Here is a 72089-nt window from a genome sequence, read left to right on the forward strand (position 1 = left end):
GGAAAGAAATCTCCCTAATGACTCATTTGGAAGGCAGAACATTTTCAAATTAGTACAAAGAAAGAGGATATTGTTTGATAATTGAACACTAATGGGTTCTTAATGCTTAACAGGGTTCAGTGTAATGGGAAGGAGGAGGCGGGAACCGGCGAATGTTCAACAAGTTTAATAATAAATAAACGAATACAAAATGAAAGTAGCCAGCAGCCCCTCACAGATGACTGCTGGCAAACGGAACATACAATTTATAACGTAAAATCAGGCATGTTCCTCTCTCGATCTTCACTGTTATCGCTCCTCCTTTATGCTTCCGGTCCTCCGTGAGAGATGCGAGACCGGTGCGTCTCACAGGTGTAGTTCATTATCACTCACGCCATCGGCCAACCCATTCACTTTCACTCACTTTCACAGAGCATGTGAAATTATCATCGATGTAATGCATCATTAGTGGTTTGTTCACTCTACATACTTCTCAAATCTTTGTCTCTAACAGTGATGTCATCAGCGTTCTAAACAATACACTTGAAAATACTATACTATATTTCAACTTTTCTTTTTCCTTTCCTTGGGGCAACCCATGTAGTTTTTTTGTTTCTTTTTTTTTTATCATTAGCCTAGCAATATCTGTTTGAGACAATGCTGACATTTTTCTTTTTTTACTGCATTGACTTATTGACCCTGAATTAATTTTTTTTTTTTTCAGGCCGTTTGATGTTTAACGAAGAAACATTTATATTTATACATTTAGGAGAGGTGATTTATGTTATAAATCTTCATGTAAGAGAATCAGACTCCTGAATGATTAGGAAAAATTAAGTATATAAATGCATAAAAGCACTAATAGAGTATATTATACCACAATTGAGTGAAAGAGACTTGCTATTAGCAATATACAAATCAAATGTTTTTTTGTTTGTTTTTAAATATGTAGTTGATTCAATTTGTTTTTCTGAAACTTACTAATGAAAGCTTAAGCGAAAGTTCTATCGGGAAGACTCAATTGTTACGTCACTCACTTATTACCTTTTCATCTATCCAATCGTGTTCAAATCCCAGGGGGTCGGCTGCACCCCTGCCTTCGTTTTCAGGTATAGGAAATGCAGATTCCGTAGCCTCGGATTATGAGCTGTACAGGACTACGGCAAAGAACTTTATATCATTATATTTGCTTGCTGTTAATAAATGTTTACTTGCTTCGGTATTTTTCCTCCCGAGTCTTTCTGGTAGAACTACAATAGATTAAATTAAAAAATATGCTTGCCTTTGAATAATTCTCAAAAACTAAAAATTAGTATACTTCAAGTGAATTTTATTAAGTATTAATCATTAAATTTCAAGTATATTTTTTTCAAGTATACTTTATGTAGTAAGTATATTAATATCAATCTACTATACTTGTAAACATTTTATTTCAATACTACTGTGTTTAATTTCAATACTACTACGTTGCTCCCCAGTTTAGGGCTATTAGAAACGACAAACAAAAAATGTTCCCATAACCCCAGCACTAAAACCAAGACACTTATCTGGTAAAATTTAATTTATTCTTATTTTAGTAAGAACTGAAGATCAAACAGATGAAGTCATATAGTTTAAAGGTGGGGTTAAGCCAAAACAAACAAAATCTGTTTCTTTATAAAAATAATGGCAAACTGCAGTCTGTACCCGAATTGTATTGTCTTTATACCCAGAGGGACTGAGTGCATGCTCACTAATTTTTTATTTGCAGCGTTCTGATGCCATTGTGTTGCTGAGTCGTGAACGAGTTTGTAGTCTGTACAACACATGCGTGGGCACTTAATAGCGCTTGGACAAAGTCTGAGTGGCTCACCTCTAAAGGATTGATAGCTCCCCGAAGTGATGATATAATGTATTCTGTGAATATGTTTTGCAACATTTATGGGGGCATTCTGTTTTGCAACATTCTCTGGGGGTACAGTGAAAGCTTTATTGAATTTTGAACATGAAAAGGGCTTGTGACAAGTGGGTGGGTGCACCATGTACCACTGCACCGTGTCTTTTTCTTTTCACTGCTCTGCTTTCCCTATGTGGCGAAGGGAAATATGCCGCCGCCTTGTGGGGGAAATATTCAACAATATACTAAGGAAGACTAGTCCCCCCACCGGTTGCTTTGTACAACTGTTAGCCTAGTTGTATGTTGTGTCTATCGTGTTGAAACATAAATGCTCAAGAGGCGGCTAGGTGGGCTTCAGGATTGACTCAATACACGGCAGTCACCTGAAGTGTGTATGTAGAAAACTCGAGTTAAACCTAGTTGACTGCATAACCCACCCTACCCGGATCTAACAGGATAGGCAAGACACTCCTTAGTAAAAGCTGCAGTAGGTAACTTTTGTAAACTGTCATTATGTTAAAACTGTCATTATGTCCTGACAGTAGACAATGAGACAGATAATCTGTGGAAAAAATCAAGCTTTTCTGGCTCCTCCCAGTGGTCGTATTGCCATTTGCAGAAATACACCGCTCCCGGTCAGAAACAACCAATCAGAGCCAGGAGGAGTGGCTTAGCAGTGTCAATCACGCTGCTCGTGTACGCCTACTGCAAAAGTTAGCTACTGCAGCTTCAACTAGAAAACTAAATGTATTTACTGCATGAATTGAAATGATTCTGTTTTCTTTGTTTTCACAGGAAGTTCAGTTTCAAGCGCAGTCAAATCAAAGTGAAATAAGAATCTGGAAAACAACAAACAATTTGTTTAGGGTTTAAGTTAAATCTCAACAAAATAACAATCAGTGTCACTTTTTTAAGTATACAGAAATGTTTCCGAGTGAAATGTTTCACATTTTACTTTGAAATAATAATAATAAAAAAACTTTGAAATAAAGTTCACTTGGAAGCTCACTTCAATTCAGAAGTTCACTTAGCCTAATAAAAGTTCACTCCAATTCGGCTCAAAAATCCAAGATCCAATAATGAAAAAGAAAATAACTAACTCAAATGATCCTCAAAGTCATTTGTTGGCACCCACCTCCCTACTCAAAAAGTAGTTTACTAGTTGAAAACTTGTAACACATTTTTCAATTTATGGAAGAACACATTGAAGTGTAAACTATAGTTTAGTCGTTTTATAAGGCAAGTATTTGTATGGTTACTTCAGGTAAACCTAACATCATACTTAGAGTTTACTATTTATAAATTATTTTTGCACTTTAAGTATATAGGCTACCATGTTCCTATTTAGGTATTTTTATACTTGAAATTACATAACTGCACTTTTTTGTAACGCAAATTTGTATTTTATTTCAACATATCCTATGAATTTGAATATGATAAATTATTTTAAAGTGCAGTAATATTGTACTAAACATACAGCACCCAAATGAGAAGCCCACATTAAGACCATTTAAACATGATGCAAATGTTGAAGTGCCTGCTAAAGTGTATCAAAAAGTAGAAGCATCATGCATTGTCCCCCTCATCTCTCTCTCTCTCTCTCTCTCTCTCTCTCTCTCTCTCTCTCTCTCTCTCTCTCTCTCTCTCTCTCTCTCTCTCTCTCTCTCTCTCTCTCTCTCTCTCTCTCTCTCTCTCTCTCTCTCTCTCTCTCTCTCTCTCTCTCTCTCTCTCTCTCTCTCTCTCTCTCTGCCATAACGACCTATTGGTTTTCATTAAACCGAGAAAAATGGAATTTTGTTTTATTGACGATCAGTGAGAAATGTTCTATTATTTAAAATGCAAAAAACATTTATTATTTTCAAGGTGAAACGGATTCATTTGCATTAGCCTAATGAGTAAAACGTCTATTTTTTCGGCGTCCCCCAGCTCCTCGTTTAACCAAAAGGTACGCTAAAACAACGTATTACATCGACGTTAAACCACGTTAACCTTGTTAACCATAACCTTTTAAATACTCGACCTAGTTCCGTTGCTTAGCAACGGAAAGAAACTCCTGTAACTTCAGTGCCATAGGTTAGCAACCTTAGTGCTTACAGATTAGGAGACATTAGTATACGTGTTCGCTGCATTTGTAATGTTATACTTAATTGGTCAACATCCGGGTATCTCTCCTCTGGAACGTTAACGCAAACTTGTAGGCTAAGTTTCACGTTTGAGGGGGTTAAACCGTGACATCTACACGTTTTCCAAAGTGGACCAATGTGATTATTATTTTACCCACCCTCTCTCTCTCTCTCTCTCTCTCTCTCTCTCTCTCTCTCTCTCTCTCTCTCTCTCTCTCTCTCTCTCTCTCTCTCCAATCTACAGATTTCATAGTGGCCACATGGGGGCACCAAGTTATAAAGAATAGGGCCTATTCTGTATTGATTCCCTGTTATTCCCAGTTAGGACCCTATATGTGTGAAGCTCACCAAACTAGTTTGGAAATCACTCAAACTAACTCTGAACATAAAAATAGAATATTACAACAAAAGTACTAGCACTCACTATACAGCTAACGTTAATTATATATTTATCCATATTTACAATTCAAGTAAAACAAGCAATAGCACACACATATTCGCATAGAATGTTTAGCTATGGCAATGCAACAACAGAAAACCAGAAAGAGCAGTCACTCCCCCCTTCAGGCAGGTAGGCTACAACAATTCCTTTTATATGTGCTCTCACAGTGCTCACTTCAGTCAAGAGTCAAGAACGATCCCGTTCTGCAGAGGATAGAGTAAGAAAGCTGGAGCCACAAACTAAATCCTGGATTAAGATTAATTATAGTCAACCAAACTACTGTTATGATAGTGCCTGCAACAGAGATGAGAAACATGCTGCTGGAGCAAACCAACCATCCATCCATTTGTCTGTCTGTCTGTCCGTCCGTCAATCCATCCGTCCGTCTATCTGTCTGCCTGAATCCTGATACAATCCAACAGCAGGTTACAAGGTGGCGACTGTGGTTATGAATCACTGAATCATTCATTGAACCAATTTGAACCCCTGACAAAAGAAATGTATTTATATAGCACTTTATAATACAGATTTTTTTAAATTGACAATGTGTTTGTAATCTCCGGTCACGTTTCCTTTTGGATTTTCTGGCGACGAGGATGCAATGAAGCCTTTTTATTTAATTATCATGCTGGCTCTGAACGAAAACTTTCTGTGGAAACACGTTGGCCTAGTACTTTTTGTCCCTCTCTGCTAGTTTTTCAAGATGGTGGAACATGGAAGCCTCTGTGGGCCTACCTGTCCCATATACTGTATATAAAAATAATAAATTCTTTGTTTACAAGTATAAGTCAGATAATTGGCAGAGGTATTTGTACACCATTGAGGACATATTTATGAATACAAATTTTGATTTTAAACAATAAAATACACAAAAAGTACACATTGTGCCTTTAAAGCAACTTCGTATTAATAAACAGGAAAAACTGTAAATGTTGTAAAACTCATCAATAATGAAACAAATTCAATTTCAGTAAAGGAGCTTTACAAAAAACAATAGCATCATTATTCAGTCTAAATGAGTTCGATGTTGTTTTAAATTCAGTTCAACAACTCTGTCAGCATTGCAAAGTTCATCAATTATTAAACAAGTTCAATTTAGCTTTGCACAGCTCTATAAACGACAATATTCAGCTCAAGTCTGTTCAATGTTGATTGTACTCAGAATTAGTTTAATTGTATCACACTCACAGTAATGTTATTGGTAATACAATTATTTCCACATAACTGAGAAACCACACTAATGAGTGGATACTTTTAAAATTCACTCTGTCTGGGCAACACACCATCATTTTCATTGCAATTCTTTAAACTTTGATCATTTCTTACAGAGGGCAGGTCCTGCAGATGGAATCTAGAAAAGCGATGGAGCAAATTCACCCAGGTGCTCTTTGGGGAATGTTGGCCTGCAGCCCAAAGGCATCATGCGATATTATCGAGATAGAGAGCCACATTCCAGAAAAGGCTGAAGTACATTAGTGAGCACCATTTACTGCACAGAAACACCCCTTGCAATGAGATGACATAACAACACATGGTTTGCTTACTTCCCAGGACTGTGCTGTAAACAATTGTGAGAGAGATATGAGGCAGTGAGGCATCTTAGTTCTGAGATATTGTTTGGCTGAGAGTTTCAATACGCCTAGAAGCTCCTGAGTGTCCAGGTATATTAAGGATGATTCACAGATCAGCACTTAAGATAAAACAGCTTGTATTTCACTCAATAATAAATCTCTTCTCCTTATATCTGCAAGCTGACATTTGAATGTTGGAGAGAGTGAAAAATATGCCAGTATACCCAAGACCTTTCTCTCGTGTTGTGACACACTGATCCGATACCTGAGCATGTCCTATCATGCCATGCTGTTTTAAAGCATGCATTTCACACATTTGAGGCTGTTCTTTTAACGATTTAACAACCGCTGAACAGATTTTATGGGATTCAACTGTACAGTGACCGGGAGAGGACATCTTCGGTCCACGTCGTTAGCACAACATATTAACTTGTGGGAACATGATACTATGTTGCTTCTATTTAATTATTGGGGACGTCATATTAACTTGTTGTGATCTCGCAATGTGAAGTAAGGGCCTCAAGATCCTATGGTGAGGGAATGACAGAACTAATAAAAATTGTGATTAACTTCAATTTTTTGTTGGTCCTAGAAACAACGTTTCTTCACGGAAATTTTGTGATAACCCTATCCCTCCCATAACTTACCCCTAAAATCAGAGAGAAGTGATAGGTGAATAAGAATGGTGGATAAGCCCCTAACTCTTGTTGTAAACCTAAATTGGGGAAAACTGTATACTTGTCCCTCAACATTTTGGTCATCTAGGAACATGTTGTACTTGGTGAAATCACCTTCACCCTAGTGGTATTATGAAAGAGAAAATTTTCCCACATATTTAGCACACAGTTCACCAAACAGTGCAAACGATTTTCTCCCCAGCTACAGTTTCTCCTGCTGTGACATGCAGTGGCCTTATTCAAAAATAATTGAAGAGTGATTTGATTTAACCGATGACAGCTTGTTTTATCCCTTGACATTCAAACTCATACGTGTAACAAATGGTGTTCAGATATGCAGATAAATAATGGGTAAAAATGTTGCTTTATTGGATGGTAACCATCCAATTGTGGAAACTCGCCCTCCGGGAGGCCTGGTGAGGCCTACTATCTGATAGCTAGTCTGGGCTAGCTGTCCAGTTGCCTGTCCTTGGGACTTAGCCCTCAGGGAGCCCTGATGAAGCCTACTACATGATAACAACCATATGTGGGAATTCGCCTTCAGGGAGGCCTATAGTGAGGCCTACTACCTGATAACCACCCTATGTGGAAACTCGGAAGGCCTGAAGAGGCCTACTACCTGATAGCAAGCTAAACAACTGATTGCTATGAACTCTGAATCCGGGTATCAGTCCAAGGGCGGCCTGCTAAGTCCAGCCAGTCCTGGGGCTTAGTGTGTACTCACACTAGGCACGGTTGCCATGAACCGCGCCCGAGTAAGATTGGCCCCCACAGTCACCAGATCTCAACCCAATAGAGCATCTTTGGGATGTGGTGGAACGGGAGCTTCGTGCCCTGGATGTGCATCCCACAAATCTCCATCAACTGCAAGATGTTATCCTATCAATATGGGCCAACATTTCTAAAAAATGCTTTCAGCACCTTGTTGAATCAATGCCAGGATTATGGCAAATATCGAAGTTTGATAAAAAGTTGTTTAATTTTCCAATGGTTTGTTACATTTAATTTCCAGATTTTGATATGTTCTATATGGCAAAGTAACCCTATTAATCTAATGTTTGCAACATGCAGTAAGAGACAGTTAACTAAGATATATAATACAATACAGTGTAAATTTAAAATAGGCACAGTTAAATTATACAAAAATACTGTTATATGGCAAATACATAAATAGGATAATATAATACAGCATAAGATTCCTAAAACAGGAAAGTCAAAAGCATATGGTGAAAATTATTCTTAACTATGGCAGGTGTAACTATTGGTTGGTTACACTTCAGCCACTCTGAGGCCAGGAGGCTGTTTTTCTTTTCTGTCATGTGCTTATAGGATCACTGCCACTGGAGAAATAGTAATTTTAACTGCTATCCATCCCCAACAGAGCATATGAAGCTTGGACTGTGAAAAGCAAGTCTGGTTCATTAATGGCTCATCTTATTTTAATACATTGAAAGCAACTAAACCTATTCATTATAGTTTTCAGTTACTACACATGGACCTCAATACATGACCACAGTGTTTGTTACCATGGTAGGCAGATTTGATTTTTTCGCTTTTCATAAAGTAAAAATAATAAATGTATGCCTGGTTCACTGAGTTTACTGAGTGCTTAAATAGTAAATTTACAGCACAAGAATAAAACTTGGCCCATGCACTAATAGTTGTTGCTTTCAGAAATAAACTCTTTACTTTCTTTTTGGAACAAACACAGGATTGTGTGCATTTGGAGTGGATATAAATGTTTGTCTTGAATTTTCTTTTGAAAATTACAGTCACGCCTTCTCTTCTCTCAACATCAAAAAAGTGGGGTGAGAGAGTTGGTTTTCTAATGAGAAACCACTATGCATCACTTTGAAATGTCTCTAATGAAGAGTAAAAAGAATGCAATCAAAGTTTGGTGAAACAGCATAGCTAAAATAGGCTAAAAATATAACGGTGTGATTTTGGTAGTTGCTTGCGGGTTGAGGCTGTACACCAGCAATCATATACTGGGTCAAATCCCACTTTGGAAACTTTTTTCTGCACTATTTCTGACCACTATTAAGAGTTTAAAGGGTTGGGAAATATATGTTTAATTTAGCCCTCTACTGCACTGTTGCCTTTAGGTAACATATCTATTTATTTGCTTTGCAAGCACAACACACATAAAAAAACTTTTTTTTTTTTTACACAAAAACAATAATAATCAAGACTTTAAATAAAACAGTTAAGGGTAAAATATAATATTATTATGTTTGTTATAATATTTGTGGGTGGTAATGTAAATGTGTGTTTTTTATGGTATGGTGCAATTATGAATTCAATTAAAATATATTAAATATCATTCAAATTTGAATTAAATACCATTTAAATTGTACCATTAACCATTTGCATGCTACAAGGAATTGCTTAAATGTGTGTGTGTGTGTGTGTGTGTGTGTGTGTGTGTGTGTGTGTGTGTGTGTGTGTGTGTGTGTGTGTGTGTGTGTGTGTGTGTGCGTGTGCGTGTGCGTGTGAGTGTGAGTGTGTGTTTTTTACTGCAACGTTGCTTGCCAGGACACTGCAGTGCCCACTTTTGGAGTGACGTCACACATGCTGTCAATGCAGAGATACAGAGAATATTTCTTTTATCATGTTTTTTTTTATTTACGTTTTTGAATTATCCATTGTAACATAGGCTATATATATATGTGTGAGTTAAAGTGAGTTTACAATAATTGATATATTATATAAAATTTAATTGTCTTAAATGTTTCAACATCTGTATTGATAAGTGCTAAAAAATAAAGTCCAGCTTGTGAAGTGGGTTTCCGTTATTCCTCGAGCTTCCTCTAGTGCTCTCGACTGATCCACTCTTTCACTTTTCTCTCGGGGAAGGCGGGACCGTATTACCCGGGCAGGGCGTTCTTTTTGCGGTCACAAACGGCGTAGTCGTTCTAGGGGTGGGTCTTTCTTGGCAAAGGAAAACCCACCTTTTTCATTGTTTGGATGTCGAAGGAATGTGATGGTTTGATCTTGTGGCGCAAGGGAGGGGGTGAGTGAAGGAACTAGCGAGGACCCTGCTGAGAGCTGATCTATTCATCCTCAAAAAGTCAAACGCGACTGAGTAGTTTGCCCTTCCAGAGAGCTAACGTTACCACCGAAAAAATCCCACTACTCTTCTCCCGGTGCTCAAGGTAAGAGAAATCCGAAGCGGGGTTATTAAACTAGTTTAGTGGAAGGGGAGCTGAATGGTCGAAGCTTGCCCCCAGACACAACTCCAAACTGCGGCAACTTTGCCACCCTCCTCCCCCTCCTGTTCGCTGCAGCGGAGGATCTCGGTACGCCGCCGGACTGCGGTGATTTTAGTCAAGCTATTTTGTGGCTGATGTAAGAAACAGCCTAGTAGCGATGCAGTTGTAACGTTAAACTTAACCGGGACTTTCCAAACGACGGTTGTTTAGTAGTCGAGCGACAACTCAAACATAATGGAGTATGTTCTGATTTTAGGGGGCTGAAACAGACTCCCTCAGTAAGTCAGTATGATTGTGATGTTCTACGTCAGCAGCATCGCATTATACTAGCGCAATCAAGTTTACATTTACAACATGTACGCTCTATTTGCACTTAGTTTGTCGCTCGCGAGTAATGTCAAATCGATTTATTCCTCGCCACGTACACCCGACATATTCTAGAATATTGTTTCCAAACAGGAAAAGTCGCTTTCTCGAAGAACAATACCGCAGAGTTTGAGAACTTTGGTCGGTTGATTTGATTAAATAATTAAGCTAGATTCTATTCCTACTGTTTCCCTGTGCTTAACCTTGAACGCGTTTCCCCCCCTTGTAGCCTACGTTTGGACAGAATAATGCAAGCAGATCCTGAGTGGGACTGTGATGAAGATAATGTTCGCTTGTCAGATATAACGTTACCATGTTAAATTTGAATTTATGTATCGTAACGTGTAGCTTTTTTTGACGCAGTGTGTGTCTCGACCTGCTCTACTGTCGGCACGTACACGAATAGAAAATGTATTTCAAGCTGTTGCTAATTTTGACAGCCGTTATTAGAGATGCGAGGTACGTTCACACACGATGACAGGCACAATTAAACGCTTTTGATGTCATAAGGTCGAAACTTAACCTTACATGGCTCATATTTAGGCCTATATTAGAAGTGGATAGTCCTGTTTTTGCCTTGGCCTAAAAATATGTGTTTATTTTTGACTCGAGTAAAGGCAAAGCCTTTATATATCTAAAGAGACTAAGTTACTTTGTAGGGGTCAGGACTCAGGAAGATTGAGGCTACCTCATGTGTTTTGGCAGTCTGTGCATATTGGTGTGTTGACTGTACATGCACAGACTATGTTGCTGTCTGAGTTTGAATACACCAAAAAGGTTTATTCTTTTGAGTGACTCTTTTTACAGGTTACATTTTTACTCCAGTAGGTGGTGAGAACCGAGTCCCTGCATACCGACATAGTACGCAAAAAGTATGCCAGATAAGCAGAATGGCTGAAATATGCATTATTTATGAAAATGTAGCAAAATCAGACCTTAAGTGGCAATTAATTCACTATCCCATCGTGCAATGGGAGTCATCATATTCGAAATATAAAAACAACAACAAGAGATTACATTTGATTTGTTCACAAATGAAAAATGTTCTAGTTAATTTGATTGTTCACGAACAAAAAAAATCCCAGGTTTGTCTCTCTTTTCATACTTATGCACTATTCTTTGCCGTTTTGTAGTATAAATAAATAGTGTAAGTAGCGTGTCTCTGAAATTGCAACATTGCAAGAAAACGTGCACTGTAAATAATAAGATGGACGACACATCTTCACTCACTCGGGAGATGTGGTTTATGACTTATATACTGGGTCCACCCACCTGGGGGTGATACGAAACGTTTTGGCTTCACTTTTCAGGACTTGTGTGGCACATTTGGGTAGAATTCAGAAACCCTTGTTATTAGTAACACTGGTGGCCGTTAAGTGAACTGCAGCTAGCAACTTATAGGCCCCGAAATAATTGCTGCAAAGTTCTTTTTTGTTCTTTGCTTAGAAATAATAAAAAAAAAAACTGGTTGGAAATACCTTTGCAGTGATATGCTGTTAATGAACATCCAGACGCTGCCCACAAGAGCGTTGAGATTTTCACTGAAATTTTACAGTCTCACTCCAGCCAAAGTCCCAAAGTTGGCAACCCTTGATAGCGATGTGGATATGTTTGCACCAGCTCTGCAAAAAAAAAAAAAAAAAAACAGCATAATGTCAACAGATGAGATCATCAAAATTATACTGTTATGATAGCTTGATTATAATGAGACTATAGACTATATATACTGTAGATCTGATGTGAGACTACCTGTACATAGTTTGAATGAATCCATTTTCAGTGACAGAAAAATGAAACACTAAGCACAGAGAGAACTGCAACCCCTTTCAAGCTCCATTACATTAGGCAGGTGGGGCCCATAAAGCAGATAGGAGGACCTGCCATGACCTGTCCCAGACTCAAATGCAGAGCACTGACAGATTTCCAGTAAGGTCTGAGATGCGGCGCCTGTCATAGTGACTCCAGAACACTTGTCTATTTGTGTTTAGTATGAACATAAACTAGCTCATTCAACTAAATACCACTACAGTTACTGGCACTTAACTTTTACAAGACTTCTTTTAGCTTTAGACTTAGACTATCTTGAATACCCTGGAATTTTATGGAGTCAAGATCAAATATTTGCACTTTCCTGTGAGTTGCTTTGATCTTTAGTTTGAGATGTGTTCAGTGACCGACTAGAGAAGAAAGGGAGACCGTATAGGTGTTGGTTTCTGAATGGCAGTCAAAGTGATTGCCAAGGTGAGATTCTGTATTGTCTGGATAGAAAGCTTTTAAAAGTGCAGTTGAAAGTAGTTTAATGTTGTTTGAATTTAAAGGGATAGTTCACCCAAAAATGAAAATTAAGTCATTAATTACTCACCCCCATGCTGTACCAATCCCGTAAGACTTTTGTTTGTCTTCGGAACACAAATGAAGATATTTTTGATTAAAATTGAGAGGTGGATCACTACCACATAGGCTGCCTAAGGGATTGAAACTAGACGGCCCAGAAAGTCATTGAGGAATATGCTTCGCACAAAAAGTGTTTGCGTCGCTTGATAAAATTATACTTGAGCCACTGTAGTCACATGGAATATTTAAATATTTTCTTCAATTACTTTTTGGGCTGTCAAGTTTCGATCAAAAGGTATTTTCAATGCTTCAAAACATTCTAACTAACCCATTAATGTCACATGGACTACTTTGATGATGTCGTTATCTCCTTTTTAGATAAGGACGGTGGGACAGAAAGCTCTCAGACTAAATTTAAAATAAAACTAACCCTTTAGGAATGGTACTGTTTGATTACCACTTAAAATATCTGAAAAGAGCCACTGTATTAGTATATGTTCAGCTGGAAATCTGGACTGCATTCTAGAGCCGGATGTATTCTCTTTCTGCCAAATGCTGGCTGACAATCTTGTGTTGTTCGTTGTCTGTTTCTATCGTAGCTTATCTCTGTCTCTCTCTCTTGTGTGTTTCATGACCTGCTATGCCATTTCACTTGTCTGTCACCTTAGAAGGGCAAAGGTTGTTTTATGATGAGCTGTTATTCGTGGTTATACAACAATACATGTGAACTTTGTCAGCTGAAACAGGATGGGTGTGTGTTCATGAGAGAGTGGAGGCAGGGGCAGTTCTCGCTCAAGAGAAAGTTAGAAGACAGTTTTCCCAATGATCAAATGACGAATACCGGTGTGCTGTAATTCCTGCCCTCCCTCTCCACTTTTTTTTTATGAGCAGGTCCTGCTTTTGGTTTCGCCAGTCTACTGATTGCTTTTCCACTTAAAGGAAGCATGCAGGCGAAACGCTTGTGATGGTTATCGGTGTCCAATAAGAATAATTACCAGACTTAGCACCAGACCCAGGGATTATGGAGAGGCTAAATGACTAGTTTGAGGTTCAAATTAAATACTGCGGTTCACTCCTCTTTTTCTTTCTTTCTTTCTTTCTTTCTTTCTTTCTTTCTTTCTTTCTTTCTTTCTTTCTTTCTTTCTTTCTTTCTTTCTTTCTTTCTTCTCAGTAAATCTCAGTTATCAATACAGCTTTACAGGGACATTATTGGACAGTTTGGTACTTTACATGACATCATTGTTCTTCTTTCTCTGTGAGAACGAGGCTTTGAGTTGACACTTCTCCTCAAATTAAAAGGAAGTGAAATTTGTTGTGTATTTTACCAGTTTTACTAAATGGTATGGTCGTTAAACGTCGTCAGGGGATTAGCTTTTGACAGCCTGTAAACAAATTCCCATCCCAGCAGTGCCACTGATATTAACAACCAGCTGTTTATCTTGTAAATTTAATTTTTTTATAATGGAGTAGTATACACAATCTTGATAAAATTGACGTGACTCTTTCATTAGTTCTCTGTGTTCCTGTAAACTGTGACATATAATGAGGTGTTTAGGAAGGATGACGAAATCTGGTTCACAGCTGAGTGTCTCTTTAGTTTTGGGCTGTCAGGGAGTGGGAAAGCTTGCTGACAGACATACAGCTTGAGGAAGAGGTGTTAAAGTGTGAACACAAGAAGATTACAGCAGCTCCTCCCACACACAAACACACACTGAACCAGTCCAGCTGTCCCAGTTCGCGAACTGGGGACTGATCTTCACACAGTACCAAAGGACTTAAATCGATAGTGCTTCTTCCATGACTATGTTTACACTATATGTGTAAAAAGATATTTTGAAAAACTGTTTTTGTGCAAATAAAGTCAATGTTGCCCAAGCTGTTTTGGACCCAACTGACATTTTATGTATGGACCGGAAAAAAAATGTTTTAACAGGATCTATTTTCGGCCATCTGATCACAAGTGTGCTGAATTCAGGTGTAAATATGGTCCAAAATGCATGTGATCACCATTGTTCAGTTAATTTTTGAAGGCAATATCCAGACATTTTTGAAATGCAAGTGATAGGAATTTTGTGTGATTTTCCCCACACAGATTTCACATTGTGTTCAAGTTGTTGACCAACAGATAGATGCTTAGTTTGAAAGTTTCTTTTGTGCGAGCTTTGCTTCACACTACAATTGACAGTTGACAATTGACATTTTTATAAAATTTCATCAAAACTTTGCTAATGTGACCGCACATTTGAGTATTTGGTGAACTCATTTGAGTGGTTGGTGTAAACAGAAATCATATCACCTGAGATGGATCTTAATACATCTTAAAGTAAGCACAAGCAGTGCCTGTAGATTTAAAAAGAAAAAAGAAAAGATGTTTCAACATGTCTAGTTGGTATTGTGTCATAGATTTGAAGTTATTCTTTCTGTGGCGGCCTGCTGTGTCCCAGATGAGCATTTGCCATCATTCTTTTTAGTGTCAGAAAACTTTTTTTTTTTTTTAATTTCGAATACGTTTTGTCTTAAATAGATGTTCATTGTCATTGCGCAATTTTGCATATATTTTATTAACAGTCATTCAATTGCATTATTATATTGTTCATTGGCCAGCTTTGTTATAGGTATTGGCTATTAAAAAAAAACAACGTCAAGTTGACCCCTATTTGGATGGAAGAGCTTACAGCAGTTAAGTAACAAAGAGGCACACAGCACGAGTTGATATCCTATGTACTGCACTTTCTGGGATTAGCTTGGATTTGCTCAGACCTGCTCCTCCTGTGATGTTTTACATCATAGCAGATATTTGTAAGAAGAGCTCATCAGATTCCCCAGCTCTAAGCACTCAAATTCATCTGTAAATTATGTTGAATGTCTTTTCTCCTCAAAAACGCCCCACCCTTTCTCTCTCTTACCTGCGCACAAACACGCCCGTGTTTACATTTCAGCATACAGTACAGAATATATAATTGTGTGTTAACCAGCAGTTGTGTATTAAGAGCTGTGTTGGTGACCCGATTGCAAGTGGTCAGCTGAGACCGATCATTGTTCAACACCTAGTAATGTGCATCTCAAATGAATCAGTAAGCAAATGATACCTCATTGACCTTTGACCTTGTTTTTTTCTCGCCCTCCCCCCTCTTTTGTGATGCTGTTGAGGAGTGTGGGAGTGTATTTGAAATATCTCTAAGGTCGCCTGAAATAGCTCAGCTGAACCGGAGGGATGCACACAGCAGCCCACATGCTCTGTGATGGTGTAATGTTCCCTCAATATCCGGGACGGCACACCGGACACAGCTGCAGTGCTCTGTCGGTCCACAGAAGTGATTATATTTAAGTTAATTAGCTTCTGTGCATGTTTGTGTTGGGTGGAGGAGATGGGGAATTCCATCAGGGATTTGACTAATGGATCTTAAGCACTGTCCTGATTTCCTTCTCTCCTGTCTTGTACAACACAGTCTCATCCCAAGACGTCAACTAACTGACGCTTTTGACCATACGTCAACATCTGACGTTTTAGGGTTGGATATAAATTGGATAATATTATATTAAGTTAATATTACAAACTATTTCTGCATTTATTTTGGATTTATTGTCAGTACTGGGCTCGCAGTTCACATTGGTAGCCTAGGGTACTTTGTACTGTGCGTTGATGACCGTGTTCGCCCACCATTGCCGAAGACCTTTTTTGACCCAGGAAAAACCCCGTCTTACCAAAAGTCATATTCAGTGATTCCGTATTTCCTCTTCATTTACCATGTTGTTTTTTTTTAATTCTGTGCTGCTGCACTGCCTAAATACCCTCCACATGGAAACACAAGCAGAGACTTTTGGGTCCAACACTGACCTGATTTCCAGCAGAGAAGTTCAAGCATGGGCAGGGAAAGAGTCCGTGCCCTTCCTCCCTCTGCACAGTTTCTCACTGATGCATGAAATCTAGTTTTAGCTGACGTTTTAGCCACGTTGCGGTCTACACACAATATTATAAAGAAGCACTGAGTTAGTATTATTGAATAAACAGTGAATGAACCCATCTGTCAAAGGTCTGACAGACAAATTAAAGATTTTTTTGAGCCATTGCCTTTACAGTACGTTTACTGTAGTCTGAGTGTAATGCAGGAAGAAGAAACTTGCATCAGATTTTCCTTTATTTTGATAATCTGCCATAATGTTAATGCTGTATACAGGACAGCAACACTCTAACATTGTGTACTTGCGCGGGTCCTGTCCTAAATGCCACCCTAAGCACTTGCAGCATTTAGGACACTTTGGTGTAATAGTTTGTAGTGTAGGTTAGTAGTGTTCTTTAGCCATTTTGATGTCTGAATTCACATCAGGTTTACCATTTGGGATGTTGTTTGCACTGGTGTTTGTAAGATGGATTAATGTAACCATGATCAAGAAGATCCAAAGTCATGTCACATGAATGCTGATTTTCTATCAGTGTTTCTGTTATCTGATTTTAAAATAACTTTTTTCTTTTTCTGTTTTGGTGGCCAGTATTTCGGTACACCCCCTAATTTTTAATTGACCAACTCTTGATAACTCTTTCCTGAATAGAATCACAGTAGATCACTACACTTTGCTTTTGTGCTACATGTGGTGGTGATGGCGCAGTGGATAAGTCACATGCCTTTGGTGTGAGAGACCCGGGTTCGAATCCATTGTGTGTCCCTGAGCAAGACATTTAACCCCTAGTTGCTCCAGAGGCTTGCAACCTCTGACATATATAGCAATTGTAAGTCGCTTTGGATAAAAGCGTCAGCTAAATGAATACATGTAAATGTAAATATGCCTACGTTCTGAAACAGACTAGGGGTGTGCGATTAATCGCAATTTCCATGTAATCGCACTTAAATCGAGATTGCTTATTGTGATTGTGATATCGCAAAGGCTGCGATTATTTTTTATCCGCAGGTTGCTGTAGGCTACTATATAGACAGTAAAATAAATAATAGGCTATATAATAATATTAGGCACAGTTCTTTTCTTTTTTTTTACCAAGAACTTTATTGAACAACCAATGTGTTTTTTTTAATCAACTACAACCCTTAATCTGTTGAAAAATGAACGGGCCTAATACATTGCCCAGGGGGATTCCTCATATGTTATGTTAATAGAAACTGCATTTGATTGTCATTTTGAAGTACTATCTTTGCTTGGCATTACAGCAGTCAAACAACTGCATCAGCTGCTTCCATTTCCTGGTCATGATTCAGCATTGTACTGTAAAACCATATATTCAGAGCAACCTATTTTGAGGAATAACTTAACATATCCTTTGTCTTTACTCTCACTAAATGCAATTCGGGGACAGTGGAACTACTGCACTATCTTTTATTAGAGGCAGGATGGCTGTGACCTGTGAACTGCAAATATGTAGTGAAAGTTAAACTGATTCTGAGGCACGTTTGGTCTGCTCTGGTTCGAGGCCTATTATCCCTTATCTCTGATAGAAAACATGTTTCTTCTGTGACTCTCGATTGTAAACATTTTCCTGAGTTCTGTAATGGTTTACATATGGTTTGAAGTTCGAATGGGTAGTTCAAGCCTAAAGCCCGAAAACTCTGCCTGCATGTTTTTTCCTGTTAAAACGTCATGCCTGGTAAAACTTACTCTGTTTCTGCTTTTACACCTGCAAGGCAATGTAAAAATAAATAAATAATGGAAAATGCCAAAAAGATACTGTGAATGAAAATAAAACCCCACAAAAAGCAGTATAAGATCTCAGAACCAACTATTTGTTTTTGGTGGTGAAAGATTTAAACAAAGGCTAACAAGGATGTCTTCCCGAATGTTCTACAAAAAGCTCTTTTAAGGCTTTACTAAATAGAAATTACCTCTTGGAATGGCACACATTGTGTGCAGATGTTCAGAATATTGTTTTCCCTATTTTGTAAAACATTTTTTAGAGAATTATAACATATTCAGGAAGTCTTCCAAGAATGTTCTACAACAGCTCTTTTAAGGCATTACAAAATATAAATTACCTCTAGCAATCAGACACATTGTGGACAGATGTTCAGAATATTGTTTTCCCTATTTTGAAGAACATTTATTCGAGAAATGAACACAGTGTTAATATTAGGAATAATGTGTGACTGGATGGAACAAGACATACTTGTTTCAGTCAAAATAGATTATTTTTTTTTCACTTGGATATTTATGATTAATTGAGTACTAAGTTCCACTACATCTCTTGGATGTTTGCTGTTGAAAAATAAACTGCCTAAAGAAGATTGTCAGACATAAACTGGACAAGATGGAGCGTAAAACATGGGAATTCAAAACATTTTAAAAGGTTCAAGAGCAGGGATCTTTAATCTTGTGTCATATTACTTTTGTGAGTCCGAATCCTCTGGACCGTCTCATATATTTATGTCTGAGGCCTCAAGGGTTTTTATCAGGTTTGTCCAAGTCTGTAAAAACTGTTCTCTCTCTTTTTTCTATAGTCATCAAAGCCAAGAGATGTCAGCTCAAACCAGGCAGTGCAATGATTTCTCTTCCCTTCTCTCGTTCTCTCTGTTCTTGAGGTATTTTTGGAACTTAATGAAAAGAGAAATCTGAACTGCTTGGCCTTAAAAGGGATGTTTCGGTCAGCTGAGTGGAAAGTTGTGTTATTAATTCGTTTGACGTCTCTCTCGCACTGTGTTTTGTTAAAGGGGCTGGAGAACACAGGAATGCTCTGGGTTGGATGGTTAAGATGGGCTGGACTTGATCTTTGGGGAGGGAGAGTGGAAAAGGGGCATAGTTAGCATTTTTTAGAAACCATTCCGGCTTACTTCAAGGTCCACTTTTTGCACACTGGGACATGCTATGGATGAGGCTTGTGTAACACTCAGAATTCTGTTTTGTACTGAGGACTTGAAAGTAACTTAAAAGAGCATTTACTAGAGAAAAACAGCATGAGTTTGCCCATTAAACAAGACTTAATGTCTCAGCAGAAACTTTGGGTTTTAACAGCTCATCATGTGGATACTGATCTTTTTCTTGTGTCTTTCCCTTGTATGATCCCATAGATTGTTCTAGCAATTGTACTCGCTTCAAGAACAAATGCTGTATTTTGACTGTATGGGTGACTGCGTTACCATTTCCATTCTTATTAAAAATGGATGAAGTAAATGTTGTTGAGATTGGAGCATATTGGTGGTTTTCCATGATTATTATCTATAATTGTGATGAATTATAGAGTGTGAGCTGCAGCCTGCAGATATTAGTCTTTGTTTGAGGCTGACTTTGCTCCCTTGTTACAGGTGGATTTGTGAGGGTCTTTTTTGTACTTGACATATAAGACAAAGAAAAGGAAAAATATATTTTTTAAATCGTCTTGCAATGATATTTATAATTTGAATTTATGACAAAAATCATAATAAGGTCATTTTTTTTTAAATATTCTTATTGACCTTGACACAGTCACATAGGTCTGAAGTGGTCCACCCTTACAATCATAAACAGGAAAAATTTATTAATTTATGTTGTTTTGTTATTTTTTCCCTGCATGTTGGTTTTGCTGTCAAAAGTTTTTTTTTTTAAAATATTGAAATGTAGCAAAGCAGTTTTATTTAATTCAGAAATTAAAAACATCGTTAGAAGAGTTGACATGCATGTTTAATTTTTAAAAGTATTTTTGAATAAATAATTAGACCAAATTACTATCCTGTCACTGACCCACTAATTTATTGTTGGTAGTTTAGTGAAGGTTTTGCTGTGTAGTTTAGATGCGGTGTTCTGCTCAACCCCATTACTGCCTCCTAATTCGCATACAATTTGTCCTAAATAGTATTAGAAATTAGAATTAGTGTGTCCCAAATCATAGTACGTTGAAATGAGTATTCCAAAGATACCTAGATGGTCTACTTTTTCCGGTTAGAATTCGTGCAGATCTATCTGTGTGCACTCTACTGGCTAAATTGCTGACAACCAATGGCATGTTGGGCGAGGATTCGATTTAAAACTACAAACACAAATGAAAAGTGTTAAAAAAAAAAAAAAAAACACAAACATGGTAGATGTGCGAGTCCGACGGTTAAGTAGAGCGGTTTATAGTCCTGGCATATATTTATTCCACCCATGAACTCTCATGTCCTGGCTGAAACACTGTGCTAATGGGCTATATGCACGCATAAGTTCCGCATTTGACGCAAGGATGCTCGTCCATTTCCGGTTGTGTAGATTAAAGCGGAGGAAAACCGGAGAAAACGGGATTATGGCAGAGTCTTCAATATTTACTGTCCTCCCGTCTTTGAAACGAAACGTACATACGTTTAGATGTAATTTTATATATAGTTATGTTTATTTAATATAATTTTTAAAAGAAGCATAAACACAACGAGGGGTGTCTGTTTTGTCTGTTTTTGTGACTAACGTTTCATTAGTATAACCATGGAGTATAAAATTCAATATAAATTCTCGGTATTGCATTGGACTCTATGATCGGCGGAAGTTATCGAGCATCCCTAATGCTTCACCGGAAATACCGCCGTGCATAGAGCCCATTAGCAAATCCAGGTGATTGGAACAAAATACTGAGGAGGACTTTTAATTTCTGAACCTGGACTTTGAAGGGGTTTGAGTGATTAATAGTCAGAATTTTAAACTGGCGAAAACACTGCTACACACTCAAATGTGTATTTTTCCTTTACTAAAACGGTACTTTTAGGGCATAGAATAAGTAGGCGAATTGGGACACAGCATATGTGTCACTTATCTCACTGAAAGAGGAGCACCTCTGCTGCTGCTGAATGAAACGATAAAACAACAACAACAACAAAAAATAATCACTGATGTCATTGTTACCCTGAAAGCACAGACAGGATAAGACCAAGCTTTTAGAACCCTTGGTGATGCCTGGTGACCTGCATTTCCATTGGAATAGCTGCCACGCACTCTGACCATCCCACTTCTTGTCGATTAGTGACAAGGTAATTGGATTTAATTGGAGCCGTCAGTCTGTTTGAGTAGGACTAAAGGCATGAATAGATTGATTTTACTTCGTTCTTCCTTTTTTGATCTTTAGTGACAGTTTTTAGATAATTAAAAAAAAAAACATTTTAGTTTGTTTATATCCCATATCCTATTTGCCAAACAAAATATTGTTCATATTGTCCCATAAAGGTAAAAAAAAGGAATAATTAAAACTAAATGCAACACATTTTATTAGAATGTCAATGTACATAATGATTTATAATGCAAATAATGTAAATGAATATGCAGTGTAACAATTAGTATAAAAACATGGTTAAAAAAAACAAACATGATTTGCAGTACTGTTCAAATTTTCGGGTCGGTAAGAATTTGTAATGTTTTTAAAAGAAGTCTTTTATTCTCACCAAGACTACATTTATTTGACCAAAAATACAGTACAAAATTACTGTAAAAAATATTACAATTCAAAATAACTATTTTCTATTATTATCCATTTTAAAATGAAATTTGTAGCTGAATTTTCAGCAGCCATTACTCCAGTCTTTAGTGTCACATGATCCTTCAGAAATCATTCTAAAGCCCTATTCGTATGGGACTTGTTTTCTTTGAGGAATGAAAAATGTACACATTTCTTGTGCTTTACAAAGATCTGTCTCTGGAGCAAAGAAAAATGGGGGACAAAACTAAATAGACAAAATAGATAGATAAAAAATAAAATGGGTAAAAAGAGGTTTAAGATGGTCTGGATGTATGTGAGAGAGGGAAAAAGAAAGAGGGCCGGTGCAGGCACCTGTATCAACATCCTGAAGCTGACTTTCATAAATCCTGTGCTACGGTTGGTGGGATTGATTGGGTGGGGGATATCAGTGCAGACACTGAATCAGGAAGCAGAATGTTAGCCGAACACATGGGGAAATTCAATTCCAGACGCTTCTCCTTGCCTCTGAACAAGAAACAGGTTCTATAGCCACATTTCTGACCAAGAGACAGAATGAGAAAGGAAGAGTGAACATGAATGTAAAGAGGAAAAAGAAAGCAATGGGGGATTAAAAGGGAGAGAATCGGAACTGAAAGTTGGCTGGCGTTTTACTCAGCGGTTGGATTCCAACTCTGCTGTCAGTCCTTGTTATGTCATCATCCGTCATCAACCCTCAGCCCAAAAGCGGGACAATACCTCCACGTCTGTTTCTCACGTCCGACTTTCCATCTGTCAATGGTTGCTCTTTGATTAAAAACTTCATTAAACACACAATGTTCAGCCAATTTGTTTTGATTCACCTGATTGAGTGTCAGCAGGGCTTTTGTGAAGTATTTCAGCATTTGTTTGCATGCACAGAGAAACATGTTCATGCTGATTTAAGTGTATATTTACTTTTTGATTGATTGTAAGCAAAGGAGGCAAATGTGATTGTGTTTGCACTAAAGTAAGAGTTTGCTGTGACTCTCACTGTCTCACACTCCATTTTTGCCAACCCAGAAGAAGAAATAAAGGTCCTAGGCTAAAGAAATTGTCTTTGTTCTTTGGCCTAGACATGCTCAAACCAGAAATGGTGGAAAAGTGGTATGGGAGGTGTGCTCTCACCATAGATGAGGAGAACCTTCATCAGTGAGATCCTTCTGAAGTCAGGAAACCCTTTCAAATCTTCCAATCTGGGCTTAATTATGGATTTAAACGTGGAAATAATACATAACTTATGATTTATAAAACCAAATACATTTATAAATGTAAAATAAACGGAACTTTCCCCCCAAAAATGTGTTTGATTGTATAAACATGCCTACAACATTTGCACAGTACAGTATGTTTTACTTTTATGAACTATACATATTTTATTTTATATTTTATTAATTTATGTAAAAAAAAATGCATCATAGGTAATTTTCACAACTGCTGTCAGACATTCTATTCCCATTGTATATTAGTGTATATACTAGAAAAGCTCTGGTTATGTTCACTTCGGGGGTCTTGGAGGTGTCTGATGCTTATGTGTGCTTTAAAGACTCTCTTGAATTTTACCTCTCTCTCTCTCTCTCTCTCTCTCTCTCTCTCTCTCTCTCTCTCTCTCTCTCTCTCTCTCTCTCTCTCTCTCTCTCTCTCTCTCTCTCTCTCTCAGCATGCGATCTCATGGCCCTTCTGTGCTGGATTGTTTTTCTCTGTGATCAGTGAAAATATACACATTCTCAGAGAGAGGAATGTACAGGCTAACATGTTGCAGGTCCTCGGTCTCTTCTCTCTCATTCTCTGGTTCTCTCTTAAAGAGATGGTTCAGGATTTTGGACATCGGACCTCATTTCCAAGTTAGCTTGGGTGTTATTTATCAGTGGAGATGGTTTTCAAAAAAATGAATCCAATCCTTCCAGTTGAAGAGTTTGCCAGTGCTAGGCTAGTGCGAGTCAACGGTAACTGCTAGCCTACCATTAAAAACAGTTTTACCCACTCCACAGTACACAAAAAGCAAATAAGTGAATGCCAGACTATCGATGTAAATGTCTGTTGAGAGACTTTTGCATCAAAGTACTCTTGCATCCAAATGATCGCATGACATTTACAGGAACTAGTTTCTCAACAGGGGCGAAATTTTACTTTACTCCGGTTAGTAGTGTACTGTGCTAATAGATACAGGGAACAAAGTATAACTATTGCAATGCGATGAAAGGGTAGTTTGATTTCTAACATTATTCTCTCAAGACTGATAAATAACACCCAGGCTAACTTGGTATCCAAAATCCTGAACCACCCCTTTAAAGTATAAGCAGCATGGACTTAGCAGACCTTCCACTCTCTCTCTCCCTATTTTCAGTCTGATAGATTGGTGGTTTAGACCCTTGTGACCAGGCGTTTGTTTTATGAATTGTCCGAGGGGCTTTTGGCACCGCTGATGCTCCTAAAAGAGGGATGTTGTTGATTTTGGCTTGTGTTAAGTGAGGGTTGCTGTGTCTGACTCAAACATATCTTCATGGTCTGACCATCTGGATGACAATGCATCTCATTTTCAACATTTCTCTTCCTCTGTTACGCACTCATTCTTTATCATTCTCCTTCTCTCCCCCATACACACTCATCATTTCCTCTTCACCCTTTTTAAGACTATCTCCTCAATCCATTTAAAGTAGCTAGTTCCTTCATTTCTTTCATGTCTGACGTCACTGTGGCTAAATCAATGTCTGTCTTGTCTATCCGATTAAAAGTGTTCTATGTCCTCTTCCCTGTCATTAGTTGCTTCTTTATATTTATAACCGAAAAATGAATACCTGTGTTCAGTTGGTTGAATTCCATACCGCATTATGTCATTTATAACTGTGGAAACCCGCCATTAATCTTTCTAAATATCCACTTGTATTGCGCAAAAGCGTATAATTATCTTGTACGATAGATATCTTTTAAAATTTTTATATATTATTAATGTCTTAATTGGAGATGAGGCAATTAGCCTATGTGTTATTCAAAAAAGAAATATGGAAGCTTAAAATCTAAATTTATTCAAATGGAATTTTAACAATGTCCTATTGCTTATTAAAGAGAGAGTTCAACCAAAAAATGAGAATGATGTCATTATTTAATCAGCATGTTCTAAACATGTATGACTTATCTTGTATGGTGAACACGGAATGGAGATTTTTGTTTTGTTTTGTTTCTAGATTATCATGATTATAATATTTTTTCCAAATAATGGATGTAAATGAGGAAGTAAGGAGGTCCTCTGAAGTCATTCAATAGCTTTGGATGGATTTTTAGTCGGATAAACTTCCCTTCCAGTAAGCTGCACTTTAAAACTCAATCAGTCTGATTCTTAAGTCATTGAGAATTGGTTTTAAATGGTTTATGATTCTGAAAAACAGTATAAACTTATTCATTGAACATATCTGACTCAGAACAATTTATTCACCATTCGGGTATTGCCAATTTTCTCAAGAAATCAAATGAAATCTTCAAAGAGAGTTAGAGCAAATGGCAAGATTTTCAATAAATAGGCTAATGTCTCAATAAAGTATATTAATAGTCTTAATAAATACTTAATGCATGCAATTAATGTTGTTTTTTTTTCTAAGGCACCTTTAAAAAAGCTACTTAAATGTCCTAATTGAACTAAGGACTAAGCTGGCTTAATCTAAGTCCTGTCTATGAAACCAGGCCTAAGAATATTTTTTTTTTCTTTCAAAATTTTAGTCGTATTTTCTACAGACACTAATCATATGACAAATAGAGCAGTCATCAGTCTTCCGTAAACTGTGCAATCAGTCAGTTAACGATAATTATTTCAGTTTCTACCCACGGCCCCAAAAGCTGTCAGTCTGTCAGCCGTGCTGGCTGGAACTATGTCAACATGACTCTGACCTGACTCATTCCCACCCATAATAGGATATAAACCTGGCCTCCTGCTTCAGCATCAGTGCCTTTTGCAGAACAAAGTCTTTGTCCTTCAAAGCACATACACACACACACACACACACACACACACATCGACAAACAGAATCAGGAATTCTTTACCAGAGTGAGGCTGCCCAAGTCTTGATGGATATCAGAATTCCCAGACAGTTTCCAAATATCCAGTAACGTCACAGGATGATGAGGCAATTGTCTTCCCAGGATTTCCGTTCACTTGTGTGTTACCAGTGTTACCAGTTGTGGTATTGAAACTTACTCTATTCCACATATTCCTGTTCCTAGTAATGTATATATCTGTGTGTGTGTGTTTTTCAGTGTATAAGTGTGTATCCACCCAATTATTGAGGGTAGTTTGGAGAGGGCTGTACAAACATACCACACATTCAAGCAAATTTTTTTTTTTTTTGCTCGTTTGCTTTCCGTCTGTTTTCTAGCCCAAAGTCAAGACCGAAAATGGTGCCAAAGGTCAAGCATATAAAATGCCCACCCACTTTGATATATTCATCCCTTTTTTCTTTTGTTGTTCTTGCTCTGGAGAATGCAGTGTAAATTATGCTGTTGTATCATTTGGGGCTTCTGGTAATGTGTTTGTAGGTCATGCCAACCAGATGGATTTAGAGGGAAAAGGCTCTTTTTTCGGGCCTTATAAGGACATGATGCAGGCAAATCTAACATTTAACATTTGCACTTGGCATCTCTCTTTTTCACTCGTTTGATCCATTCCTCCTCTGCAGCTAGGCGCTTTACATGGCTTATATAAGCCTGACACTTGTGCAAAAACTATTTCCAAATTTATTTGGATAAAAAAAGGAAAAAATTAAAACATGTGGCAAGTTCTGCTATTCAGGTTCGTTTCATTTGCTTTTGAAAAACATCTTTCCCTACCCTTTAAATACATGTTCACATCTTAATTTCTTAATTGTAAGGCAATATTTTAAAAAGTGCCTTGATTTATTATTTTTTTTTATTATTATTAAAAAAGGGGGCTTGGTCGGTCTCAGCTCATGAAATCTTGCTTTACTATAAAATATAAATATCAGATATAATTATTGTTATTTCATGTGTTGGGGGGGGGGGGGGATTTCTGTGAAGATTACAAGCACTAGTTAACACCCTTTCAAACCCGCACATAGGGGGTTGGACGTAATGCGCTAACAGACCTATTACAGATCAGTGCTAGTGTGTTTGCAGAAACGTTTTGACAATATGGATGCAGCTACTGAATACACAGACGGATGCATTATGGATAGGGTTGGGCACCAAAACGCAGTGCCAATAGGGAACCGGTTCCAGTGTAAACGGTAATAACCAGACCGAATAAGAACGAAAATTTCGGTGCCTGAGCCTCTGTGTCATAAGGCGCGCACACACGCAAAGTCTCTCCGAAGACATGCCGAAGAAAAAAACGCTCCAAGGTTTGGCTGTATTTCATGTGTAAAATTACGTGTCATAGTAAGTGTGGCTGTTGTCTAAAGCCCATATAGAATCACGCCAATCCATTGGCTGATAGCACGGGCGCCGCCTGGACGCTCTTACAGATTCGTCATATTATATTAGCGCGCGTTATCTAAATTCATTGTGCTAAATGATTTCCAGGTGGTAGCGTAGAGTGGAGCTCAACTCTAGTCTACATTGATGGGCGGAGTAGTGGGAGTTGCCTGCTGAGCATTGCAATGCACTATGGGGAATGTTGTCTACAATCCACAAACATTAAAAAGTCATTTTCTGCCTTTTATCGGCCAAGAAGGACCCACATTAGAAATTTATGATACTATTCTACTACACCTATGACCCACTTTCAATACATATTCATGTCTCCACCGGTGGAATTACGCTTTAAAAAAAATTCACTCAGAATTTCATTTTTTTTTTAATGAGGCTTTTTTTCTTTCATTATTATATCAGGACAGTTGTATTACCCTGACGTTTTTTACTTTATGCCCCATTCGCCAATAAGGAGTTGTCTTGTCATTGACCCAAGCTTTTGTTTGGTTTTTCTTCACCTTCATCGGTCTTCTGTAATTGCTCATCCAGTTGTGAAAGCGACCTGTCATTTGAAATCACATTCAGGTTAATTCCTTGGGAGGTGGTTGGGAGTGTTTCGCATGCTGCACAGTGTGTGTATCTGTGTGTAATAACACATAAGAGAACATGTTCTTCAGGTCGGACTCAGGCGTTTTATTTAACATTCCTGTCTGTCAGAAAATACGAACATAAATACAAAGCATTCAGCTGCCAATCTGCTGTGGCAGTAGACAACAAAAAAATGGATTCCAAAGATGTTACAAGGTTTTTCTTTTCTTTTTTTTAATCACCCATTAACTCACTCATCCCTTCCCCCTCAATTCCCTTGCACTCTTTCTTTCTCTCTCCTTCGCTCTCTCTCACGCACACACACTGTCTTTCGTGCCATCTTTTGAACCTTGTACTTCTTTTGGCGTCCCGAATTCCACGTGTTTAATTCGGGCATTCCTTCCCTTTGCGCGCAGACAAAACAACAACAACAAAGAGCGAAAATTCTCTCGACCGTGAGCTCCCCCTTCTAATCACTCTCAGGAAATGGGCTCCTGTACAGCATGAGAGAAATAGGGCAAAACAAGCTTTGGATATATCGTGTGGTGCTTCTGAGTCCATGGTTGTTTGTGCTCTGGTAGGTTTCGTGAGCTTTGACTTTGCTTTAAAGTTTCTGTTAATGTGTCTTAGTGTAGTTTGTTTTTGTAGACCTCAAAACTGGATTCAGAATGTGATTAGTAGTAGTTGTTTTTGTTCCAATCAGCTCTCCCGTTGGCGCACTAAGCTGTGTTTGCTCATATCTGCACGTCCATAATCTGCTTCTAGTTCCTATCCAGATGGACACATTGGTCGACAGATATGATACTCTTTGGCTAAATTATTTTTACAATGATTCCTGGAAAACTCTATTCTGATTGGTCAGTTATAGCATTCTTTGTCAAATATTGTTGTATGGTGATGAGCAGAAATAACATTGAGTCAAATGATGTCACTCAAAGGCACTCAGACAAGTGTCAAAAGGTCTTTAAATAATGACAAATTAAGTTTTTATGTACTGTACTTGATATTTACTTAGATTTTGAATAGAATAGATTTTAAAATATGTTGAAATAGAACAGTAATTTTAAATAAATTATAGTAATATTTCACAATATTTCAGTTTTTTTTATCAAATAAATACAGCCCTTCATGGACCTTATACGTTCAGAATAAGGTTGTGAAATTGTCGCATTTTTGAACATTTTCTGAAGACAAAGTTGTCCCCAATGTATTAGTTAATTCACACTCATGGACTGATTTCTTCTTGTTTTGCATACTGCATGTCTTGTAATTAAAGTTATGAGCAATAAGTCAGAGTGAATGTTTGTTCCACAGAAGGTTGTGATGACTGACGTTAGTAAAGTGAGTCACTGATTTTTGCATCTGAAATTGAAATGTGTGTTTTAAGAATAAAAGAGAGTGCGACACACCAAAGCTTGAACTGAGTACTTTATAGCTTCATCCCTGAATAGGGAAGGAACAGTGGCGCCGGGTTTAAAGGAAGTCACTCACAAAGGGTTCAGATGGACTCTGAGACCGTATACACACTAACAAACCATTTCCTCCTCAAATCTCACACACATTGTGAATATGTTAACTGATTTTACACTGCAATGAACTATACGTTTGGTTATATGGTTATATCTTTGGTTATATCTTTCAGAGTGTGTCAGTAAAGCACTCAGTTATTAGTTATTAGTAGTATAGAGCTGTAAACGCATTAATAAGATATAAACAAACACATCACCACCATCATCAGCAGTCTCTAGAAATCTCTCTGGACAACAACCTTTGATCTTTGACTCCGGAATACTGAACAGGCCTGTCAAACGATTAATCACGATTTATCACATCCAAAATAAAAGTTTGTGTTTACATAATATATGTGGGTGCACTGTGTATAATTATTTTATATATAAAAATACACACACATGCTTGTATATTTGTAAGAAATATTTTCATGTACATATTGTATATAGATTTATATATATTAATATTTTTTCTTAAATATACATGCATGTGTGATTATATATATATACACACAAAATGATTATACACAGTGCACCCACATATATTATGTAAACACAAACTTTTATTTTGGATGTGATTAATCGCGATTAATCGTTTGACAGCCGTACTCAGGATTGTTTTGCATTGTTGGCATAACATGTTATTGTACCTTATTTAAAATTATCTTGTATTTTCCATGTGCTTGTATGCGTGGCATTAAACTATTAAACCATATTTTGTGTCACTTTTGTTGCTAGGTTTTCTTTGGTCTGTACTTTGTCCAGGTGGTTTGCCATAATATTTGAGTCGGTGTAAACTGCCAGAAGGTATTTTAGTCATAAATGTTAGTGGATCTCGTGGATTACAGCTTACAACGCAGATGAGATGTAGGTCTTTTAGAACTGTAATAGGAAGTTCTTTACTATTTCCTGCTGTGCAGTAATCCCAAAGCATCAAAAGCAGGTCACCTAAACTGAGCAGATGTTTGATTTCTGTGTCATCCAGATTGAGACCACTGTGAAGTGGTCACGAATTCACAGTGAATATAGACAGCTGTTTCAAAGTTTGAGGATTTTGAAAGTTTTATGCTTGCCATGGCTGCATTTATGAAAAACAGTAACAATGTGTAATATTATTAGAATCGAGATGTTTTCTATTTTTATATATTTTAAAATATAATTTATTCCAGAGATGGCAATACTGAATTTTCAGCAGCCATTACGCCAGTCTTTAGTGTAACATGATGATCCTTCAGAAATCGTTCTAATATGCTGATTTGCTGCTCGACTATTATCAATATTGAAAACGGTTCCATGCTAAAATATATTTGTGTTCAAAAGATAAGCATTTGAAATGTAGTTTAACACTGTCAACTTTGCTCAATTTTGTGGGTATTTGCTAAATAAAAGTATTACGTTTTGTTTTTTTTGTTGTTGTTTTTTTAATCTTAGACAACCAACTTTTTAACAGCAGTGTACGGTCTCTGAAAATTTGTTCGATTTGTTTGCGACTTAAATGATAAGATCAGCTGGGAGAATTCCTGTCCTTAACAGTCCTGCTTCATCACAGCCTCACCTTTAAATCTTACATCATTGTTACTTGTTTGCTAAGCACAAAGATATCCTCACATTTCTATTTCATTGAATAATTTGATCATCACTGTACCGTCACATTTTTTCACTCATTCAAGTAGTTTGGAAAAACAAAAAGTTGTTTGTGTGTAAAATATGCATTATAATAGTATTATATTAACAAATTCACACTCACAAATTTCTAGTGAGTGATTTATGACAGTGATTCTCGACAGGTTTTGCTTCATAACCTAGATTTTATATTTGAGATTTATTGGTGTTTATTGTACAACAGTGAACATAAACGCCCTTACAATCAAATAATGATTTCTAAATACAAATTCCTTTATTATTATTTTTAAAATAACTCTAGTTAAATAATTCTATTTAATTGTTGCGTTTAATTATATGGACAGTGAGGAAAAATGCTTATATCAGAACAGGCCCATTTTTAGGTCATGACCTATCAGTTGAGAACCAATAGTTAATGATATAACGGACATTGTTTCATTCAGTTCCTTTCCTTTCCTGTTTGCATTGCCAAAACTAATAATGAGAAACAATTAATCTCTCTCTGATGTCATAATGTTTTTCAAACAGACAGACTTTCTTTTACAGCTGTTATATGGCACCGAAACGTGTTATAGATTCACACAGAGTTTTGTAGCCCTTTGGATGATTGTAAATGGCAATTATACACAGTTTTCAGTAATGCGTCTGCTGTGTTCAATCTGCTGACCCTGAGGACAAATGCTTTGCAGTTTAGCTTCGCATCTTTAAATATACTGACACAGCATGCGGCGCTTCAGAGACCCAGTGAAATTTCGTATCCCTGCTTTATAGGGACCTAAACTGGTATTCTCAGAAATGCACACATAATCAAAAAACAATTGCAAACATACACATAGAGAGCGAGCAAGTCTAGACCTCTCTCGAAATCTCCACAGAAACTCAAATAACAGCATCAATTCTGTTCAAGTACCTGTGTTTATAACAAACATGTGTGGCGGATCTCTCTCTTGCTCTCTCCATTCATTCCCGTTTAAGTGCGTTTATATTGGACTGGAAACATTTCTGGAGTTGTTCTTGCTTTGTTTGTGTCTGCTGGGGTCAGTGACCTGAGTGATGGATTTGTCTCTTTACTAAATCAAAATTGACGTGTAAATGAGTTATAGACCTCAAGAGTTATAAACCTCTAAATACCAAAGTAAATAAATACAAGTAAATAAATTTTTTAGTGTTTGTTGTTTAACGTATTTGTCGCTGTTGTCCAGGAGATGAAGGACAATGTGCCTGTGATGTTGATCCTGCAGATGCAGGGAATCTTGAGGGAAGAGTTAAATGGAAGTCAATTCCATTAACCGATGTTATAAGACTAAAATGTAATTTTCATGATAATTCATTCTGAAAATCATTCTAAAAATCATGTATGTTTTAGGCATGTTATCCAAGCAGTAATGGCAAGGAAAGCCCTTTTATACTTTTATTTTTAGTATTTTATTTTTAGTATTTTGTGTGTTTCTCCCTGCTTCTAGGTATTGATAAATTGTGGCATTTCTTTGTTGTTAAGAATCCAGTATTCACATCATTCTTTTGTCTTTTAACGGTCTCGTCTTCTGTCCAAACATACCGCTCCATCTTTAAAGAATTATCGACTTTTAAGACAACAGGTGACCTGTAAATGTTTCCATTGCACTTTTGCAGTGGAATTGAAGCGCAGATTCATTTAGACTTGAATTTCCTCATTTCAGTTGCTCATAGTAAAATAAATAATACAAAATTATTTATGATTTGAACTTTTTAAATTTCAGTCTGCATTAGCAGAATTTATGAAAATAAAGATGTGTTGTGTTTGAAGGTCTGTCTGCAGCTTTTCGTTTTTGTCGCCATCTCTGTTTGAAATCTGCAATTGCAGTTACTTGTGGAATTATCAACTTTACCTCAGTTGTACTTCAACACCCTCGACACGGCACAGCACGGATGAACACAAAGTTTGAGTAGACTGAGGCTGTCAGTCATCCATCGCACCGGTGTGGATACTGTCATTCAGAATCACAGATTATTCTTTTTGGAAGTATGACCAACATAATAATTTTCACCGGAAAATGTTATCTGAACAAATAAGAAACATCCAATTTTGTTCTGGTTCTGACATTGCAGTAAATCTCGCTGAATCACTTATCATATCAAAACAGTGCAAATTATACTTTGTTCTTAAATTGTTTATGTTGACAATGTCAGCATTGCGTGACTACATGTAATGTCCTTCCAATATGTATCCTTGTTTTCGCATGGGCCGGTTGCAGTTTCTTTTTTTCTGTATGTTAGCCACTCCAAAGTCCGAACAAAGTCTTTTGCATTTTACAGCTGGTGAATATGTTGTCACTGGTGATTGTTGTTTGAACCTTTCTGGATCCGCAATCAAATTGATAAGTTTAATTATACCAAGTGCTGTGAGAAAAGGCTATGAATCTCCACCTCCAGCATCCTCACACACAATATAGCCTACTAGCCGAGACTCTTCTTTATGTGTACAGAAGTGACGCAAAGACATGCTCGAAAATTTCGAAAGGCCTTACCGCTTTGAGTTGAGCTAAGGCAAGCAGAGCACTTGCTGGACACTTGCTGGTTGTTTATTTTCTCAAATATTTATTTTGGATAATTTTTAACCCCCAAAAATCGACGTACTGCAGCTTTAATGTGTTTTTATCGAAAGCAATGGCTTTAAGATATTTTTCAAGTGTGTCTTAAATGTCCAAATACTTTTTGAACTGACTGTATATTTATATTCACTAAGTGTATTTTTTAAAGAGTTTGTTTGCTTATATTGATTTGTGTTTTTCTTTTGGTTCTTAACGGAGTCTGGTTTTCTTTTTTTTAATCTCTAACTCTTATGAAAGTTCAAACAAATCTGAATTCAGCACGTCTTTTTTTTAAACACTTGGCTGTTCTTTTCCCACCAGTCTTTTTGTAGAACTGCTGTCTGCTCGGCCGTTCAGACGTACAGCCCCACTAAAACATCAGACTTCCTGTCCTTACTTTGCCATTTTTCCAAACGCGGTGAAGAGAGCGAGCAGAAAATGACATGACTGCACAGGAAACAACAAACTGAACATTATAGGCTGGTTTTTGCTTTCATGGAAAAATGTAAAAAATTGCTGCTTCAAGCTTCAGGTTGCACTTGCCACTATTTTGTGGCTTGTCAGTTTTTGCCAGAACTGCATGAGTTCAGAGGAGGCCAAACACACACTCTCATCATCTCTCTCTTCTCCCTCGCTCGCTCTCTCTCTCACTTTTTAATTCAGTGTGCTTTCTTGGCATGACTTTTAACCATAAAATATTGACAAATCATTCAGTCAGTACAGGATCAGGTACAAATAAATGTTCACACATAACACTGATGTGCAGCAACAAAGCAACTGGGAGTCATTAATTTTTCGAATTAGTCGTTTCAGGTGTCTGGTGTTAAAAGTTTAATTGTAGGTATGTAGATGAGTGATGATGTCATGCAATGGGCATACAAAGGGAAGACATTGGACCACACGTGATCCATCTCCTTTTAGATACTTGGCATAATGGAAAGATTCATATGACTATGTAAATAATTTCACTATGTGTTTTGTTTCTGCACACCTACAAAAACAGATTGCTGCAAATACATACAATTATTTTTTTTTAATTTTTTTTTTACTCTGTCAAAATAATATATATATATATATATATATATATATATATATTACAATGATTGTTTATTTCTTATTTTCTTTAAACCTCACCTTGCAGTGATCAAATATTTTTTCATCTGGAAGCCATGAACTCCCTCAGTCTCTCGGGTGGTTGTGATTGGCATATTTTCTGGAGTTGAGGGATTATTAAGGGATGTTAATAAAGAATAAAGAGCTTCGGGCTGGCCAACCAAACTGATGTCAAGTGCAGGGGAAAGTCTTTTTCCCCCTTTCCTCTGGGGAAGAGAATGTTCGTGAGGTTGAAGGATTGCTTAGCGTGGCTTGGACTAATGATATGGTGCATGATTGCATGTGTGGTGCCCTTTAGAAAGAGAGTGTGTGTGAAAGACTAGAAGCTAAGAAGCAAGGGGAAAAAATATTTTCTTTGCTTTCAGGTACTTTACCATGCTGTCAGTTTCTGTTATGTCTTTCTTTATGGGCCTGTTTCATTACTTCTGCAGTGCACCCCTATAGTTGTCTTAAGGTAATTTTGAAGAGTTTTACTTTCCTTTGTTCAGTTTTCAAGCATAACCAAACTTATTTGAGTGATTCAAACACGCAGGTTGCAGTTACATATCTACAAATGTGTTTTTAGGTCATTTAGAAGAAATATTTATAATATCCTTCTGTATAACATTGCTTAAGAGACATACATGATATACTATTGCAGAAAATTGCAAATAGTGCAAATGATTTGCAACCTAAAAGGGTTTGACACTTGAGGGGCAGTACAAAATCAGACCATGATACCTATGTTGTAGATCCATTCTGTGCAAGTTTGTTTGGATGTATCGTTGAATCGTTAGCCTTGGTAGATGGACATTATAAATGTGAATCATTGTGTACTTAAACCTGACCTTAGAAGCCCCCTCACTGAGGGATCTTGCTTACGAATGTCATGTGTCATGGAACACATGATTATGAATGTCATGTGTCATGGAAATCTGCCTTAGATGTGCTGGATCTCCATCCTGCCTGGCTGATATATTTACTGGATGACTCGTTTCCTTTCTAAACCTCGAAGTACCGCTGCCTGCCTCTCACACCTTAAAATTATGGGATTATGAAAGTATTATAAAAGAATTCCTGCAATCCACACACAGCAGCTCATTCATTTAGGCCCGTCTCCATGTTGGTGGGCTTGCCAGTTGAACGGTCATATTGAAATGCACTTTAGATTTGGTTAAAATGTTGTAGTACCTCTGGAACTGCTGCTACTATGTGTGCTTTCAATGTATTTAGTGGAATATTTAATAAGGCTTGGGGTTTTTACCAAAACAACTGACAGCTATCAAGACATTTTGCATCAGTCTTAATAAGACTCATTGTGAGATTTTGATTGGTAGATTAAAATTATAAACTGTAAATTAGTGAGAGACAGTGGCTCATAGCGTCACATTTTTATTTTTAATTTGAGGAGGCACTGCTTGTAGACTGCTCATAGTGTGTGTTACTGTGGCCAGAAGTGTCTTGGCGTGTAAAACGTTCTAAATCTTGTTCAGGATGTAATCCTGAGGATGTGATTAAGGATCGCTGTCTCTATGAATGTTGCCAATGAGACGTGCACATGGACAGTGAGTTGTGCTGCTGTCAGCAAAAGTGCAGCAAAAATCGATGCTGAAATTACCATAGGTTGTGATGACGGCAAATAAGCTAGTGGATGTTCCTTTGTCCTTTGCCATCCTTTTCCCCTTTTCGAGGTCTTCATTTTTTAGTATCCTAATCTAATCCAATCATTCAATTAATTTAAATTCTGTAAACAAAATATGGGGAATTAAATATATTTCTGATTTTTTGGGGGATTATCTTTATTATCTTTTATCTTTAATTATTAGACACTTACACTTTTTGTTTCTTTCTTTTTGTCTTGCAGGTGACCAAAACTCACTTGGATCACTAGGGATTGTGGAGACAAGGCGTAAATAAAATAATAAAATATCCAAAACTTCCCCCTAAAGGTAAAAGAGGACAAAGGGATCTTAACTTTGAATCTTCAATTTCTTCTTCAGAGTCCTAGAGCCACTTAGAAATCACCACCATACAAATGTGTACCCCTCTATCAATCAATCATAAAGACCTCACATTGGATTAGTATCAGAAAGAAAAAATGACAGACACAACAAATCGCCATCTAAGGCACAAGTTGCAGAGCTTAGGGCGACGTCTGGATGAGCTTGAAGAGGCCAGAGGAAAACTACAGAAAGCTGAAGATGAACTTCTTGACATTCAGGACAAAATCATTCAGGCTGAAGGGAGTAATTCCTCACTGCTCGCCGATGTGGAGGCAATGCGGAAGAGATTGCTCAAAATTGAAGGCAAAGATGAAGAGGTCAGGAAAGCAGAGGATCTTTGTCGGGATGTTAGGGAGAAACTAGATCAGGAGGAGAAACTTACCAAGGATCTTAAAGTAGAGATTGAGCGTCTTCAGCGCAGAATGTCTGAACTTGAGAAGCTTGAAGAGGCTTTTGGTAAAAGCAAGTCAGACTGTACCCAGTTGTGCCTTAGTCTTAATGAGGAGAAAAACCTGACCAAAAAGCTTGCTGCAGAGCTTGATGCCTTGAAGGCACGTGTAAAGGAAGTGGATACCTCTGAAACTCGACTGGACAGGGCAGAAAAATCCCTTACAGCAGAGATGGAGAAACTAAAGAGTCTCACTCAGACATTTGTGAATGAACGCAAACGACTTCTTGAAAGGCAGAGAGAGGATGAGAAAATCATACTCAAACTGACAGAGAAGCTTGAACGTCATAAAAACAAACTGGGCACAGCAGACCACACCCGATTTGATTCTAGAGATCTTAGAATTGAGGATGAGTTCTCAACAGGTCTTACATGCAAACTGACCAGGAAGAAGAGTTTTGAATACTTAAAGCATTCAGATGACCTTGATTTGAGAAATGAGTCAGAGAATGAAAAAAATTGCATAGAGGGACAGGAAGATAATAAGGTAAAAGACCTCAGTCAGGAAGTGGAAAGATTGAAAAATCGTTTGAAGCAAATGGAGTTAGTGGAGGAGGACTTGAAGAACGTGGAATCCAAGAATGCTGAACTGATAGAAAAGTACCAGCATGAGAGGAACCGTAGTCAAGCTCTCCATGACCAGGTTGAGCAGATGAAACAGCAGCTTAATGGTTGCAGCAATAGTAATGGAAACTCTGCAATTAGCAGCATTACAAAGGCCCTGGAGAATGGCAAGGCGGAAAATGAGGAGATCAATGTACGAGGTGGCGTCAGACAGGAGACACCTAAATTCCTAAATAGGAGTCCTGCTGCTTCTGAACCAGTCATCTCCAAGTACAAAAGCAGAGAGGCATCTCCTCAGCAAAGGCGAGAAACTAAACTGAGGAACAAAGACCTTTGTCACTCCACAGAATGCTCCCCAAAGACTGTACGAAGGACTCTTAGTCCAGCACATAATGTCAGGAAAGGTTTGAAGACTGGTGCTCCCAGTGCTGTTTCTGACAATGAGACAAAAGATGGCAAGAAAGAAAAAAAATGTGGAAGTGGCTCATCAAGTGAAAGCAAGAAAATGTCGGTCCTTAGTCGCTATCCTCCAGCTGCTGATTACCAAAAGCCTTTGAAGCCATCGGTCAAGCAAAATGACAGTGATAGCAAGAGGAATCAAGTGGACAAGTTGTCCAGATACCCTGGAAGTGATAATGAATCAGCCAGGGCTGCTATCATTGACTCATCTGAGAAAGGACTTAATGAACCTGGGAGTTTATATCAGGATGCTTCTGCGTTGTTGAGTCTTTCCAAGGCAAACGGATCCTATACTGCTTACAAGTCTCAAGTCTCATCTGTTCTGAGTGATCACGGTTCTGATGGTCACTCCTCAGCTTCTGAAACCGAATCCACTGGCTCCAGGCGATCGGCAGGTGAGCAAAGTGACCCCCTGATATCAAGTGCAAGTGGAAAAACATCATCAAAGTATACCAGATACTCACGACTGCAAGAATCTTACTCTGATGGTTCCTCAAAGGGCCCCTTTGGTGAGGAGCAACACAGGCCTCTTACAGTAGAAGGGGATACCCAAGAGACTATGCATACTACCTCAGGTATTGAGATCCGCAGGGTATGCAGTCCTCGTGAAGCCCTCCAGTCAAAAGCTGTCATCAAGCAAGCCATTGTTGAGATTGACAGGAAGGAAGTGATGTCAGGGAGAATCACAGAGCCTTTGACTACCAGTGGAAAACCCAAGATCTCCACTAAGCCAGTATTGACTAGCAAGATGACCAGCAGTATCACCTTCTATCCCAATGATCCCAGCTCCTCTCGAACAAGCAGTCGGAGCAGTAGTTTGTCAAGCGAGCCCCCTTCCAAGGAAAGGCACACTTCGACTAGTAATATTGTCATCAGCCCCAGCAGTGAGCATAGGGGTAGCATCTCTATACCTTACGAAATATCCATCCCTAAGAGTGAGATCACTCTGTGTCAAAGTGAGACTGATGCAGACCACTCTGAACCTCACGGTTACCTTGAGACCGCTCCTGTGGAGGCAGCCCTCCTGTCTCAAAGTAGCTTCAGCCTCCAGTCTTCAGGTGCTTCAGACTTAAATAATGACATTGAATCTGGGTTTGAGAGCAGCAGTAGCAGCACCACTGTGACCAGCTGGAGAAGCCACCGTCAAAACCACCACTCATATGATGACAGTTTGCCAGAAATGAGAAACATCACTGTCAGGAGCACTTGGAGGAGCCGTGGGGCAGCTTCTGTAAATGAATCTGCTCGAGCAATAAGGCAAGATGGCTCGGAGGATGAGGGCGAGGCTCCAACCACCTGGAGAGCATATAGGGCTACTACAGTGTTGGACACTCCATCAAACACTAGCACTGTTGCTAACTTTGGAGGTAAACCAAGCCCAGCCGAGGTATACATGCGTAGGATCAACAATGCAGCACCGTCTATCCCTGAACAAGGACGAAGGAACAAGAAGACGCCTTCACCAGAGAGGGCTATTGCGCATGAGCCTGTCAGCGCCCAGCAACTTCAGCCAAGAGGCCGTAAACAACCCATGGTGAGTACTGATTTTTTACCTTTTGGCCATAACTAATAATGTAGATTCCAGAAGCGTGCTGTAAGTGAATTGTTCTGTCAACCAATGGTTGTTTTTCACTGTGAGCACCGGGAATTCTTTAGATAAGGATAAACGGGAGCTTAAAATATGCTAATGCAAAATATCTGTTCATTCAGATCCAAAGTTAGCAACAGTGCTAGTGTTTGATGGAGTGTCCAACACTGTAGTCTTGTGTGTTTGTTTTATTTGTAGTTTGTTTTGCCCTTTAAGTTCTGTGTACTTGTCCTACCACCTGTTAATGATCTCAGTAGAGCCTTTAAGTCTGTGCACATATTTGGTGCCACCATCTTGATTAATAATTCTTAGCCATGGAATTTAACGCTTTTGTTTTCTAAAAGTTTTGCTTGATTTGGAAGTCTTTCTTGTAATCCTCTGCATCTGGAAGGAGAGGTGGACAGATATTTTGTAAGCATGAAGTATTTTTAGATCATTCTTCATCTGCTGAAAGAGAAAAATAGGCCCTTGAGGTATCTCTCTCTTCTGTTTTCTTGATATGAATATGTATATGATATAGTACACTACTTGTTTTTTTTATTATTTTTATAAATAAAGCTGTTTTGTACTAGTAACATTTGAGTGTAGTATTAGATATTGATACAGTACAGCTAATGACAAACAGGTCAGAGATCATGCTTTTGTTTTTAGAAAAGCTGTTAGTCAGGTCAACTGGCAGTTTTTGTCTCAACAGCTAAACCAATTTGAGTCTGGCGTCACCCCAGCAGTCAAAACAAGACGGGGAAAGCTGACCCTTTTCACTAGCTTTCACTCTTTTTCACTTACTGAGAATACAAGAAAGAGAATAGAGCTGCCCCCTATCAGTGCACCAATTACCATCATCCTCTCATTAAACATCTCAAACAGCCCAGCCTTCAAATTTACCCTCAACGATCTAATTAAATCACTGAGATGGCCCTCAAACATGGCCCCCTCCTGGCACACGACTTCAAAAACCGCCCTTTTCATTCTCCCTCGCTTTCTGGTTTCTCACATTCTATTTCATGCCATGTTTGTTTTCTTTGTCTGTTGTTCTGATGGATGGCAAATGTCTGATCATTTATCTGAGAAAGCTGAAAGATTTATGCACTAGTGAATTCTAGCACTTGCATAAGCAGAGGTCAGATCATTTGTCTTACTCCCTTCTCTATCACCAAGGTTAGTTTTCTTTGTACTACAGATGGTTCTTCATGCTGTCATTGCAGCTGTAAGTTAATATACTGCTATTGTGATCACATTCACTCTTATTTTTCTCTGTTGGGGATTCTCCAACATGAATCTTTTATCTTTTTTTATCTTTAAAGCATCTGTCCATCTGTAGAAGTGAATGTGATTTGTACCATAAAACTTTAAATCTTTTTTACCAAGAAATTTAAATAGGAAAAAAGAAAAAGTTGTTTCCAGAGAGTAAAGATATGTATGGATGGTTCTTCCACTGTGAGCCTTTTTTGGCCTTAAACACTCCCTGTAGTTTATTTTTCTATACACATTCTTTACAGAAGAATTATAATAATAATTTAATGTAATTTCAGTCCTTTTTCGGAATGACTCAATTTCTGTTATTACCACCATAGTAGCGATGTAAATTACATTTTGGAATTTAAAAAAAAAAAAATTATGTGGAATTTTATGTATACTAAATGTACAAATGATTAATATTTTCAAACTTTTTTGCATAATTTGACTTTTTTTTTTTTAAGATTAAGCCGTCATTTGTGTAAAGCGTTGCAGTTTTTACATTCAAAAATATTGAGATTATTTATGCTTATTTCACTTGTTTAAGTAATTATTATTTTAAAAATAATATATTTTTTATAATGAATTATCATAGTTTTAGTATATTGAAAGTATGGGTTTGAGATAAGGCTAAAACAATCAAATCTATACAGTAGTACATAAAATAAACTTAAAATAAATGAATGCCCTTATTTGAAGAAGCACCCACATATTCTTAGTCTAACAGGCTTCAACAACTGATTGAAAGCAAACTTCATCCATTCCCCCTCAATCTGGAGTCCATTAGGAAGGATTTATCTAATCAACCATGGTCAGGCATGCATTCAGCTTTATCTGTAACTCATGTGATTTCTTTCCCCCCTGAATTTAGACTAATCTTCTCAATAAATACCTCACTCAGGGTTATCACAATGATTGTGACACACACAAACAACATACAACATGATCAATGTTTAAATGAAGAAACCCTTTAACCTTAGAATTTGGTTTGCTTTTCAGTTACTTGTAGATTATTACGGGTTGTACATTGTAAAACTAGTAAATGGAACGGAAGAAAATTACCATCACAATTGTGAATTCTGTACTGAATTGTTGATTCCTTTTATTTCTCTGGACCGTATCATATAGCATCATTTTATCTCTGCGTTCTCTACAGTGGAATAGCTTGACAATGGGTGTCTTTATTTAAACCTTCAGACAGATTTCCAGACTGTGTCTTACACAAGATCAATACCACAGTGATTTGAGGAGATTCAATCCGTCCATCAATGACGCTGTGGTGTTGTGCTGACAGAGGCAGAGGTTTTATCTCCTCCATAATTAATGACGGCACATGTCCAGGACTGTCCTCGAAGATCAAGGTCATCTGTTTCATGTCTCTTACACAAAGCCTATGTGAGTCAAATATATGTGCTGAAGTCATTAATACTCCTGCTGCGAGGAGAGTTGTATAAAGTAAAGTAATCCCGTTCAGCCAGATGTCATGTTATGTTTAGCGCTGGAATGACTTTTCATCCGTGCTTAGAAAATTACACAAATCTGGAGTGATTTATGGAGGAATTTTGATCACAGGTTCATTCTGTATTTGTTTTTATTTTTATCTTTTTTTCTGGAAGTTAATATGGGAAAAATAATGCTTATGCAAGCAACCATTAGCTGCTTACTAATGTACAGTACTGAAAGTGACTATCTGTCGTATAATAGCACTTTGCTTAATGGCACCTGTGTTGTGTGATTTTAAAATCTTTTAAAAGCTTGTCTGGACAAAGTCACATTGTAAATTTGAGGGCTGAATTTGTGATCCTTTTATGTTCTTTCACTTTGGGTGTGCTTTTATCTTGTTAAATGTCTCTTAATGAGGATACACTTCCAACTAAGGAAAGGAAAAAATAGTGCTTTAGCAATAAAAATATTTATTCATTTGCAGTGTTCCAAAAAGTGCATTAACCATACAAGAGTATAATGTAATGTGGTAATACTATAGTACGGCATTGTATTGGAAAATGATAATGTGAATGTAATGATAATGTGAAAACGTACATTACTTAATTACTTATAAAATAAATACATTTTTAAATATGACTTAAAAGTGTCAATTGATGGAGCTGACCTCACTTGGAATGGGTGACTATTTCTTTGGTAGGTTTGGGACCTACCAAGGAAAAAGCACAATCTCCTTTTTGATTTTAAATGAGGGACCTTTTGAAAGTGGTGAGAGTAGAGAATAAGATCATTGATGTAATGAGAACTTTAAAATCATTCCTGAAATTAACAGGAAGCCAATGTAAGGATTGTTGTACAGGGGTAATATGGTCTCTTTTTCTTAACCCTGTTAAAAGCCTGTTTCTTACCTTGCTGGTGCATTTTTTTTTTTTGCCGTGTATGAATGAGTGTATGAATGGGGGAATATGAGGCAAATATGTAAAGCGCTTTGGTGGCCATTGGGTCTATGAAAGCGCTATATAAATGCAGTCCATTTACCATTTACCATTTTTCACTAACTGTAAGCGGAGTAGCATAATCTGGGGGGAGACAATATATAAAGAATTACAATAGTCAGTCTTTGATGAGATAAGAAGTAACCGCAATTTCCAAATCCTTATTGAATAGAAAATACTTTACTTTAGCAATTGATCTTAGGTTAAAAAAGCATTACCAACAGCACCAATCTTTATTAAAATGTATTATTCATTTTTTTAAATTTAGTGAGGAATCCAGAATTACCCCTAAACTCTTTAGATGATCTTCAATCTTTAAGGACAAGGAACCTAAATGATCAGGAAAGGTAGATGAGATGGGAGAACCTACAGTCAAAACCTAATTTATTTAGAGAACGTAACTAGAAATACATGTCACTGTAACATTCCTGTACTTGTCCAGTGAACCGGTTTTATCTAAGCTCACAGGAAAATAAAACTGGAGGTCGTCGACGTAACAATGTATGGAATACTATACTTCCGAAAAATTGTGCTTTGTGGAAGAATATACAGAGAGTACAGCAACGGCCCCAAAATCGACCCCTGAGGAACACCATTAACTATAGGGGCCATTGTTTCGCAGAAACTGTTCTGTCTTTTAAAAATGAGGCAAACCACTGAAGGGCTGTACCCTGGACACCAACCCAACACTCCAGATGGTTGAGAAGAATCTCATGTTCAATCTTATTGAAGGCAGCGCTTAGATCTAATAAAACTGAAACAACATTTGATCCTGAGTCCAACGATAATAATATATCATTAGTAGCATTGAGCAATGCAGATTCTGTGCTGTTCCCCTTTAAGTATCTTGTAAATCCCATATTACCTTTTTTGGTACTTTTTATTGTATTTTTAATTTAACCAATTAGTGTTTCAATTTCAACATACATTTCTTATAAAATATAACTACTAACTAATAATTTTAATAAAAAAATAAGGTTAAGGAAACAATAGTTAAACTCAACTTGCATAACTACAGCCTTACATAAATGCATACTTGAATCACATGAAACACTGGTGATAAAATAGTGGAATTTATTGAATTAGCTTTTATTAAAACCTTTCCAGAATGTCTTGTAACAAGCCTCATGTTCTTCTCTTGGTACTGAGTACATAAAGGCTTGACCTGTGTTAGACACTAAAAAAAAAAAACATTTGCCATTTCAGCACAATTAGAACTATTCTCATAATGTCTTTTAAAATTTATGTAACATGGACTTGCATGACCCATTCCGTCATGACATCTTTCTTTAAGATTGTGCTTTGGTCGTTTCCACCCGTTGCCCCTTCCTGAGTGACAGGGGAAGTTGCAAGGTTGCGCCTGCCCATTTGGCAGCCGATGCATCGTAACTGGTTTCCTGTACACCCACCTCTCGTATCCCAGCAGGCCTCAAGCCCTATTATGGACAATTAGCATCTGTCTGCAGTGTACGAAATTCCACAGCAGTGTGTGGCATATCCTGCTGCCTCATTTGGGAACTTTTTATAACTGACGTCATAAACCATTTGGTTGGCTGTGTAAAGTCTCCACCTTCATGGTAAAGAAAAGAGACAATAGGCGTTCTATATTGGGACTTGTTCTGCGGTCTGTGCAATTTCTCTCCTCTGAGGTGTCCTATAAGAGTGGTCTGTAAAAGAATTACGATTTTTATACTTTTGTCGAAAAGGACCATAATAATTTTTTTTTGGAACTTAGTAAATTTGCATGAAATACACATTTTCCCACAGACATTGAAAACCTGGAAATATAAGACGTTTTTAAAACACTGATTCTCATGTCTGGAAAATTAAAGTCCTGGCCATTTCTATTGTAAATACTGTATTTGTTTATTCAAAAAATCTCTTTGTCAGTCATGATTATTATTATAAATATTTTTTTTTTCTGCCCTAATGTCTTTAAGCAGGTTCAACCTGTAATGGCGTTTTTATATTTCACACGCTCTTAATGCATTACTGCACCATCAAGTGATTTATTTATTTTGTTGAAAGTGCATTTCATTTGCTTTAAATTCCCGTCACATTTTTCTGTTCAAATAAGGGAATCTTGTGTCCACAATATTAACTAATCAATCATATTGTGTATAATAGATGAAATAATCATGGGCAGGCAATTATGTGATTGTAACAGGGCTTCAGAACATGACAGAATTTGGTGGATAAATAGAAGAGCACTAAATAAGCGGGAAGTTTTGAGTCTATTGAAATCATTGTTGTATGTTTGTTCTCTTCCCAGTCATCAGATGATGGAGAACCTGTTCCGTCCTCATGGCGAAGGCAGCCCACAGGTGACGTGGACCCGTACGATAGGCCTGGGAGTCGTGGAGCTTGGTCTAGCAGAAACCGCCCAGCCGATGGGAGCCGGTCGTGGTCAAACCGACATCTGGAAAATTGATCCAAAATGCCCACATTTCCAACTAGGTATGTGTCTTCTAATAGCCATATTCAGTTAAACTCATCAAAAGACCAGAGGATTCTGGGTTATACTTAATTAAAGCAAGCTTGAAGCTAATTACTCAGATTATAATGAGTCCTGACCTAAAGTGTCCTTGTGTGTTTTTATTACCTCAGTTCTTGCATCTCAAAGCAGCCCCTGTGTGCAAGGAATGAAGCTCATCCCATCTCTTCAGTTACACCATGTCTTTAATAGACCCATCAGCTGATAAGAGTTGCAGGTAGACCCCAAAAGACCCCTGGGAACCTTGTCATCATACTCATACATCAACCTGTATGAATTCACTATCTTCCAGCTGTCGCTTTGGGAACGGAAGTCACATGGTCCTACAGCGATGAATCCTCTTCTGCTCCTCGTAGTGTATTAAAGTCGTCAGACATGACAAGGGAGAGGTGCAGACATGTGACTGCCTTGATGTTGGGAATATGTGAAAGGGGCTTTGGGTAATTGATATGCATTTTGAGAACCCCTCACAGACCTTTCTGATGCCACAGGTCTTGAACTCCATGTGTTATTCTCACAAGGAGCAAGTTACAGCTTCTCAATTATCTATCCAGTTTGTTTTTTTTTTTTTTCATTGGGATTATTGCACACAACTAAAATGCATTGATTATCCAGGCGAACACACACATAGGTGTATACATATTTTTTTGTCTTGTGTCTTAGGGGCCAGTAGTGTCATCCACATTCTTGGAGTACATGCTAAGGCCAACATTCTTCACTATTCATTGATGTACATATGCCCAGTTGTCCAAATTTATTTTGATCTCATTTGTAATTTGCTCCTTGAATCCGATCATGCCAATTTATTCTGTTATTAGTTTGTCTTTTTCCTTCATCTGCTATTTAACTGGATTTGATGATCTCACAACCAGCATAGCGAATGCACAGGGCCATCAAGACTAAACGTTTTTAAGAAAAGCTGGGAAATGCATCTGCATGTTGACCTTTCCCCATCTCAGTAGCTCTGAAGGGATTCTGGCTTTGGATTCCAAACCACTGGAGAAGAATCCGATCACCTAGAGGTCATCTCATTGTGACCTTGTCCATCTGGGTAGCTAACTGGGATTAACCCAAATTCTGGACATTTCGAGAGAATTTTCAGAGCTGACTCATTACAGACGCTCTTCTCTACTCGCTAAATTTGCACAGAAAGACTATGATCCGAACTGTCTTTGTGTCACAGAAAACCAGCGTTTGGGATTCTGCTGGTCCGAGTCAGTCTAATAAACCCCTAGACGGGTTGTGTTTTCAAGTTATTTCAGCCATAGAGCTTGTTGAGCCTTGAGGGTGGCTAGCATGACACCACAGAGGATGCAGAATGCTTCAGTTATGAATGCCTATGCCTGGATAAATGGCCTCACCATCGAAAACATCGGAATGCACATCACGTTGTCCTCGTGTGGTTAGAACTTGTTGAAATATAATTGAATAGAGCTGTTGCAGATGAAATGTTGTGTACTGTTTCCATTAGGTTTTAAACTCAAGTTCAGTGCCACCAACCATGTATTTTCTTATTCCTGCTCAGATTCCTTTTGTCCTCATACACTACTCTTGAGTGTCTGTGTGTATTAATATCTCTCTTATCCAATACCTTGAATCGACGATGATGACAAAGGGTCAATTATCCATCAGTCACTGGAATATGGGATGTTTTACTTTTCTGTTTGTTTTAATCTAATGCTGTATGTGTAATGTTGGTCTGGGGGTTGATGTTCAGGCGTCTCACTCGGTTATTACAGATTTAAAAAGATCCACACCTCACCATCACGGTCAGTTTTGCTTCGTTTTGTTTTCCTGTGCTTCTGTGCCCTGAATATTCATCCCTTTGACTTGGGCTGGATTGAGTCTTTGAAACAAAAGTGGAAATTTCTGTTTGTCTATCAATTTATCTTTTTTATTTAAGTCATTCTAATGAATTTGTAATTGCACTTAAATCATTAAAACAGCCTTACAAAAGTAAGAAAACAGTCTAGATCTTTCTGGAAATAAGTTTTTTCTAATGTATAATAATGTTCTCCGCTTTGGTTGTCTCTACACATGATTAACAGCAAAAAGTATTGCTTGCATAACTTAACACCACATTTCCCTAAATAATAGTGCCAACCAACTTAAAACGCATTTCATTTTCTACAGTAAGCTGCCCATACAAAACTTATTTTTTTATTGTTTATATGTTTTATTAAACTCATTTGACTTCAGGTGGCGGTTTGGCTTTGTACTTCTCAAATTTGCCCTACTTTATTCTGCAAAGTAAAAACAAACGTTTGTCTTTCCAAATGTATATCCCAGACTTCACCTCTACTTCCTGTTCAAGGGTCTCATGCTGGAGCGAACACGCTGGCTCCTGTATCTCATGCCCTTGCTTTCTCAGAATACCCTAGTGCCCTGGGCTGCTGTAATCCAAGCTGCTGGTCCCTAAAGCGGTTTTATTGGCTGGCTAAAGAAGCTGCAGCAGTAGGCTTGATATATGGTCCCTGGGTTGGTTTCAGGTCGGAGGTCAGTGCTGAATTTGATGGCCTTCTAACTTCTAAGGGAGGAAATGGGGCCAACTGGCAGCAAATAAAAAATACAAAGTGAAAAAGGAAGCAGAGTGGGTGACTGGATTGGTGTCCATGTGTGGTACCAAGAAGAACCAGGAGGGTCAGCCAGGATTCTGTAGGGATGGAAGGTTTTAGCTGTTTCCCAACTTCCGCAAATAGTTTCAGGCATTATGAATTGTAAATCCCTTTATAATAAATTTGTGCCCACTCAAAGCTTGCAAACATGATCCTAAAACTGCAGCATGACCCAGATTGATGTGATGATATATAGAGAGTCTGTACTGGAAATACCAGACTACATCTCTCTTCCCAACCCCCCGGCCAGGCAAAGGTCTCACGGCTGCTCTGTGGCTTCAACGCACAACCACAGCTGTCGGAAAACGTATATTTTATGCGCTCACAAGACAGTCCAGAGTTTCTGAAAGTTATTCTTTTTTTTAAAAAGAGGCCGACTGAAACCACAATTCGCGAGGAATTCTTCTTCATTTCTCAACCCCATTTACTGATGTGTCAATGTGCCGTTCACCCTCTGAAGTCATCTAACACATGTCTCAAATTTTCTTTCCTCCACTTCTGTCTTTAGCTCTCTGTGGAAATAATCGGTCTGAGATTTGGTTGCACGTCTCAGAACAGATTGAAGGTTATATAGTTTCGCATACTGTTCGTTTAAAAGAACTAGCAAAATCATGAAAATACGTCTTCCTACATGAAGATTTTCCCATCACCTTTATGGACATTTTGGCTAGCCAAACTTAACCTAGCTATGACACCAGTCAGGAAGCATTATCATGTCTAGCTTCTGACAGTTGGTTTTTAATCATTTTAAGTGGCAATTTTCTAAACCTTATTGAGAATAGTAGTTGTAATTATTGTATAAAAACATTTTTGAACAATAAAGTAATATTGAATGCACATAAGAGAACATTTGAAGGCTTTGACATGTGCACATTTGACATGTGCCTGCATTAAAAGCATTAAAAGGCCAAAAATAGGTCAATGTCATGAAATATCACACTCCAGATTCTGCACTTAACCAGCAATTAATTTATTTACCCCTTTCCCTAACCTTTATAGACTTCAATTTTTAATATGCCTGTTTTTCCCTTTTCTTTTTTTAAATCACTCCCCAGTTAAGTGAATGTACAGTCATCAAAGATGTGTAAATATGTACATGTGTTTTATGCACTGGCCAGAATAACAGAATAATTTCACCTGCAGCATTACTGTGAGACAGCTCTTATATTTTTCTGGGTTGAGAGATAGACTGTCCACATTATTTGTATATAATTGCAAAGTGTTTTATTGTCATGTGTGTCAATTATTGTTATTTTTTTCCTGTAAGGCCAAGTGCGATATATTTCAGTTGACACAATGTGCCAAAAATCATTCCAAGATATTTGTGTAGTTCTTTACAAGCTTTTCCTTCTGTTATCTGATTTTTTTTTTTCAAACTACAATCAAATAGTTTTATTTAAAAATATCTTGTAATTTTGTAAAGTGGGCCATGTTTAAGATATGTGAAGATTTGTCCCCCCTTGCTCTTGTTTATTTGTGTAAACGTGTACCTTATTGGACTCCTGGAGAGTGTTTTTTTTATTTTTAATTTCCATAAACTATTAAAGTTAGATTCAGTTAAAAGTGTTAATTAACCAGCTTTTCAGACATTGCCCACTTGTGCGTTTTTTTCTATCATTCTAAGAGAAGTTCCTGGGTGAAGTGTTTATTAAATGTAAGATGGCTATGTTGAGACAGGGGCAAAGTATGGTTCAGTTCTGTACTGTGCTCATCTTTTAACAACTGCTCAGACTGTGGGTTTCCCTTCTGTTCGTTCAGGGTTTATTCATCTCCTGTGCTGTATTAAAAGCGCTGCCAATGACAGATTTCGGGCCTTACACATGCCACACAAAGAAACTGAAGTTAAGTTCACTAATACGTTCTTAAACGGTCTCTAACACACTGCACATGTACAGGCCAGCACAGTTAAAAAAATGGAGCCTCTAGACCCTTCCAGAACTGAGATATTGAGATCCCACGAATCCACTATTTTTATAATGGCATAAATTCTATGTGGGATCTGTTATATCTCAGCTCTGGAAGGGTCTAGAGCCTCCATTTTTGCACTCAGGTCTAATTCCCATGGCCCTCTATCAGAATCCAGAGTTTCAAGAAGATTGGAGAAACTTATTTTTTCGACCCCCAAAAAAAACGGAAGGGGTAACACTGACGTTTTTTTTTGTTTTTGTTTTTTTTTGTGCGAAAAAATAAGTTTCTCCAATCTTCTTGAAACTATGGATTCTGATAGAGGGCCATGGGACTTAGACCTGAGTGCAAAAATGGAGGCTCTAAACCCTTCCAGAGCTGAGATATTGCGATACCACTTAGCATTTATGCCATTATAGATATCTCAATATCTCAGGTCTGGAAAGGTCTAGAGCCTCCATTTTTGCACTCAGGTCAAAGTCCCATGATCCTCTATCAGAATCCAGAGTTTCAAGAAGATTGGCGAAACTTATTTTTTCGACCCCCCCCCCCCAAAAAAAACGACAGTGTTACCCCTTTCGTTTTTTTTTTTTTGTGCGAAAAAATAAGTTTCTCCAATCTTCTTGAAACCCTGGATTCTGATAGAGGGCCATGGGACTTAGACCTGAGTGCAAAAATGGAGGCTCTAAACCCTTAAAGAGCTGAGATATTGCGATACCACATATCATTTATGCCATTATAAATATCTTAATATCTCAGGTCTGGAAGGGTCTAGAGCCTCCATTTTTGCACTCAGGTCAAAGTCCCATGGCCCTCTATCAGAATCCAGAATTTCAAGAAGATTGGACAAACTTATTTTTTCGACCCAAAAAAACCCCGAAAGGTCGGTTTTTTTTTTTTTTTTTTTTTTTTGTGCGAAAAAATAAGTTTCTCCAATCTTCTTGAAACTCTGGATTCTGATAGAGGGCCATGGGACTTTGACCTGAGTGCAAAAATGGAGGCTCTAGACCCTTCCAGACCTGCCTGAGATATTGAGATATTTATAATGGCATAAAATGCTACGTGGTATCGCAATATCTCAACATTAATCAAATTTTATATACTGACAACAATAAGAAACATGAATAAATGAGTAAAAGAACAAATAAAAGTAACCATCACAATAATCAAATGCATATAGAAGTCAACAACACATGAAACAAAGCTTTATTCAAACTACAAGCATGTATTTACAGCCGCTGATCCTACTGCCGACTCAACACAGTGGTTCCCATTCTGCGGCTTTATTCTGATGAATTCACCAGAGGGGACTGTGCCTTCGTGCCGGAGCTTGTTGCTGCGCTGCGCGCTTCACAATCTGAGGCAATAAGGGCAGGTGGAGCGATAGAGGGTCTCATAAGGGACTCATCCTCAGTGCTCACACCAGTCTGCAGACTTTTCAGATCCTACAAAAATGCTCACAAACATTACACAAAAGCAGTCATTTAACAGCACAATGTCATTTGATTTATCTATTAAAAATAGCCTTACTTTATGTTTGAGTAAAATCCATGAAACCTTTTTTTCCCCCAACAAATGCTGCCATCATCTTTCATTGCAGGTCCTGCTCCACCACAAAAGCTCTGCATCAAATGCAGAAATCAAGGCTCAGAAAGGTGTTGTAATTTCTCAGTTTGAAATTACAATCATTCAAATAACCTACAACTTAACATTCAATAGATTTTGTTATCCATTTCTGTAGTATATTCACTCAGAGCCATTGATGACACCATTCAGCATCATGAACCTCTCTCCACCGGATAAACACGCGTGTTCTTCTGTCCCTGTAACATACAGACAAGATTCACATTATGAGCTATACACTGAATTTACATGCTGAGGTTGATGTGTTAACTCACTTTTAATCCAACTTAAATGTTCCTTAATATATCAACAGTAATAAGGGACAAATTAAATATATATCATGTTTAGTTACTTTATAGATGGGTTTATTTACAGCACATATTTGGCTAATGTAAGCAGTGTTGACAACAGTGAATTATCCTACATAATAGCACACACATGTATTTTTCATGTTGGGATGTGCTCACCTGCAATACTTATACAATATTTCCCTTCCTGATGTAAACAGACATTTTAAATAAGCGTGTTTAAGATGTATGGTTATGTAAATCCACTTTGGAAACGTAACTGTACTGGAGCTCCCCTGTTAGCTATACATAATAAAACATGTGTTTATAGCAAAATAACAACTATACTATACTGTCTAACTACTTTAGACCTTCAACAGTTAAAACGTTTATTCTAAAGTAGTTTAACACGTCCGATTAAACACAATGGAACCGTGTTTACTCACATTTGAAAACCCCCGAGTCGCTGATCTCCGCGATGTTGATCTGATGTATCCTTTCGCGTGGCCTCATGGGATAGAAGAGTACCCATCGGACAGCACTCAAAAATCTGGGCGGATGCAGTAAGCCATCCGGGAACTTCTCGCCTACTCTTTTATGAAAACTGATGTTTCGAACGTACTGCTTCCTTCACGTACTGGTTGCGCCTACTATTTAGTAGGAAAGTAGGCATTGGAACGCACTTAAGTCCGAATCTCGCGACAATTACTACGTCACCCAGGTAATTCTCGGCTACTCTTTTGGATTAATTCATACTTTTTTTTGCTTGCCTACTCTTTTTCCCATACTAAATAGTAGGGAAGTATGTGGTTTGGAGCGCAGCCAATATCTCAGCTCTGGAAGGCTCTAGAGCAGGGGTCCCCAACTGGCGGACCGGGGTCCAGGTCCGGACCCCAATACCTTTTTATCCGGACCTTTAAACATTTCCGTTAAAAAGTTTTAGAAAAAAAAATCAAATGAATTTTTACCGAAAGTAATTTTTGAACAGGTGTACGCGCGGGCAGCTATGTCTGTGTCAGGTCCTTTGCAAGAGCCGGGGTCTGGAGAGATCACAAACTTTGGCTTGTACACACATTATGATATTCGAGAATTGATTATTATGGCTTTGTCAAAAAATAAGTTTTGCCAATCTTCTTGAAACTCTGGATTCTGATAGAGGGCCATGGGACTTTGACCTGAGTGCAAAAATGGAGGCTCTAGACCTTTCCAGACCTGAGATATTGAGTTATATATAATGGCATAAATGTTAAGTGGTATCGCAATATCTCAGCTCTGGAAGGGTTTCCTCCATTTTTGCACTCAGGTCAAAGTCTCACAGCCCTCTATCATAATCTAGAGTTTTGAGAAGATTGGAGAAACTTAATTTTTCGCCCGAAAATGAAAAAAAAAAACGAAAGGGGTAACACTGTTTTTTTTTTTTTTCGGGTCGAAATTTTGAATTTTGATATCTCAGCTCTGGAAGGGTCTAGAGCCTCCATTTTGGCACTCAGGTCAAAGTCTCGTGGCCCTCTATCATAATCCAGTGTTTTGAGAAGATTGGACAAACTTAATTTTTCGCCCGAAAATGAAAAAACGAAAGGGGTAACACTGTCGTTTTTTTTTTCAGGTCGAAATTTGGAATTTTGATATCTCAGCTCTGGAAGGGTCTAGAGCCTCCATTTTTGCACTAAGGTCAAAGTCTCGTGGTTCTCTGTCATAATCCAGAGTTTTGAGAAGATTGGACAAACTTAATTTTTCGCCCGAAAATGAAAAAACGAAAGGGGTAACACTGTCGTTTTTTTTTTCAGGTCAAAATTTTGAACTTTGATATCTCAGCTCTGGAAGGGTCTAGAGCCTCCATTTTTGCACTCAGGTCAAAGTCTCATAGCCCTCTATCATAATCCAGAGTTTTGAGAAGATTGGAGAAACTTAATTTTTCGCCCGAAAATGAAAAAAAACGAAAGGGGTAACACTGTCGTTTTTTTTTCGGGTCGAAATTTTGAATTTTGATATCTCAGCTCTGGAAGGGTCTAGAGCCTCCATTTTTGCACTCAGGTCAAAGTCTCGTGGCCCTCTATCATAATCCAGAGTTTTGAGAAGATTGGAGAAACTTAATTTTTCGCCCGAAAATGAAAAAAAACAAAAGGGGTAACACTGTCGTTTTTTTTTTCGGGTCGAAATTTTGAATTTTGATATCTCAGCTCTGGAAGGGTCTAGAGCCTCCATTTTTGCACTCAGGTCAAAGTCTCGTGGCCCTCTATCATAATCCAGAGTTTTGAGAAGATTGGAGAAACTTAATTTTTCGCCCAAAAACGGAAAAAAACGAAAGGGGTAACACTGTCGTTTTTTTTTTCGGGTCGAAATTTTGAATTTTGATATCTCAGCTCTGGAAGGGTCTAGAGCCTCCATTTTTGCACTCAGGTCAAAGTCTCGTGGCCCTCTATCATAATCCAGTGTTTTGAGAAGATTGGACAAACTTAATTTTTCGCCCGAAAATGAAAAAACGAAAGGGGTAACACTGTCGTTTTTTTTTTCGGGTCGAAATTTGGAATTTTGATATCTCAGCTCTGGAAGGGTCTAGAGCCTCCATTTTTGCACTAAGGTCAAAGTCTCGTGGTTCTCTGTCATAATCCAGAGTTTTGAGAAGATTGGACAAACTTAATTTTTCGCCCGAAAATGAAAAAACGAAAGGGGTAACACTGTCGTTTTTTTTTCAGGTCAAAATTTTGAACTTTGATATCTCAGCTCTGGAAGGGTCTAGAGCCTCCATTTTTGCACTCAGGTCAAAGTCTCATAGCCCTCTATCATAATCCAGAGTTTTGAGAAGATTGGAGAAACTTAATTTTTCGCCCAAAAACGGAAAAAAACGAAAGGGGTAACACTGTCGTTTTTTTTCGGGTCGAAATTTTGAACTTTGATATCTCAGCTCTGGAAGGGTCTAGAGCCTCAATTTTTGCACTCAGGTCAAAGTCTCACAGCCCTCTATCATAATCCAGAGTTTTGAGAAGATTGGAGAAACTTAATTTTTCGCCCGAAAATGAAAAAAAACGAAAGGGGTAACACTGTCGTTTTTTTTTTCGGGTCGAAATTTTGAATTTTGATATCTCAGCTCTGGAAGGGTCTAGAGCCTCCATTTTTGCACTCAGGTCAAAGTCTCGTGGCCCTCTATCATAATCCAGAGTTTTGAGAAGATTGGAAAAACTTGATTTTTCGCCCGAAAATGAAAAAAAACGAAAGGGGTAACACTGTCGTTTTTTTTTTTCGGGTCAAAATTTTGAATTTTGATATCTCAGCTCTGGAAGGGTCTAGAGCCTCCATTTTTGCACTCAGGTCAAAGTCTCACAGCCCTCTATCATAATCCAGAGTTTTGAGAAGATTGGAGAAACTTAATTTTTCGCCCCAAAACGGAAAGAAACGAAAGGGGTAACACTGTCGTTTTTTTTCGGGTCGAAAATTTTAACTTTGATATCTCAGCTCTGGAAGGGTCTAGAGCCTCCATTTTTGCACTCATGTCAAAGTCTCACAGCCCTCTATCATAATCCAGAGTTTTGAGAAGATTGGAGAAACTTAATTTTTCGCCCGAAAATGAAAAAAACGAAAGGGGTAACACTGTCGTTTTTTTTTTTCGGGTCGAAATTTTGAATTTTGATATCTCAGCTCTGGAAGGGTCTAGAGCCTCCATTTTTGCACTCAGGTCAAAGTGTCGTGGCCCTCTATCATAATCCAGAGTTTTGAGAAGATTGGAGAAACTTAATTTTTCGCCCGAAAATGAAAAAAAACGAAAGGGGTAACACTGTCGTTTTTTTTTCGGGTCGAAATTTTGAATTTTGATATCTCAGCTCTGGAAGGGTCTAGAGCCTCCATTTTTGCACTCAGGTCAAAGTCTCGTGGCCCTCTATCATAATCCAGAGTTTTGAGAAGATTGGAGAAACTTAATTTTTCGCCCGAAAATGAAAAAAAAAACAAAAGGGGTAACACTGTCGTTTTTTTTTTCAGGTCGAAATTTTGAATTTTGATATCTCAGCTCTGGAAGGGTCTAGAGCCTCCATTTTTGCACTCAGGTCAAAGTCTCGTGGCCCTCTATCATAATCCAGAGTTTTGAGAAGATTGGAGAAACTTAATTTTTCGCCCAAAAATGGAAAAAAACGAAAGGGGTAACACTGTCTTTTTTTTTCGGGTCGAAATTTTGAACTTTGATATCTCAGCTCTGGAAGGGTCTAGAGCCTCCATTTTTGCACTCAGGTCAAAGTCTCACAGCCCTCTATCATAATCCAGAGTTTTGAGAAGATTGGAGAAACTTAATTTTTCGCCCGAAAATGAAAAAAAAACGAAAGGGGTAACACTGTCGTTTTTTTTTTCGGGTCGAAATTTTGAATTTTGATATCTCAGCTCTGGAAGGGTCTAGAGCCTCCATTTTTGCACTCAGGTCAAAGTCTCGTGGCCCTCTATCATAATCCAGAGTTTTGAGAAGATTGGAAAAACTTGATTTTTCGCCCGAAAATGAAAAAAAACAAAAGGGGTAACACTGTCGTTTTTTTTTTCGGTCAAAATTTTGAATTTTGATATCTCAGCTTTGGAAGGGTCTAGAGCCTCCATTTTTCTCTATCATAATCCAGAGTTTTGAGAAGATTGGAGAAACTTAATTTTTCGCCCCAAAACGGAAAGAAACGAAAGGGGTAACACTGTCGTTTTTTTTTCGGGTCGAAAATTTTAACTTTGATATCTCAGCTCTGGAAGGGTCTAGAGCCTCCATTTTTGCACTCAGGTCAAAGTCTCACAGCCCTCTATCATAATCCAGAGTTTTGAGAAGATTGGAGAAACTTAATTTTTCGCCCGAAAATGAAAAAAACGAAAGGGGTAACACTGTTGTTTTTTTTTTCGGGTCGAAATTTTGAATTTTGATATCTCAGCTCTGGAAGGGTCTAGAGCCTCCATTTTTGCACTCAGGTCAAAGTCTCGTGGCCCTCTATCATAATCCAGAGTTTTGAGAAGATTGGAGAAACTTAATTTTTCGCCCGAAAATGAAAAAAAACGAAAGGGGTAACACTGTCGTTTTTTTTTTCGGGTCGAAATTTTGAATTTTGATATCTCAGCTCTGGAAGGGTCTAGAGCCTCCATTTTTGCACTCAGGTCAAAGTCTCATAGCCCTCTATCATAATCCAGAGTTTTGAGAAGATTGGAGAAACTTAATTTTTCGCCCGAAAATGAAAAAAAAACGAAAGGGGTAACACTGTCGTTTTTTTTTCGGGTCGAAATTTTGAATTTTGATATCTCAGCTCTGGAAGGGTCTAGAGCCTCCATTTTTGCACTCAGGTCAAAGTCTCGTGGCCCTCTATCATAATCCAGAGTTTTGAGAAGATTGGAGAAACTTAATTTTTCGCCCGAAAATGAAAAAAAACAAAAGGGGTAACACTGTCGTTTTTTTTTTCGGGTCGAAATTTTGAATTTTGATATCTCAGCTCTGGAAGGGTCTAGAGCCTCCATTTTTGCACTCAGGTCAAAGTCTCGTGGCCCTCTATCATAATCCAGAGTTTTGAGAAGATTGGAGAAACTTAATTTTTCGCCCAAAAACGGAAAAAAACGAAAGGGGTAACACTGTCGTTTTTTTTCGGGTCGAAATTTTGAACTTTGATATCTCAGCTCTGGAAGGGTCTAGAGCCTCAATTTTTGCACTCAGGTCAAAGTCTCACAGCCCTCTATCATAATCCAGAGTTTTGAGAAGATTGGAGAAACTTAATTTTTCGCCCAAAAATGAAAAAAAACGAAAGGGGTAACACTGTCGTTTTTTTTTTCGGGTCGAAATTTTTAATTTTGATATCTCAGCTCTGGAAGGGTCTAGAGCCTCCATTTTTGCACTCAGGTCAAAGTCTCGTGGCCCTCTATCATAATCCAGTGTTTTGAGAAGATTGGACAAACTTAATTTTTCGCCCGAAAATGAAAAAACGAAAGGGGTAACACTGTCGTTTTTTTTTTCGGGTCGAAATTTGGAATTTTGATATCTCAGCTCTGGAAGGGTCTAGAGCCTCCATTTTTGCACTAAGGTCAAAGTCTCGTGGTTCTCTGTCATAATCCAGAGTTTTGAGAAGATTGGACAAACTTAATTTTTCGCCCGAAAATGAAAAAACGAAAGGGGTAACACTGTCGTTTTTTTTTCAGGTCAAAATTTTGAACTTTGATATCTCAGCTCTGGAAGGGTCTAGAGCCTCCATTTTTGCACTCAGGTCAAAGTCTCATAGCCCTCTATCATAATCCAGAGTTTTGAGAAGATTGGAGAAACTTAATTTTTCGCCCAAAAACGGAAAAAAACGAAAGGGGTAACACTGTCGTTTTTTTTCGGGTCGAAATTTTGAACTTTGATATCTCAGCTCTGGAAGGGTCTAGAGCCTCAATTTTTGCACTCAGGTCAAAGTCTCACAGCCCTCTATCATAATCCAGAGTTTTGAGAAGATTGGAGAAACTTAATTTTTCGCCCGAAAATGAAAAAAAACGAAAGGGGTAACACTGTCGTTTTTTTTTCGGGTCGAAATTTTGAATTTTGATATCTCAGCTCTGGAAGGGTCTAGAGCCTCCATTTTTGCACTCAGGTCAAAGTCTCGTGGCCCTCTATCATAATCCAGAGTTTTGAGAAGATTGGAAAAACTAGATTTTTCGCCCGAAAATGAAAAAAAACGAAAGGGGTAACACTGTCGTTTTTTTTTTCGGGTCAAAATTTTGAATTTTGATATCTCAGCTCTGGAAGGGTCTAGAGCCTCCATTTTTGCACTCAGGTCAAAGTCTCACAGCCCTCTATCATAATCCAGAGTTTTGAGAAGATTGGAGAAACTTAATTTTTCGCCCCAAAACGGAAAGAAACGAAAGGGGTAACACTGTCGTTTTTTTTCGGGTCGAAAATTTTAACTTTGATATCTCAGCTCTGGAAGGGTCTAGAGCCTCCATTTTTGCACTCATGTCAAAGTCTCACAGCCCTCTATCATAATCCAGAGTTTTGAGAAGATTGGAGAAACTTAATTTTTCGCCCGAAAATGAAAAAAACGAAAGGGGTAACACTGTCGTTTTTTTTTTCGGGTCGAAATTTTGAATTTTGATATCTCAGCTCTGGAAGGGTCTAGAGCCTCCATTTTTGCACTCAGGTCAAAGTGTCGTGGCCCTCTATCATAATCCAGAGTTTTGAGAAGATTGGAGAAACTTAATTTTTCGCCCGAAAATGAATAAAAACGAAAGGGGTAACACTGTCGTTTTTTTTTCGGGTCGAAATTTTGAATTTTGATATCTCAGCTCTGGAAGGGTCTAGAGCCTCCATTTTTGCACTCAGGTCAAAGTCTCGTGGCCCTCTATCATAATCCAGAGTTTTGAGAAGATTGGAGAAACTTAATTTTTCGCCCGAAAATGAAAAAAAAAACAAAAGGGGTAACACTGTCGTTTTTTTTTTCAGGTCGAAATTTTGAATTTTGATATCTCAGCTCTGGAAGGGTCTAGAGCCTCCATTTTTGCACTCAGGTCAAAGTCTCGTGGCCCTCTATCATAATCCAGAGTTTTGAGAAGATTGGAGAAACTTAATTTTTCGCCCAAAAATGGAAAAAAACGAAAGGGGTAACACTGTCGTTTTTTTTCGGGTCGAAATTTTGAACTTTGATATCTCAGCTCTGGAAGGGTCTAGAGCCTCCATTTTTGCACTCAGGTCAAAGTCTCACAGCCCTCTATCATAATCCAGAGTTTTGAGAAGATTGGAGAAACTTAATTTTTCGCCCGAAAATGAAAAAAAAACGAAAGGGGTAACACTGTCGTTTTTTTTTTCGGGTCGAAATTTTGAATTTTGATATCTCAGCTCTGGAAGGGTCTAGAGCCTCCATTTTTGCACTCAGGTCAAAGTCTCGTGGCCCTCTATCATAATCCAGAGTTTTGAGAAGATTGGAAAAACTTGATTTTTCGCCCGAAAATGAAAAAAAACAAAAGGGGTAACACTGTCGTTTTTTTTTTCGGTCAAAATTTTGAATTTTGATATCTCAGCTTTGGAAGGGTCTAGAGCCTCCATTTTTCTCTATCATAATCCAGAGTTTTGAGAAGATTGGAGAAACTTAATTTTTCGCCCCAAAACGGAAAGAAACGAAAGGGGTAACACTGTCGTTTTTTTTTCGGGTCGAAAATTTTAACTTTGATATCTCAGCTCTGGAAGGGTCTAGAGCCTCCATTTTTGCACTCAGGTCAAAGTCTCACAGCCCTCTATAATAATCCAGAGTTTTGAGAAGATTGGAGAAACTTAATTTTTCGCCCGAAAATGAAAAAAACAAAAGGGGTAACACTGTTTTTTTTTTTTCGGGTCGAAATTTTGAATTTTGATATCTCAGCTCTGGAAGGGTCTAGAGCCTCCATTTTTGCACTCAGGTCAAAGTCTCGTGGCCCTCTATCATAATCCAGAGTTTTGAGAAGATTGGAGAAACTTAATTTTTCGCCCGAAAATGAAAAAAAAACGAAAGGGGTAACACTGTCGTTTTTTTTTCGGGTCGAAATTTTGAATTTTGATATCTCAGCTCTGGAAGGGTCTAGAGCCTCAATTTTTGCACTCAGGTCAAAGTCTCACAGCCCTCTATCATAATCCAGAGTTTTGAGAAGATTGGAGAAACTTAATTTTTCGCCCGAAAATGAAAAAAAACGAAAGGGGTAACCTTGTCGTTTTTTTTTCGGGTCGAAATTTTTAATTTTTATATCTCAGCTCTGGAAGGGTCTAGAGCCTCCATTTTTGCACTCAGGTCAAAGTCTCGTGGCCCTCTATCATAATCCAGAGTTTTGAGAAGATTGGAGAAACTTAATTTTTCGCCCGAAAATGAAAAAAAACAAAAGGGGTAACACTGTCGTTTTTTTTTTCGGGTCGAAATTTTGAATTTTGATATCTCAGCTTTGGAAGGGTCTAGAGCCTCCATTTTTGCACTCAGGTCAAAGTCTCGTGGCCCTCTATCATAATCCAGAGTTTTGAGAAGATTGGAAAAACTTGATTTTTCGCCCGAAAATGAAAAAAAACAAAAGGGGTAACACTGTCGTTTTTTTTTTCGGTCAAAATTTTGAATTTTGATATCTCAGCTTTGGAAGGGTCTAGAGCCTCCATTTTTCTCTATCATAATCCAGAGTTTTGAGAAGATTGGAGAAACTTAATTTTTCGCCCCAAAACGGAAAGAAACGAAAGGGGTAACACTGTCGTTTTTTTTTTCGGGTCGAAAATTTTAACTTTGATATCTCAGCTCTGGAAGGGTCTAGAGCCTCCATTTTTGCACTCAGGTCAAAGTCTCACAGCCCTCTATCATAATCCAGAGTTTTGAGAAGATTGGAGAAACTTAATTTTTCGCCCGAAAATGAAAAAAACGAAAGGGGTAACACTGTCGTTTTTTTTTCGGGTCGAAATTTTGAATTTTGATATCTCAGCTCTGGAAGGGTCTAGAGCCTCCATTTTTGCACTCAGGTCAAAGTGTCGTGGCCCTCTATCATAATCCAGAGTTTTGAGAAGATTGGAGAAACTTAATTTTTCGCCCAAAAACGGAAAAAAACGAAAGGGGTAACACTGTCGTTTTTTTTTTTGGGTCGAAATTTTGAACTTTGATATCTCAGCTCTGGAAGGGTCTAGAGCCTCAATTTTTGCACTCAGGTCAAAGTCTCACAGCCCTCTATCATAATCCAGAGTTTTGAGAAGATTGGAGAAACTTAATTTTTCGCCCGAAAATGAAAAAAAAAAAACGAAAGGGGTAAAACTGTCTTTTTTTTTTTCGGGTCGAAATTTTGAATTTTGATATCTCAGCTCTGGAAGGGTCTAGAGCCTCCATTTTTGCACTCAGGTCAAAGTGTCGTGGCCCTCTATCATAATCCAGAGTTTTGAGAAGATTGGAGAAACTTAATTTTTTGCCCAAAAACGGAAAAATACGAAAGGGGTAACACTGTCGTTTTTTTTTCGGGTCAAAATTTTAAACTTTGATATCTCAGCTCTGGAAGGGTCTAGAGCCTCCATTTTTGCACTCAGGTCAAAGTCTCACAGCCCTCTATCATAATCCAGAGTTTTGAGAAGATTGGAGAAACTTAATTTTTCGCCCGAAAATGAAAAAAACGAAAGGGGTAACACTGTCGTTTTTTTTTTCGGGTCGAAATTTTGAATTTTGATATCTCAGCTCTGGAAGGGTCTAGAGCCTCCATTTTTGCACTCAGGTCAAAGTGTCGTGGCCCTCTATCATAATCCAGAGTTTTGAGAAGATTGGAGAAACTTAATTTTTCGCCCAAAAACGGAAAAAAACGAAAGGGGTAACACTGTCGTTTTTTTTTTTCGGGTCGAAATTTTGAACTTTGATATCTCAGCTCTGGAAGGATCTAGAGCCTCAATTTTTGCACTCAGGTCAAAGTCTCACAGCCCTCTATCATAATCCAGAGTTTTGAGAAGATTGGAGAAACTTAATTTTTCGCCCGAAAATGAAAAAAAAAAAAACGAAAGGGGTAAAACTGTCTTTTTTTTTTTTCGGGTCGAAATTTTGAATTTTGATATCTCAGCTCTGGAAGGGTCTAGAGCCTCCATTTTTGCACTCAGGTCAAAGTGTCGTGGCCCTCTATCATAATCCAGAGTTTTGAGAAGATTGGAGAAACTTAATTTTTTGCCCAAAAACGGAAAAATACGAAAGGGGTAACACTGTCGTTTTTTTTTTCGGGTCAAAATTTTAAACTTTGATATCTCAGCTCTGGAAGGGTCTAGAGCCTCCATTTTTGCACTCAGGTCAAAGTGTCGTGGCCCTCTATCATAATCCAGAGTTTTGAGAAGATTAGAGAAACTTAATTTTTCGCCCGAAAATGAAAAAAAACGAAAGGGGTAACACTGTCGTTTTTTTTTTCGGGTCGAAATTTTGAATTTTGATATCTCAGCTCTGGAAGGGTCTAGAGCCTCCATTTTTGCACTCAGGTCAAAGTGTCGTGGCCCTCTATCATAATCCAGAGTTTTGAGAAGATTGGAGAAACTTAATTTTTCGCCCGAAAATGAAAAAAAACGAAAGGGGTAACACTGTCGTTTTTTTTTCGGGTCGAAATTTTGAATTTTGATATCTCAGCTCTGGAAGGGTCTAGAGCCTCCATTTTTGCACTCAGGTCAAAGTCTCGTGGCCCTCTATCATAATCCAGAGTTTTGAGAAGATTGGAGAAACTTAATTTTTCGCCCGAAAATGAAAAAAAACAAAAGGGGTAACACTGTCGTTTTTTTTTTCGGGTCGAAATTTTGAATTTTGATATCTCAGCTCTGGAAGGGTCTAGAGCCTCCATTTTTGCACTCAGGTCAAAGTCTCGTGGCCCTCTATCATAATCCAGAGTTTTGAGAAGATTGGAGAAACTTAATTTTTCGCCCAAAAACGGAAAAAAACGAAAGGGGTAACACTGTCGTTTTTTTTCGGGTCGAAATTTTGAACTTTGATATCTCAGCTCTGGAAGGGTCTAGAGCCTCAATTTTTGCACTCAGGTCAAAGTCTCACAGCCCTCTATCATAATCCAGAGTTTTGAGAAGATTGGAGAAACTTAATTTTTCGCCCGAAAATGAAAAAAAACGAAAGGGGTAACACTGTCATTTTTTTTTCGGGTCGAAATTTTGAATTTTGATATCTCAGCTCTGGAAGGGTCTAGAGCCTCCATTTTTGCACTCAGGTCAAAGTCTCGTGGCCCTCTATCATAATCCAGAGTTTTGAGAAGATTGGAGAAACTTAATTTTTCGCCCGAAAATGAAAAAAAAACAAAAGGGGTAACACTGTCGTTTTTTTTTTCGGGTCGAAATTTTGAATTTTGATATCTCAGCTCTGGAAGGGTCTAGAGCCTCCATTTTTGCACTCAGGTCAAAGTCTCGTGGCCCTCTATCATAATCCAGAGTTTTGAGAAGATTGGAGAAACTTAATTTTTCGCCCAAAAACGGAAAAAAACGAAAGGGGTAACACTGTCGTTTTTTTTTCGGGTCGAAATTTTGAATTTTGATATCTCAGCTCTGGAAGGGTCTAGAGCCTCCATTTTTGCACTCAGGTCAAAGTCTCGTGGCCCTCTATCATAATCCAGAGTTTTGAGAAGATTGGAAAAACTTGATTTTTCGCCCGAAAATGAAAAAAAACGAAAGGGGTAACACTGTCGTTTTTTTTTTTCGGGTCAAAGTTTTGAATTTTGATATCTCAGCTCTGGAAGGGTCTAGAGCCTCCATTTTTGCACTCAGGTCAAAGTCTCACAGCCCTCTATCATAATCCAGAGTTTTGAGAAGATTGGAGAAACTTAATTTTTCGCCCCAAAACGGAAAGAAACGAAAGGGGTAACACTGTCGTTTTTTTCGGGTCGAAAATTTTAACTTTGATATCTCAGCTCTGGAAGGGTCTAGAGCCTCCATTTTTGCACTCAGGTCAAAGACTCACAGCCCTCTATCATAATCCAGAGTTTTGAGAAGATTGGAGAAACTTAATTTTTCGCCCGAAAATGAAAAAAACGAAAGGGGTAACACTGTCGTTTTTTTTTTCGGGTCTAAATTTTGAATTTTGATATCTCAGCTCTGGAAGGGTCTAGAGCCTCCATTTTTGCACTCAGGTCAAAGTGTCGTGGCCCTCTATCATAATCCAGAGTTTTGAGAAGATTAGAGAAACTTAATTTTTCGCCCGAAAATGAAAAAAAACGAAAGGGGTAACACTGTCGTTTTTTTTCGGGTCGAAATTTTGAATTTTGATATCTCAGCTCTGGAAGGGTCTAGAGCCTCCATTTTTGCACTCAGGTCAAAGTCTCGTGGCCCTCTATCATAATCCAGAGTTTTGAGAAGATTGGAGAAACTTAATTTTTCGCCCGAAAATGAAAAAAAACAAAAGGGGTAACACTGTCGTTTTTTTTTTCGGGTCGAAATTTTGAATTTTGATATCTCAGCTCTGGAAGGGTCTAGAGCCTCCATTTTTGCACTCAGGTCAAAGTCTCGTGGCCCTCTATCATAATCCAGAGTTTTGAGAAGATTGGAGAAACTTAATTTTTCGCCCAAAAATGGAAAAAAACGAAAGGGGTAACACTGTCGTTTTTTTTCGGGTCGAAATTTTGAACTTTGATATCTCAGCTCTGGAAGGGTCTAGAGCCTCCATTTTTGCACTCAGGTCAAAGTATCACAGCCCTCTATCATAATCCAGAGTTTTGAGAAGATTGGAGAAACTTAATTTTTCGCCCCAAAACGGAAAGAAACGAAAGGGGTAACACTGTCGTTTTTTTTCGGGTCGAAAATTTTAACTTTGATATCTCAGCTCTGGAAGGGTCTAGAGCCTCCATTTTTGCACTCATGTCAAAGTCTCACAGCCCTCTATCATAATCCAGAGTTTTGAGAAGATTGGAGAAACTTAATTTTTCGCCCGAAAATGAAAAAAACGAAAGGGGTAACACTGTCGTTTTTTTTTTCGGGTCGAAATTTTGAATTTTGATATCTCAGCTCTGGAAGGGTCTAGAGCCTCCATTTTTGCACTCAGGTCAAAGTGTCGTGGCCCTCTATCATAATCCAGAGTTTTGAGAAGATTGGAGAAACTTAATTTTTCGCCCGAAAATGAAAAAAAACGAAAGGGGTAACACTGTCGTTTTTTTTTCGGGTCGAAATTTTGAATTTTGATATCTCAGCTCTGGAAGGGTCTAGAGCCTCCATTTTTGCACTCAGGTCAAAGTCTCGTGGCCCTCTATCATAATCCAGATTTTTGAGAAGATTGGAGAAACTTAATTTTTCGCCCGAAAATGAAAAAAAACAAAAGGGGTAACACTGTCGTTTTTTTTTTCGGGTCGAAATTTTGAATTTTGATATCTCAGCTCTGGAAGGGTCTAGAGCCTCCATTTTTGCACTCAGGTCAAAGTCTCGTGGCCCTCTATCATAATCCAGAGTTTTGAGAAGATTGGAGAAACTTAATTTTTCGCCCAAAAATGGAAAAAAACGAAAGGGGTAACACTGTCGTTTTTTTTCGGGTCGAAATTTTGAACTTTGATATCTCAGCTCTGGAAGGGTCTAGAGCCTCCATTTTTGCACTCAGGTCAAAGTCTCACAGTCCTCTATCATAATCCAGAGTTTTGAGAAGATTGGAGAAACTTAATTTTTCGCCCGAAAATGAAAAAAAAAACGAAAGGGGTAACACTGTCGTTTTTTTTTTCGGGTGGAAATTTTGAATTTTGATATCTCAGCTCTGGAAGGGTCTAGAGCCTCCATTTTTGCACTCAGGTCAAAGTCTCGTGGCCCTCTATCATAATCCAGAGTTTTGAGAAGATTGGAGAAACTTAATTTTTCACCCGAAAATGAAAAAAAACAAAAGGGGTAACACTGTCGTTTTTTTTTTTCGGGTCGAAATTTTGAATTTTGATATCTCAGCTCTGGAAGGGTCTAGAGCCTCCATTTTTGCACTCAGGTCAAAGTCTCGTGGCCCTCTATCATAATCCAGAGTTTTGAGAAGATTGGAGAAACTTAATTTTTCGCCCAAAAACGGAAAAAAACGAAAGGGGTAACACTGTCGTTTTTTTTCGGGTCGAAATTTTGAACTTTGATATCTCAGCTCTGGAAGGGTCTAGAGCCTCAATTTTTGCACTCAGGTCAAAGTCTCACAGCCCTCTATCATAATCCAGAGTTTTGAGAAGATTGGAGAAACTTAATTTTTCGCCCGAAAATGAAAAAAAACGAAAGGGGTAACACTGTCATTTTTTTTTCGGGTCGAAATTTTGAATTTTGATATCTCAGCTCTGGAAGGGTCTAGAGCCTCCATTTTTGCACTCAGGTCAAAGTCTCGTGGCCCTCTATCATAATCCAGAGTTTTGAGAAGATTGGAGAAACTTAATTTTTCGCCCGAAAATGAAAAAAAACAAAAGGGGTAACACTGTCGTTTTTTTTTTCGGGTCGAAATTTTGAATTTTGATATCTCAGCTCTGGAAGGGTCTAGAGCCTCCATTTTTGCACTCAGGTCAAAGTCTCGTGGCCCTCTATCATAATCCAGAGTTTTGAGAAGATTGGAGAAACTTAATTTTTCGCCCAAAAACGGAAAAAAACGAAAGGGGTAACACTGTCGTTTTTTTTTCGGGTCGAAATTTTGAATTTTGATATCTCAGCTCTGGAAGGGTCTAGAGCCTCCATTTTTGCACTCAGGTCAAAGTCTCGTGGCCCTCTATCATAATCCAGAGTTTTGAGAAGATTGGAAAAACTTGATTTTTCGCCCGAAAATGAAAAAAAACGAAAGGGGTAACACTGTCGTTTTTTTTTTTCGGGTCAAAATTTTGAATTTTGATATCTCAGCTCTGGAAGGGTCTAGAGCCTCCATTTTTGCACTCAGGTCAAAGTCTCACAGCCCTCTATCATAATCCAGAGTTTTGAGAAGATTGGAGAAACTTAATTTTTCGCCCCAAAACGGAAAGAAACGAAAGGGGTAACACTGTCGTTTTTTTTCGGGTCGAAAATTTTAACTTTGATATCTCAGCTCTGGAAGGGTCTAGAGCCTCCATTTTTGCACTCAGGTCAAAGTCTCACAGCCCTCTATCATAATCCAGAGTTTTGAGAAGATTGGAGAAACTTAATTTTTCGCCCGAAAATGAAAAAAACGAAAGGGGTAACACTGTCGTTTTTTTTTTTCGGGTCTAAATTTTGAATTTTGATATCTCAGCTCTGGAAGGGTCTAGAGCCTCCATTTTTGCACTCAGGTCAAAGTGTCGTGGCCCTCTATCATAATCCAGAGTTTTGAGAAGATTGGAGAAACTTAATTTTTCGCCCGAAAATGAAAAAAAACGAAAGGGGTAACACTGTCGTTTTTTTTTCGGGTCGAAATTTTGAATTTTGATATCTAAGCTCTGGAAGGGTCTAGAGCCTCCATTTTTGCACTCAGGTCAAAGTCTCGTGGCCCTCTATCATAATCCAGAGTTTTGAGAAGATTGGAGAAACTTAATTTTTCGCCCGAAAATGAAAAAAAACAAAAGGGGTAACACTGTCGTTTTTTTTTCGGGTCGAAATTTTGAATTTTGATATCTCAGCTCTGGAAGGGTCTAGAGCCTCCATTTTTGCACTCAGGTCAAAGTCTCGTGGCCCTCTATCATAATCCAGAGTTTTGAGAAGATTGGAGAAACTTAATTTTTCGCCCGAAAATGAAAAAAAAACAAAAGGGGTAACACTGTCGTTTTTTTTTTCGGGTCGAAATTTTGAATTTTGATATCTCAGCTCTGGAAGGGTCTAGAGCCTCCATTTTTGCACTCAGGTCAAAGACTCACAGGCCTCTATCATAATCCAGAGTTTTGAGAAGATTGGAGAAACTTAATTTTTTGCCCGAAAATGAAAAAAAAAAAAAACGAAAGGGGTAACACTGTCGTTTTTTTTTTTCGGGTTGAAATTTTGAATTTTGATATCTCAGCTCTGGAAGGGTCTAGAGCCTCCATTTTTGCACTCAGGTCAAAGTCTCGTGGCCCTCTATCATAATCCAGTGTTTTGAGAAGATTGGACAAACTTAATTTTTCGCCCGAAAATGAAAAAACGAAAGGGGTAACACTGTCGTTTTTTTTTTTCGGGTCGAAATTTGGAATTTTGATATCTCAGCTCTGGAAGGGTCTAGAGCCTCCATTTTTGCACTAAGGTCAAAGTCTCGTGGTTCTCTGTCATAATCCAGAGTTTTGAGAAGATTGGAGAAACTTAATTTTTCGCCCGAAAATAAAAAAAAAAACGAAAGGGGTAACACTGTCGTTTTTTTTTTTTCGGGTCGAAATTTTGAATTTTGATATCTCAACTCTGGAAGGGTCTAGAGCCTCCATTTTTGCACTCAGGTCAAAGTCTCGCAGCCCTCAATCATAATCTAGAGTTTTGAGAAGATTGGAGAAACTTAATTTTTCGCCCAAAAACGGAAAAAAACGAAAGGGGTAACACTGTCGTTTTTTTTTCGGGTCGAAAATTTTAACTTTGATATCTCAGCTCTGGAAGGGTCTAGAGCCTCCATTTTTGCACTCAGGTCAAAGTCTCACAGCCCTCTATCATAATCCAGAGTTTTGAGAAGATTGGAGAAACTAAATTTTTCACCCGAAAATGAAAAAAAACGAAAGGGGTAACACTGTCGTTTTTTTTTTCGGGTCGAAATTTTGAATTTTGATATCTCAGCTCTGGAAGGGTCTAGAGCCTCCATTTTTGCACTCAGGTCAAAGTCTCATAGCCCTCTATCATAATCCAGAGTTTTGAGAAGATTGGAGAAACTTAATTTTTCTCCCGAAAATGAAAAAAAACGAAAGGGGTAACACTGTCGTTTTTTTTTTCGGGTCGAAATTTTGAATTTTGATATCTCAGCTCTGGAAGGGTCTAGAGCCTCCATTTTTGCACTCAGGTCAAAGTCTCGTGGCCCTCTATCATAATCCAGAGTTTTGAGAAGATTGGAGAAACTTAATTTTTCGCCCGAAAATGAAAAAAAACAAAAGGGGTAACACTGTCGTTTTTTTTTTCGGGTCGAAATTTTGAATTTTGATATCTCAGCTCTGGAAGGTTACTAGAGCCTCCATTTTTGCACTCAGGTCAAAGTCTCGTGGCCCTCTATCATAATCCAGAGTTTTGAGAAGATTGGAGAAACTTAATTTTTCGCCCAAAAACGGAAAAAACGAAAGGGGTAACACTGTCGTTTTTTTTTCGGGTCGAAATTTTGAACTTTGATATCTCAGCTCTGGAAGGGTCTAGAGCCTCAATTTTTGCACTCAGGTCAAAGTCTCACAGCCCTCTATCATAATCCAGAGTTTTGAGAAGATTGGAGAAACTTAATTTTTCGCCCGAAAATGAAAAAAAAACGAAAGGGGTAACACTGTCGTTTTTTTTTCGGGTCGAAATTTTGAATTTTGATATCTCAGCTCTGGAAGGGTCTAGAGCCTCCATTTTTGCACTCAGGTCAAAGTATCACAGCCCTCTATCATAATCCAGAGTTTTGAGAAGATTGGAGAAACTTAATTTTTCGCCCGAAAATGAAAAAAAACGAAAGGGGTAACACTGTCGTTTTTTTTTCGGGTCGAAATTTTGAATTTTGATATCTCAGCTCTGGAAGGGTCTAGAGCCTCCATTTTTGCACTCAGGTCAAAGTCTCGTGGCCCTCTATCATAATCCAGAGTTTTGAGAAGATTGGAAAAACTTGATTTTTCGCCCGAAAATGAAAAAAAACGAAAGGGGTAACACTGTCGTTTTTTTTTTTCGGGTCAAAATTTTGAATTTTGATATCTCAGCTCTGGAAGGGTCTAGAGCCTCCATTTTTGCACTCAGGTCAAAGTCTCACAGCCCTCTATCATAATCCAGAGTTTTGAGAAGATTGGAGAAACTTAATTTTTCGCCCGAAAATGAAAAAAACGAAAGGGGTAACACTGTCGTTTTTTTTTTTCGGGTCGAAATTTTGAATTTTGATATCTCAGCTCTGGAAGGGTCTAGAGCCTCCATTTTTGCACTCAGGTCAAAGTCTCGTGGCCCTCTATCATAATCCAGATTTTTGAGAAGATTGGAGAAACTTAATTTTTCGCCCGAAAATGAAAAAAAACAAAAGGGGTAACACTGTCGTTTTTTTTTTCGGGTCGAAATTTTGAATTTTGATATCTCAGCTCTGGAAGGGTCTAGAGCCTCCATTTTTGCACTCAGGTCAAAGTCTCGTGGCCCTCTATCATAATCCAGAGTTTTGAGAAGATTGGAGAAACTTAATTTTTCGCCCAAAAATGGAAAAAAACGAAAGGGGTAACACTGTCGTTTTTTTTCGGGTCGAAATTTTGAACTTTGATATCTCAGCTCTGGAAGGGTCTAGAGCCTCCATTTTTGCACTCAGGTCAAAGTCTCACAGTCCTCTATCATAATCCAGAGTTTTGAGAAGATTGGAGAAACTTAATTTTTCGCCCGAAAATGAAAAAAAAAACGAAAGGGGTAACACTGTCGTTTTTTTTTTCGGGTGGAAATTTTGAATTTTGATATCTCAGCTCTGGAAGGGTCTAGAGCCTCCATTTTTGCACTCAGGTCAAAGTCTCGTGGCCCTCTATCATAATCCAGAGTTTTGAGAAGATTGGAGAAACTTAATTTTTCACCCGAAAATGAAAAAAAACAAAAGGGGTAACACTGTCGTTTTTTTTTTTCGGGTCGAAATTTTGAATTTTGATATCTCAGCTCTGGAAGGGTCTAGAGCCTCCATTTTTGCACTCAGGTCAAAGTCTCGTGGCCCTCTATCATAATCCAGAGTTTTGAGAAGATTGGAGAAACTTAATTTTTCGCCCAAAAACGGAAAAAAACGAAAGGGGTAACACTGTCGTTTTTTTTCGGGTCGAAATTTTGAACTTTGATATCTCAGCTCTGGAAGGGTCTAGAGCCTCAATTTTTGCACTCAGGTCAAAGTCTCACAGCCCTCTATCATAATCCAGAGTTTTGAGAAGATTGGAGAAACTTAATTTTTCGCCCGAAAATGAAAAAAAACGAAAGGGGTAACACTGTCATTTTTTTTTCGGGTCGAAATTTTGAATTTTGATATCTCAGCTCTGGAAGGGTCTAGAGCCTCCATTTTTGCACTCAGGTCAAAGTCTCGTGGCCCTCTATCATAATCCAGAGTTTTGAGAAGATTGGAGAAACTTAATTTTTCGCCCGAAAATGAAAAAAAACAAAAGGGGTAACACTGTCGTTTTTTTTTTCGGGTCGAAATTTTGAATTTTGATATCTCAGCTCTGGAAGGGTCTAGAGCCTCCATTTTTGCACTCAGGTCAAAG

The 72089-nt window shown here is 38.1% G+C and overlaps 1 protein-coding gene across 1 annotated transcript; it reads left to right on the top strand.

Moving 5' to 3' along the window:
* The first annotated feature begins 9532 nt into the window (after positions 1-9532).
* luzp1 (leucine zipper protein 1) lies at positions 9533-50179 on the top strand. The gene is made up of 4 exons (XM_039680594.2): positions 9533-9823; positions 36614-39757; positions 45758-45942; positions 46093-50179. The coding sequence occupies exons 2-3, from the start codon at positions 36848-36850 to the stop codon at positions 45914-45916; spliced, it is 3069 nt and encodes a 1022-aa protein (XP_039536528.2). The 5' UTR covers positions 9533-9823; positions 36614-36847; the 3' UTR covers positions 45917-45942; positions 46093-50179.
* The last annotated feature ends 21910 nt before the right edge of the window (positions 50180-72089 follow it).

This window comes from Pimephales promelas, chromosome 15, assembly GCF_988280905.1.
Source record: "Pimephales promelas chromosome 15, fPimPro1.hap1.1, whole genome shotgun sequence".
NCBI lineage: Eukaryota > Metazoa > Chordata > Actinopteri > Cypriniformes > Leuciscidae > Pimephales > Pimephales promelas.

Excerpts from the sequence above, each read along its gene's own strand:
- luzp1 (XM_039680594.2), top strand. The coding sequence starts at position 36,848 with ATGACAGACACAACAAATCGCCATCTAAGGCACAAGTTGCAGAGCTTA. Across the intron at positions 39,758-45,757 it reads GAGGCCGTAAACAACCCATG|TCATCAGATGATGGAGAACC; the intron begins GTGAGTACTGAT and ends TTCTCTTCCCAG.